General features: G+C 49.8%; 3 protein-coding genes across 3 annotated transcripts; 1 reads left to right on the top strand and 2 right to left on the bottom strand.

Moving 5' to 3' along the window:
* Window positions 1-8,092: 8,092 nt before the first annotated feature.
* Window positions 8,093-12,763, bottom strand: LOC142909421 (uncharacterized). Its single transcript, XM_076059734.1, has 3 exons — window positions 12,645-12,763; window positions 12,258-12,320; window positions 8,093-10,995 (listed from the first exon to the last, which is right to left on the bottom strand). The coding sequence occupies exon 3, from the start codon at window positions 10,979-10,981 to the stop codon at window positions 9,569-9,571; it is 1,413 nt and encodes a 470-aa protein (XP_075915849.1). The 5' UTR covers window positions 10,982-10,995; window positions 12,258-12,320; window positions 12,645-12,763; the 3' UTR covers window positions 8,093-9,568.
* A 4,913-nt stretch (window positions 12,764-17,676) lies between these two features.
* On the bottom strand, window positions 17,677-28,547 carry LOC142909420 (dead end protein homolog 1-like). The gene is made up of 2 exons (XM_076059733.1): window positions 28,420-28,547; window positions 17,677-19,074 (listed from the first exon to the last, which is right to left on the bottom strand). The coding sequence occupies exons 1-2, from the start codon at window positions 28,468-28,470 to the stop codon at window positions 17,677-17,679; spliced, it is 1,449 nt and encodes a 482-aa protein (XP_075915848.1). The 5' UTR covers window positions 28,471-28,547.
* A 2,587-nt stretch (window positions 28,548-31,134) lies between these two features.
* Window positions 31,135-58,747, top strand: LOC142909415 (mutS protein homolog 4-like). Its single transcript, XM_076059732.1, has 21 exons — window positions 31,135-31,300; window positions 31,507-31,670; window positions 33,024-33,272; window positions 34,412-34,701; window positions 36,109-36,216; window positions 36,680-36,795; window positions 37,167-37,340; window positions 38,697-38,866; window positions 39,951-40,018; window positions 40,742-40,816; window positions 42,584-42,648; window positions 46,713-46,890; window positions 47,690-47,818; window positions 50,748-50,851; window positions 51,983-52,107; window positions 52,634-52,834; window positions 53,959-54,077; window positions 54,430-54,558; window positions 54,691-54,922; window positions 56,807-56,895; window positions 56,993-58,747. Exons 1-21 carry the CDS (start codon window positions 31,296-31,298, stop codon window positions 57,182-57,184), a joined length of 2,982 nt encoding a protein of 993 aa, XP_075915847.1. The 5' UTR covers window positions 31,135-31,295; the 3' UTR covers window positions 57,185-58,747.
* Window positions 58,748-62,195: the final 3,448 nt, after the last annotated feature.

A 62,195-nucleotide genomic window follows, 5' to 3' on the forward strand; every position in this document is an offset into this window, starting at 1 on the left:
GCACACAGAGGGTACACTGTGTGTGCACTGTGTGTACATTGTGTACACTGTGTGTGCACACTGTGTGTACACTGTGTGTGTGTACACTGTGTGTGTACACTGTGTGTGTACATTGTGTGTGTACACTGTGTGTGTGTACACTGTGTGTGTCCGAACCCCCGGCAAGGCCATCTACTTAATGACGAGAGAAAATTCACACGAAATGTCCTTTTCAATGAAGTCTTCCAGATGTAAATTGATACAAGCTTTTAATGAGGAAATAAAATCATCTCATTCAAAACACAACACAATTCAAAGATGTTTCCTTTTAAAACTTCAAAACGGAGCATGGGGTACTTGCGTGAATGCGTCCTTCGTGTGCAAATGTTGTGACTTTCCTGGCCTAAAGGCCGTCACTGTGTTGGACCATTATTGGTGCACAGCGTCTCAACAACAGCAGTGGGGTTTGCTTCAACCGATGGTTACGAACATCCAGACGTGAATCAGCAAGGAGCATTTCTAGTCCCAGTTAGACAAAATCTACGTCAACACGTAAGACAAAACTACAATTCGTGTTGTAGAGAATGTACCTCCTCCTATACGTGTAACTTTCAAGCGGTATGCCTTGTAACTGATGAATGATCCGAGCGTGCTCCCTATTTCAAAGACAATGAGTTGCTCGAGAGGCAGACGCTTCGTGAAACACAAAAGTACCCTTTGACCTGTATCACAAGAACAACGGGTCTCACCCGAGTTCTCTGTACAAGTTACTTCCAAAACACACACACACACTTTGTCCTAACTTCACTTATTCAATGTTTGACCCTCAGACAAAATGTTACATTTACGCGCACAATCAGACAAGTATTCATTCTAAATAATTGACGGGCATATTAACAACATTGAATTACTGCAGCGAAATTGACTGCATCACGTTACATCGTATTAACAAGAAGTTATTTTACAAATACGCACCGTCTGCTTAACCGTGTATGTACACCGTACTATTGTTGCGTCATTCAAAACGAGTGGGCCGTTGCATGCTGGCGTCTGGGTCAAAATGTAGCAAATTTAAAACATTACGCAACAAATAATAGATCACGGCGTTTCGATGGCAACACAAGCAATCGTCATCAGGTGGGACAAGCACAGCAGCAAGAAGAAGAAACTGCTGGAGTAGGCGCCTACTACTTCAGCAGTTTCTCTTGCTGTGGTTGTCCCACCTGATGACGATTGCTTGTGTTGTGATCTAAACGCCGTGATCTGTTATGTTTCTACCCACGTGGTGACTTTACCGAAATAACTCAAGAGTGTGGATTCCTGCAGTCACGACAGCTTCGAATCAAGATTACCTACAAACAACACAACTGAGATGACGCATCAATCATCGCCCCCTACTGACAGGCTCTTGTCCACATGCAGGCCGGTGCAGGGCCACCACCTTGTACCACACAGGGGCAGCTGCTACTTGGGGATGCTCTTCGAGTGTTTCAGACGAGGTACGACACGAAACTTTGAGTTGCTGAGGCGATAAAGCAAGCACCGTGTAAATGCAATTGTTATAACATAGTGAATGCTTGGGGGCTTATTGGCTCTTGCTCCTGGTTAGAGATCTCCCCAACCCACAGGCCCACAAAGTGTTCAACTTCACATTCTTGTCATTAAAGGCCTGTGACAAAAGTGCATCTATTGGAGCAACATCGTCTCTGGCTTACACATCTACCGGGTCTCCACTTGACTTTGTATTGTCTAGGAGCAAGTCCACCCACACCTCCACTTCCACAAACTGCTGGGAGTTGCCTCACTCTGACTCACAGTCAGAATTCGTCTCCTGCTTCACGATGTGAAGGTCCCATTTTGGAGTTGAATCTTCATCTTCACATTTTACCTTCACTTCTTCGCTCATCACTTCTTCACATTTCACCTTCACCTCTTCACATTTCACCTTTATACCTTTAAAAGTGGTCAAGCTGGTATTTTATTCTGGTTCTTGTTTCATGAGGGATGGGCTCATTGCGGCACTTTGACTTTCACAAGCTGATTTCAGACTCCGACTCCGCTCCTTGTGATGCTTTTGTGTTCTCTGGTGTACTTGAAGATTTGATGAATCTGAAAATGCCTTCCCACACACACTGCATTTGAAGGGTTTCTCTCCCGTGTGTGTTCTCTGGTGTTTTACAAGAGCAGATGAACGTGCAAATGCCTTAACGCACACACTGCACTTGAAGGGTTTCTCTCCCGTGTGTGTTCTCTGATGTACTTGAAGATGTGGTGACTGTGTAAACACCATCCCGCACACAGTGCACATGAAGGGTTTCTATCCCGTGTGTGTTCTCTGGTGTGTTACAAGATTACATGACTGTGTAAACGCCATCCCGCACATCGTGCACCTGAAGGGTTTCTCTCCTGTGTGTGTTCTCTGGTGTTTTTTAAGAGTAGATAAATCTGAAAATGCCTTCCCACACACACTGCACCTGAAGGGTTTCTCTCCCGTGTGTGTTCTCTGGTGGTTCTGAAAAACTGATGGCCATGCAAATGCCTTGTTACACACAGTGCACTTGAAGAGTTTCTCTCCTGTGTGAGTTCTCTGGTGCCGTGTCAAATTTCCAGTCCGGTCCGTGCTGTATGCACGCTGGTCGCATTGTTGACTTGTCGTACCGAGCTGCGCTGAGTGCCTTTGCTCCATCAGACCAATTCTGCAGAGGAAGCGTCAGCTGCAGACATAAAAAAATAATATCCACACCATCTACACGTCAGGCACAGAGGAATACACACGTGACTTACACGTCTATACTTATTAATATATTCATGATGTAGTGAAAAAGTTTTCCAAATGAATCAGATTTGATGAATCTGCAAATGCCTTCCAGCACAGAGTGCACCTGAAGGGTTTCTCTCCACGGGCTGCTATGGCACACAATGAGAGGGAAAATGTCATTAATATGCCTGGAAGCCCTCATATCTTCCAGATGAATGTTAACTCAAAACTCTAAGCACACAATTTCGGCTGTCTGACTACAAAAGGAATATTTATGAAAGCTAAATTCAGCTGACATAGCAAAGGGTGTTGAAAACAATACTATTTGTGTTATGCAGAAATGCATAAATTAACGTTCAATCGCAACTTAGAGGTGTGAATCCAGGCTCGGATGTCCTTGAATGCTGGGATGAACAGTTCTGACTTCAGCTGCATGTGTGTGGTGTGTTCACCTCCTGTTTCCATTCTTATAAAGAGTTCCAGATGAAAACAAAAATAAACAATGTTTTTGATACAACCTCCGTGTTCAACAGAGTTAATAGACGTTACTGCAAACACAAACTTGACACTGTCACACACTGCCATGAGTAAACAGGTGGTGGTGTGACCAGAACAATGCCTGGCCACCTTCATCTGCTCAGCATTAATTCTTCCTCACTCCACCAAGTAATGAATCGAGGATCAATCAACATAGCCGAGGCTATCCGTGTCTCTGTCTCTCTCCCCGTGGTGAAGGTGTTCCCCTCCACACATTCAGAGTCAACAGCAGCACGAGCTTAGCGTCTTTGACCGATAGATACATTGACGCACGTATTGTTGGTTCTTTCAGAAAAGTCACATAGATAGAAAATAAAAATAACAGATTAAATTTAATAAGATAAAGACCACTTGTGTTGCGATCGAAACGTCGTGGGTTTTTTGCTTTATTTAAAAAAGATATTTTTCATTTAATTTGATTGCTATTTTTATTTTATTTCATATCTACGTGACTTTACCGAAATAACCAAGAAAATTCATTCCTGCAGTCACCAAAGTTTAAAGTCAAAACATTCACACACGTTGACAAAGCCTCACCTTGTGTTGTTGTGGGCAGGTCGCTTCTGATAACAAGAGCGGTATAGCAGCTCAAGCGGGCTTGGCCTGGTGAAAACAAAAGAAAATAAAAACTGCGTGAATATTGACAATAAAACAAAGTTACAAAGTGGCGAGCCGGGTGAAGACAAATTAAACTTAAGCGAGATAATTAAAGTGAATGCAATCAGGCGAGGGCAGGAGGCAAGGCCCCGCGTGGCTAGGCCCTGCGTTGTAAGGTTCCAACCTGGACATCGATTCCCATGCTCGTTGCTACTCAATTGACATCCCTACAAGAGAGAGAGGCTCTACCTTGGTAAACAACAACAACAACAACCACCACCACCACAACCACCACCACAACGATGAGAATTTCTCACCTCGGATTTCAGTGCAAGCGCGCACACGGCAGCTTCCTGTTGCCTCGCGACAGCAGGTAGTATGACGTCACTTCCCTCCCACAAGCGGCTCTGTAACTGAATAAATTATGTTAATGTTACCGGACCATACGTCGAGGGATGGGGGCGTGGGCGCTGAACCCGTCGCAATATTATCGCGACGGCTTTAACGGACACATTATGTTAATGAGCCACCAATCACTAGACGTAGCTTTGCCCAAATAAGGATTGCCACTGGAACGATATCGGCAGTGACCCTGGCGGAGGTGACGTCACGCTCAAGAGCGCGGTGGACAGGGGAGGGGTGAATACCTTGGTGACATGACGTCACTAGCGAGGTACACCTCCACCTGGCGTTTCACGCCGATGAGGTAATGCAGAGTGGTGACGTCACAGAGTTGGAGTTTAAGTTGATTTAGATTCATTTTCCATTGCTCCCTCCCTTGGGTGTGTGAGCTCAGCAACAACGTGGACATTATTGTGTGTACACTGTGTGTGTGTACACTGTGTGTGTGTACACTCTGTGTGTGTACACTATGTGTATACACTGTCACTGTGTGTCGCTGTGTGTCACTGTGTGTCACTGTGTGCGTGTCACTGTGTGTCACTGTGTGTGTGTCACTATGTGTCACTGTGTGTGTGTCACTATGTCACTGTGTGTCACTGTGTGTGTGTCACTGTCACTGTGTGTACACTGTGTGTATACACTGTGTGTACCCTGTGTGTGTTCACTGTGTATACACTATGTACACCGTGTGTACACTGTGTGTGTGTACACTGTGTATACCCTGTGTGTGTGTACACTGTGTATACCCTGTGTGTGTACACTGTGTGTGTGTACACTGTGTATACACTGTGTATACACTGTGTGTGTGTACACTGTGTGTGTACACTGTGTGTGTACAGTGTATGTGTACACTGTGTGTACACTGTGTATAAACTCTGTGCCACTGCGTGTGTGTACACTGTGTGTGTGTATATATACACTGTGTGTGTACCCTGTGTGTGTACCCTGTGTGTATACACTGTATGTACACTGTGTGTACACTGTGTGTGTACACTGTGTATACCCTGTGTGTGTACAGTGTATACACTGTGTGTGTACACTGTGTATGTGTGTACACTATGTATATACACTGTGTGTGTACACTGTGTGTGTACACTATGTGTATACACTGTGTGTGTACACTGTGTGTGTGTACACTGTGTGTATAAACTGTGTGTCCACTGTGTGTGTACACTGTGAATACACTGTGTGTGTACATTGTGTGTGTACACTGTGTGTGTACACTGTGTGTGTGTACACTGTGTGTGTGTACACTGTGTGTGTACATTGTGTGTACATTGTGTGTACACTGTGTCGCTGTGTGTGTCGCTGTGTGTGTCACTGTGTCACTGTGTGTGTGTCACTGTGCCTGGCACAAGCGTCGTGGTGACGTCACCACCACTTAGTTGCGAATGGCGATTGTTGTTGTGTCACTGTGCGTCTGTCACTGTGTGTGTGTCAGTGTGTGTACACTGTGTGTACACTGTGTGTGTATGTGTACACTATGTGCATACACTGTGTGTGTACACTGTGTGTGTACACTGTGTGTGTGTACACTATGTGTATACACTGTGTGTGTACACTGTGTGTACAGTGTGTGTGTGTAAACTGTGTATACACTGTGTGTGTACACTGTGTGTGTGTACACTGTGTACATTGTGTGTGTACAGTTTGTGTATACTGTGTGTGCACAGTGTGTGTGTACACTGTGTGTATACACTGTGTGTGTACAGTGTGTGTGTACACTGTTTGTGTGTACACTGTGTGTACACTGTTTGTGTATGTACACTGTGTGTGTACACTGTGTCTACACTGTGTGTACACTGTGTATATACTGTGTGTGTGTACACTGTGTGTGTGTACACTGTGTGTATACACTGTGTGTACACTGTGTATAAACTGTGTGTGTGTATACACTGTGTGTGTGTACACTGTTTGTGTCCACATTGAACCGAACCCCCGGCAAGGCGATCTACTTAATGACGAGAGAAAATTCACACGAAATGTCCCTTTCAATGAAGTCTTCCAGATGTAAATTGATACAAGCTTTTAATGAAGAAATAAAATCATCTAATTCAAAACACAACACAATTTAAAGATGTTTCATTTTAAAACTTCAAAACGGACATGGGGTACTTGTGTGAATGCGTCCTTCGTGTGCAAATGTTGTAACTTTCCTGGCCTGAAGGCCGTCAATGTGTTGGACCCTTATTGGTGCACAGCGTCTCAACAACAGCAGTGGGGTTTGCTTCAAGCGATAGGTAACGAACATCCAGACGTCAATCAGCAAGGAGCATTCATAGTCTTAGACAAAATCTACGTCAACACGTAAGACAAAACTACAATTCGTGTTGTAGAGAATGTATCTCCTCCTATACGTTTAACTTTCAAGTGGTATGCCTTGTAACTGATGAATGATCCGAGCGTGCTCCCTATTTCAAAGACAATGAGTTGCTCCAGAGGCAGACGCTTCGTGAACCACAAAAGTACCCTTTGACCTGTATCACAAGAACAACGGGTCTCACCCGAGTTCTCTGTACAGGTTACTTCCGAAACACACACACACTTTGTCTTAACATCACTTATTCAATATTTGACCCTCAGACAAAATGTTACATGCACGCGCACAATCAGACAAGCATTCATTCTAAATCCTTGACGGGCATATTAACAACATTGAATTACTGCAGCGAAATTGACTGCATCACATAACATCGTATTAATAAGAAGTTATTTTACAAATACGCACCGTCTGCTTAACAGTGTATGTACATTTTGATTTAAAGCTTTCGTGACTGCAGTAATTCATATTCTTAGTTTTTTCGGTAAAGTCACGTTGAAGAGAAACAACAAAATAACAAAATATATATAAAACAATAAAAAAAATTCTCACGACGTTTCGACCATAACTCAAACGGTCATCATCAGGTGTGTCGGTTTGCATAAATTTATTTTGAAAACGGCATATTTATTTATATATATAAAAATAACGTTTGCGTCACGCGCAACGATGGCAGTTTGCCAGGACTAGTCCATCTATTTTTTGAAAAGAGGAGGGGGGAGACGAAATTTGTTTTTATGTATGCTGTCTGAAAGGCACTGTAAGCGTGAACAATCAATCAAGAACTGAAATGATTTATCAAATCTTTCCAATGATTGCTAAGATAGAATCCATCTTCTCGGTTGAAATTGTCTCTGTGTTTGTATATGTGGATAGCCTCATGAACGAATCTCTCATGGAAGCCAGATGGCTTACAAAGAACCTCCGTCTTGGAAAAGTCAATGGCATGTGAGCCTACTGAATTAGAACAATGATCTGCTACGGCCGAGGTGTTGGTCCTACCGTGTTTAAGGTCTGCTTTATGTTCACGAATGCGGTCCGAGATATGGCGTTTGGTTTCTCCAATGTAACTACTACCACAGAGGCAACTTAGTTTGTAGACACCAGGGTATTGTATGTCCGGAATCACATCTTTTACAGACGGAACCAGATCACGGATTTTATGTAATGTGTTGAAACGGACCTGGATCTTGTGTTTATTCAAGATTTTGGAGATCTTTTTTGTGATCCCAGCAATGTAGGGTAAAGTGATGGTTTTGAAAGGCTCCTCAAGAGGGTTCTTCTTCATGGTTTGAGTGATAGCTTTGCGGATTGTATAGTCGGAGTAACCATTAGCCCTAAGAGCTTGGTGTACGTGCTTGAGTTCACTGCTTATGTGTTCCTGGTCGGATATGCATTGGGCTCTATGATACAGAGTCTTGATGAGAGAATTCTTCTGTGATGGATGGTGGTGGGAATCCGGTTTCAGATAAGCATCCGTATGGGTAGCTTTCCTGTAGACAGAGTGGCTCATTGAACCATCAGGTCTCTTTTTAATTAGGACATCCAAAAAAGGTATCATGCCATCTATTTCGACTTCCATGGTAAATCTGATGGCTGGGTGTATGGAATTGATGTGGTCGAAGAATTTGTCTAGAGCAGGCCGGCCATGTGGCCAGATGACAAAAGTGTCATCCACGTATCTCTTCCATAAGGTTGGGCGCAGAGTGGCAGTCTGGATGGCGTCAGTCTCAAATTTCTCCATGAAAATGTTAGCTATAACTGGAGAAAGGGGGGAGCCCATTGGGGTGCCCTCAGTTTGTTTGTAGAAAGTTCCATTCCAAGTGAAGTATGTATTGGTTAAACAGTGTCTCACCAGGGGGGGTACCTCAGTGTTTAGTCCTTGATGAACCAAGTCTTCAATGATTGCAATGGTGTCAGGTACAGGAACCTTGGTGAATAAGGAAACTACATCAAAACTGACAAGCAGGTCGTCTGGGGACAGGGAAATACCCTTGATTGTTGATACCAGGTGAGTAGAATTTTGTACCGCAGAGGTACAAAATAAATAAATATGCCGTTTTCAAAATAAATTTATGCAAACCGACACACCTGATGATGACCGTTTGAGTTATGGTCGAAACGTCGTGAGAATTTTTTATTGTTTTATATATATTTTGTTATTTTGTTGTTTCTCTTCAACGTGACTTTACCGAAAAAACTAAGAATATAGTGTATGTACACCGTACTAATGTTGCGTCATTCAAAACGAGTAGGCCGTTGCATGCTGGCGTCTGGGTCAAAATGTAGCAAATTCTAAACATTACGCTACAAATAATAGATCACGGCGTTTCGATGGCAACACAAGCAATCGTCATCAGGTGGGACAAGCACAGCAGCAATAAGAGGAAACTGCTGGAGTAGGCGCCTACTACTTCAGCAGTTTCTTTTGCTGTGGGTGTCCCACCTGATGATGATTGCTTGTGTTGTGATCTAAACGCCGTGATCTGTTATGTTTCTACCCACGTGGTGACTTTACCGAAAGAACTCAAGAGTGTGGATTCCTGCAGTCACGAAAGCTTCGAATCAAGATTACCTACAAACTACACAACTGAGATGACGCATCAATCATCGCCCCCTACTGACAGGCTCTTGTCCACATGCAGGCCGGTGCAGGGCCACCACCTTGTGCCACACAGGGGCAGCTGCAACTTGGGGATGCTCTTCGAGTGTTTCAGACGAGGTACGACACAAAACTCCGAGTTGCTGAGGCGGTTAAGCAAGCACCGTGTAAATGCAATTATGATAACATAGTGAATGCTTGGGGGCATATTGTCTCTCGCTCCTGGTTAAAGATCTACCCAACCCACAGGTCCACAAAGACTGGCCGCCCTTACTCTGCAGGTTGAACCTAAAAATTGAGTGTCCAACTTCACGTTCTTGTCATTAAAGGCCTGTGACAAAGGTGCATCTATTGGAGCAACATTATATCAAGCTTACACATCTACCGGGTCTTCACTTGACTTTGTATTGTCTAGGAGGAAGTCCACCCACACCTCCACTTCCACAAACTGCTGGGAGTTGCCTCGCTCTGCCTCACAGTGAGAATTCTCCTCCTGCTTCACGTTGCCTCCATCGATGTGAAGGTCCCATTTTGGAGTTGAATCATCTTCACAATTTACCTTCACTCCTTCGCTCTTCACCATCACCTCTTCACATTTCGCCTTCACCTCTTCATATTTCACCTCGATAACTTTAAAAGTGTCTAAGCTGGGATTTTCTTCTGGTTCTTGTTTCATGAGGGATGGGCTCATGGTGGCACTTTGACTTTCACAAGCTGATTTCAGACTCCACTCCTTGTGGATCTTCTGATGCTTCTGTGTTCTCTGGTGTACTTGAAGATTTGATGAATGTGCAAATGCCTTCCCGCACACACTGCACTTGAAGGGTTTCACTCCCGTGTGTGTTCTCCGGTGTGATTTAAGACCAGATGACTCTGAAAATGCCTTCCCACACACACTGCACTGGAAGGGTTTCTCTCCCGTGTGTGTTCTCCGGTGTGATTTAAGAGCAGATGACTGTGAAAATGCCTTCCCACACACACTGCACTTGAAGGGTTTCTCTCCCGTGTGTGTTCTGTGGTGTTTTTTAAGAGTAGATGAATCTGAAAATGTCTTCCCACACACAGTGCACCTGAAGGCTTTCTCTCCCGTGTGTGTTCTCTGGTGTGTTTTAAGAGCGGATGAATCAGAAAATGTCTTCCCACACACACTGCACAAGAAGGATTTCTCTCCCGTGTGTGTTCTCTGGTGTGTTTTAAGAGCAAATGACTGTGAAAATGCCTTCACACACACACTGCACTTGAAGGGTTTCTCTCCAGTGTGTGTTCTCTGGTGTTTTTTAAGAGTAGATAAATCTGAAAATTTCTTCCCACACACAGGGCACTTGAAGGGTTTCTCTCCCGTGTGTGTTCTCTGGTGTGTTTTAAGAGCAAATGACTGTGAAAATGCCTTCACACACACACTGCACTTGAAGGGTTTCTCTCCCGTGTGTGTTCTCTGGTGTTTTTTAAGAGTAGATAAATCTGAAAATTTCTTCCCACACACAGTGCACTTGAAGGGTTTCTCTCCCGTGTGTGTTCTCTGGTGTGTTTTAAGAGCAAATGAATCTGAAAATGTCTTCACACACATACTGCACTTGAAGGGTTTCTCTCCCGTGTGTGTTCTCTGGTGTTTTTTAAGACTCGATGAATCTGAAAATGCCTTGTCACACACAGTGCACTTGAAGGGTTTCTCTCCTGTACGAGTTCTCTGGTGCTGTGTCAAATTTCCAGTCCGATCCGTGCCGTATGCACGCTGGTCGCATTGTTGACTTGTCGTACCGAGCTGCGCTGAGTGCATTTGCTCCATCAGACCAGCGTCAGCTGCAGACAGAAAATAAGAATATCCACACCATCTACACGTCAGTATCGAGGCACAGAGGAATGAATATATACAGTCACATGTGCCTTACACGTCTATACTTATTCATATATTCACGACTAGCTGTACTACCCGGCTTCGCCTGGGACTTGGATCCACCACGTTCGGCCGCCTTTGTCTCCCCAGTGGCGATGTTCACACCACAACAGTTACTCGTTTGAGGCTGAGTCGACCTAGGGGAGGCCCAGAAGCGGTTCAAATAATCGTCGCCGGTGGTGGCCGTGAGCGGGAATCGAACTCGGGTCGCCGGGTTCATAGCGCGGCGTAGCGCTAACCGCTACACTACAATGCGTTACGCTTCCACACACACACAGACACACACAGACACACACACACACAGACACACACACAGACACACACACAGACACACACACACAGACACATACACAGACACAAACACACAGGCACAAACACACAGACACACACACACAGACACACACACACAGACACACACACACAGACACACACACAGACACACACACAGACAACGCTAACGGCTACACTACAATGCGTTACGCTTACACGTGCGCGGGTCACGTGACAGATTTGACGGCACAGCTCACTTGCCGTGCAAAAAATCTATACATTATTGAGCTCCCCTCCCCCCCCCTAAAAACAACACAAAAGTGTATTTGCATAATGTGTGTACGGTGTACAGTCTGGAAAGTACCCACATGGCAAATTTACAGTTTGTTGCATGTCGGGAAGTACGCTAAACATTGTGAACAGACAACACACACAATCACAACTTTGCCTTTTATATATATTTGGAGATGCAGTGAAAAACTTTCACAAAATTCATCACGCGGTTTTAGTTTTTTGATTTTCAGTTTTATTTATTTTAGTATAGTCCTGTGAGCCATTCGGCTCTTGAATCGGGTGCAACCACAACAAGCAACAAAACAAAAACACGACCAAGAAAAACATCTTACAGTGACTATGTGTGACTGTGCAAACAGCACTGTCATGGCACGCAATGAGAGGGCAAATGTCATAAATATTCCTGTAAGCCCTCGCATCTTCAACATTAATGTTGCCATAGAAACGTTGTGGGGTGTTTTGCTTCATTTAAACAAATAAAATTTATTATGTTATTTTAATTGTATTTTCTATCTACGTGACTTTACCGAAAGAACCAAGAATATTAATTCCTGCAGTCACCAAAGTTAAGTCAAAACATTCACACACGTTGACAAAGCCTCACCTTGTGTTGTTGTGGGCAGGTCGCTTCTGATAAGAGCGGTATAGCAGCTCAAGCGGGCTTGGCCTGGTGAAAAAAATAAAAACTGCGTGAATATTTACAATAAAACAAAGTTACAAAGTGGCGAGCCGGGTGAAGACAAATTAAACTTAAGCGAGATAATTAAAGTGAACGCAATCAGGCGAGGGCAGGAGGCAAGGCCCCGCGTGGCTAGGCCCCGCGTTGTAAAGTTCCAACCTGGACATCGATTCCCATGCTCGCTGCTACTCAACTGACATCCCTACGAGAGAGAGCGAGGCTCTACCTTGGTAAACAACAAGAACAACCACCACAACCACCACCACAACGACCACCATCACAACAACCACAATCGCAATGAGAAGTTCTCACCTCGGATTTCAGTGCAGTTACATCGTGACGTCACGCGGCAGCAGGTGACATGACGTCACATCCGGGGAACGATACATGCTCCTCCAACAATGAGCGGCTCCGTAACTAAATAGAGAATAAATAAATTATGTTAATGGTACTCGTCCCATGTGTCGTGGGCAATGAACTCGTCGGCTTTAACGAATAAATTATGTTAATGAGTTGCCGTCACTGGGCGTAGCTTTGCCCAAATAAGGATTGGCACTGGAACGCAATCGGCAGTGACACAAGCGGAGGTGACGTCACGCTCAAGAGCGCGGTGTATTACCTTGGTGACATGACGTCCCGAGCAAGGTACACCTCCCCCTGGCGTTTCACGCCGATGAAGTAATGCTGAGTGGTGACGTCACAGAGCGGGATTGGAGTTTAAGTTGATTTAGATTCATTTTCATTTCTCCCTCCCTTGGGTGCGTGGGCGCAGCTACAACAACAACGTGGACATTATTGTGTGTACACTGTGTGTGTGTACACTATGTGTGTGTACAATGTGTGTGTGTACACTGTGTGTGTGTGTACACTGTGTGTGTATACTGTGTGTATATACTGTGTGTGTGTACACTGTGTGAGCACAGTGTGCACACTGTGTGTGTACACTGTGGGTGTACACTGTGTGTGTGTACACAATGCGTGTGTGTACACTGTGTGTGTACACTCTGTGTGTGTACACTGTGTGTTTACACTGTGTGTTTACTCTGTGTGTTTACACTGTGTGTGTACACTCTGTGTTTACACTGTGTGTGTGTGTACACTCTGTGTGTGTTTATACTGTGTGTGTTTACACTGTGTGTGTGTACACTGTGTGTGTACACTGTGTGTGTACACTCTTTACACTGTGTGTGTGTACACTGTCTGTGTACAGTGTGTGTGTGTGTACACTGTGTGTGTGTACACTGTGTGTGTGTACACTGTGTGTGTACACTCTGTGTGTGTACAATCTGTGTGTGTGTACACTGTGTGTGTGTACACTGTGTCTGTGTACACTGTGTGTGTACACTGTGTGTGTGTACACTGTGTGTGTGTACACTGTGTGTATGTGTGTACATTGTGTGTGTGTGTACACTGTGTGTGTACACTGTGTGTGTACAATCTGTGTGTGTGTTTACACTGTGTGTGTGTACAATGTGTGTGTGTACACTGTGTGTGTTTACACTGTGTCTGTGTGTACACACACAGACACAACCTCTACCGTCAGCAGTGGATGGGTGTAGCGAGGTGCAATGCCACCCCCCCCCCCCCACTATCTCTGTGATTAAAACACACAAACACCACTAGCCTATAATAATAAAGTGACCAAAAAGGACAAAGAGTACGTTTGACCTGTCAACTGATATAAATTCCACATTTATATGGCGTAGCCCAGTCTCTCCATTGGATGACTCCTTTTAACCTCACACAGAGTAGTACTGAATTTATTGAGCTCTGATGCCCAAACTGTATTTTGAAATTGCAACCTTTAAAACTGCGAGACAAACGTTTTAACCACATCACTTTCCAGCCAGAAATCTCTGCCCAAGTTGGAGCACTCTACCAATGAATCCAGTCATCTGAAATTAACGTTATTGTAACATGCATTCGGAATTCCTTTGGTCGCCCAAATGAGCCTCCGCACCTTGGCATGGATAGCGAGTCCTGCACTCACGTCAGAAGCAATAACGTCCAGCTATTTTATTTCAGCATGGCAGATTTTAAGCCATGTTGACTTGGAATAAACCTCCCCAGGTACTTGGTCCGATTGAAACTGTAAAAATAAAATTGTACCCTTAGGGGTTAGCCTGAATTGAACCCATGAGATCGGATCCAAGCGTAATGCATCAAAGCAGCACTCCCATCTCACTGGGTTTGTACAAAATATCTGTGCTATACACCATACTACTTTACAGTAATATACTACTATACTTTAGCTGGAATGTAGCATGTTTATGGTAGAGTGGATTATTTGTAAATTTTGATTGAAAATCCGAAGTGTCTTCAGTTATAAGACTCCGTCATTCTTCAAGCTGCATACCAATGTTGAACAAACATTTACATTTTTTATATTGCTAAAGGACATTTGCAGATGATACATTATTAATGTTTGAGACATGCCAATGCACGTGAATGTTTTTTCAATAAAACATATCAAAACTATACAGTTGCAATGATATTAAAATTTAATCCAAGCAACATTACCATTTTCCCTGCTCCTTCAGTTTGTGCTCAATACTTTAACGTGTACAGGGCCATGGCGGTGTGGGGGCCGACGTCCACCCCACCGCCCTCGCTAGGCAGGTGGGGCGCGACGTCCGCCCCTTCCGCCGCCTCCTCCACCGCGTCGGTCGGCTCCCGCCGGGCCCCCGCCGACCGAGCGATCGGGCCCCCCGCGCTAGCGCCCTCTCCGAGGGACAGACTCGTGCTGCTGGCTCACGGCCGCACGGAGTAAACCCACGCACCCCCGCGCGCACCGCGGCTATCGCTAACGCAGCGGACAGCGACATGCTAGCGCCTACACCGGGGAGCGATTACCTCCACGAGCATCCACGCGCACCGCAGCCGTCGTTAACACGGGGCCCGAACGGTCTCGCACCTGCGGGCGATGATCTCAACGCGCGAGCTCCGGCCGCGGCTCCGCCCTCGCTCTCGCCGCGCATCCGCCCACGGAGCCGCTCCGCACGGGAATCACACGCGCACCACACCGATGCTCTCTGCTAACTTTTATTCGTGGCGCAAACCCCGCACCGCCCGGAGGGAATATTCTACGAGCGGAGCCTAGGCCTACCGCTACCCAAGTCCGCAAATGCTCGCAGGCCCCATCACGTACCTCGCGGCCGTGCTCACGGCGTCTCGCGGACGCCGTGAGAGTCGGAGGGACGAAGACGAAAGGGAACTTTGCCTATCGCCGCCTCGTAGCGGCGCTCGCCGGCGTCGCAGATGCCGCGAGCGGCTCGAGAAGGCGGGGAGCGTCGCGCGCGACTCGTCGCCGCCGACCCGTCGAACCTTCGCGCGCCCAAACAATTTGAAGCCAACTCAGGGGCGCCGCAATGTGACTCGCTCTGCGAGGGTCGGCCATTCTCCTGGCACCGGGAAACCGCGGGACTTTCATCCCAGAGACCCTTCGGATGAAAACCCGTCGTGACGGGCAATCCCCCGCCAGGACGCTACGTGCGCGCGCTGCAGGTGCGTGCTCGGTGTGGGGGGCCACGGGGGAGTCGAGGCGATGGCGGAGTTGCTCCGAGACCGTGGCACCACAACGGATCGGGAATTGCGTTGAAATCCGGCTCACGCAAAAGCACAAAAGGGGCGACCCAACGGGACCTGAAATCAAATCGATTCGCCGAGTCGACAAATGTGCACATTGCCCCGGGGATGGCAACTGACAGTCGAGTATGGAAAATCGTGATGTGAACAGATTCTGTTTATGTGCGACACAACTTCACGCCACATGGTCGCACGGGGAAAGACGGTGGCATAAGTAAATACAAAAACGAACCAGTAAACCATTGGTGATTGAATTTAGATTTAAAGCTTTCGTGACTGCAGGGATTCATATTCTTGGTTCTTTCGGTAAAGTCACATATAAGGAAAACAATAAAATAATAAAAATATAAAACAATAAAATTCTCACGACGTTTCGACTGCAACACAAGCAATCATCATCAGGTGTGAAAACCACAGCAAGAAAATTTGAAAAAAAATTGGTAATGGATCAAAGCTATGAAGGTGATGATCCAGGAAAATTATATTATGATGCTGTGGGAAAAGGTAATAAGTTACTCTAAAGTGCCTGGCCATGGAAACGTTGGTAATGATTAGGAAAAAGTCTTAAATATGTTGACGTGTAAATCAGCAAATCAAATTAAATCCACAGAGGAGGGAAAGAAGGATCCCAAGCATGCGACACTCAGAACCAAAAGTGGCAGAGACTCGGCCGAGAGAGTGGAGAGAGAGGAAGAGACTTTTCAGGACTTTATTTCCACTAAAAAATGTACAAAAAAACATTACAGGAAAAAAACACCTAAATTGAAAATCAATAAAACATCAAACTCTTAACAGCGGTATGTGCATGAAATACAAATGGCACCGGGATAGAAGCTGTGGAAACGAGGCGGTGCACGGACATCTCCGTGTGCAGCAAAGTTGTTCAAGGGTTTTTCAATTTTATAAAGAATCAAATGTTTTGACATCAGAATGCGATGTGAACAATATATATTTTTCTCCCGTACAAAACGAAATGTCAAACACCTGAATTCGTTTTTTCTTCAAGGATTCTGTTGTCGTAGTTATGTATGCAGTCTGCAAGTTTTTTTAATGTGGGCACGTGCAAATATTGTCTGGGTACATTAAAATATATCTTTGAAAATGTGTCCTAGACACTATATTTGAAAGTTAATAAAAGTAGAATTGAAACATTAGCACAATGTAGATTTGTATATTGTAGGGTAGAAATATATTTATCATAGCGATGATCTAACATTGGTTTAATACAATTTATATTTTTACTTAGAATACTTTAGCCATGCAATAGACTAAATATAATGCTTGTGTTTTAAAAGAACAAAAATATATTTACCAGGATTAAAGTTGCGCGAAAGATTTTATAAAATCTGAGGCTTGGAGAATTGCATGCTGGGAATTAAATTGAGACAGAAAGGGGTTAATGCATGCCTTGCAGAGCAGGCGCACGTTACAGAGATTATTGACAAAACAGAATGCGATGTGAACAAAATATATTTTTCTCCGCTACATTTTCAAAACGAAATGGCGTCGACATGTCAAACACCTGAATTAGTTTTTTCTTCAAGGATTCTGTTGTCGGTTTTCATTAAAGTGTAATGACAGGGTGACACCTGCTGACATCACAGGGTGACACCTGCTGACATCACAGGGTGACACCTGCTGACATCACAGGGTGACACCTGCTGACATCACAGGGTGACACCTGCTGACATCACAGGGTGACACCTGCTGACATCACAGGGTGACACCTGCTGACATGACAGGGTGACACCTGCTGACATCACAAGGTGACACCTGCTGACATCACAGGGTGACACCTGCTGGCCTGGCAAGGGCTTAACAGGTACGGCCACAGAGGTAACAACCAATCAGGGAAGGAGGCGCATCTGGGGCAAAGGCAACAGGTGGGGCTAGCCGAGTTACTCCGGTAACCTGCTCGAAAGGTTCCACGAGAGGGCGTGGCCGGAGGCGGGGGATTCGCATTGTTGAAGATGTTGTAGGCAAGCTGACACGCCACTTCCCGTGCTCCCTCCTCGCTGGAGCTCAGAAATTCGGGGAAGATGCCGGCGCCTCCTCCCACCCCAGGAATCGACATCTTATAGAGGAGGCCCACGGGTATCCCGGGCTCCGAGTAAGCGTGCAGCTCGAAGATTGGGTAGCTGACGCCGGCGGTCTGGCACAGCATCCGCAGCCGCACCTCCCACGACAGCATGGCCGCCTCCGGCAGTGCCTCGAGAGCAATGGGCATGGGCCGCAGGTGGAGAGGTACCCACCACAGCTGCATGCGTGCCCCCCAGCCCCCAAATTGGCTTTGTGCGGCTTTGCCGGTGCCCGTGCACTCCGGCTGCAGCAGGTCTGGCACGGCCGCCTCCATCTCCACCGCCGCGGCCGCAGCCACCCGCTCCGAGATGGCCCAGTCCACCTTGATGGTCCGGCCCCATAGCTGCAAGGTGATTCGAAGGAGCTTCTTCCTGGCCATGGCGGCCGCGCGATGGCTCCCGTACTCGATGAACGCGTAGCCTCGGTTGAGAGTTTTGTCCCAGCGACAGACGCTCATCTTGACGTCCACCACGCCCTCCGTGGCACCGCTCATCGCCATCATCACCTCCGCTCGCTTCTTGTCCTCTGGCAGCCCCCCAATGAAGAGGCGGCGATTGTCCACGCTAAAGTGGACTCCAATGCGGTGTCCGGGACGGATCTCTAATTTGTTGAGTTTCTTGACGGCATCCGTGGCTTCGACGAGCGTCGCGTAGGTAGCGAACGCATAGCCGCGGTTCTCTCCGCTAATCTCCATCATGAGGCGGAGCTGGTAGAGCTTCCCCACCGTCTCCAGCACGGGCACCAGCTCATCCTCGTAGAGGTCGCGCGGGATCCTCCCCAGAAACACCTCGTAGCCACGGGCGGGAGGGGGCCCCTGCCAGTCGGGCGGTGGTCCGATCTTCCTCTGTCCGTTCTCCTGGACGATGTTGTACCCCGTGCGCAACATGCGGTCCAGCAGGACCTTCATACAGGCCATGCCGAGCGCCGATGGTTTGGCTACTACGGTGGTGCCGGGGCGGCGCCTTGGGGCCCGGTGGAGCCCTTGACACTCCGCGCAGTCGCCTCGTGCCGACAAAGCCACGGGGGGAATCAGCTCCTGAAGAGCCAAATCCCCGGCAGGAACTCGCTCGGCCCAAACCTACAGGCCAGCAGTGGAGAGAGGAAGAGAGAGAGAGTGGAGACGGATGGAGAAAGAGAGCCGCGTTTGTTCGGTCCATGGGCCTAAATGTGACGTTAGCGTAGCCTGTGCAGTATGCATACAGCGCTTTTGTCAATCCACTGCTGGATGAAGCCCTCCCGCACATTGCGCAGAGGAAACAAGAAACACAAACTCACACGGTTCCCGGCATGCGTTTGTTTGTCCTCGGAAATGTTCACCGAGCGATGATTTTGCGTTTCGAGCGGCGCTCACGAGGCGGCGTTTGACTTCGCGCGGTGAACTTCGCCCGTGATGACGTCACTGGGCACGACAGGAGAGGTCGGCGCTGACTTTTAGCGCCGGTTTTTTTCTCCCCATCCAATAGTCCATGAGACGCTTCAAAATGAGACCGTTTTGCCGGTATCAAAGTATGACAATATAAGAAGAGATTTGATCCTTTTTTGGCAATAAAACAGGTGTTTAGATGTTCAAACACCAAACAGAAACCTTCTTCAATGAATCTTAAGATCTGTTTTATTGCCAGAAAGGATACAACCTATTCTTATTTTTTCATAGCCCATGAGATGTCTCCTTTGTCGGTACCACGTGAGGTGGCCTACATTGAGCAGTTTCAATTTCTCTATGTGGCCAGTGATAAACAAATGCAATGAGTGAGACTATCAAGTAATTTACTTTCATTTTCCATCCAAATAAATGGGTACGACTGAAGTTTTGCTACCTTAGGTGGTACCGAGTTCTGCTCTGGACCATGAGTGGGCCGTTTAATCAATTTTGGCCAGTTTTCAACATTGTTAGGTCCCTAATAGCAACGTGAGCTGTTGTACTACAATTGTGTTCATATTGGATCATCTTTACAACAGAGCAGACATGCAGACAGAGCTAATGCTTAATGCTTTCAAACCCTCATTGTTGAAATGTGAGTTTACTTGCAAATGGAATCACAGTCCCAAATCATGACCGCAGAATGGTTGGAGCGAGTTGTTGGGGAGGGTGGTGGGTCGGGGGTTGAATTGCCATCATCAAAGCAGCACACGCCCCACCTTATGAACCACACAGAGTAATCACGTGAGACAGACGTTGTATAGAAATGAGTATTGTTGTTGTAGCGTTCACCAAAACGATCCAGGATATCTTCTTTGGTTCTTTCGGTAAAGTCACGTAGAATGAGAATAAAATAATAAATTGATAAAATAAAATAACACAAAAAATCCTCACGACGTTTCGGCCACAACACAAGCGGCCTTCATCAGGTGAAGGGACGAGACTGTCTGGAGGACAGCGCTGGAGCGAACAAAGCCAAGCTCAGATCGCGACCTTTAAGCTGTGTGAGAAGAAACAAAGCGCCTTGACAAAGGAATTAGCTTGGAATTTAGCATTGAAACGGCTGAGTGATTAGCTTGTGACTGGTCACAGAAATGGCTATGTTAAAGTCAGCATACACATTCACAGAGGCATCTATTACAAATCAAACAGGAGAATTTAGCATTGAAATAACTAGGAGAATTTAGCATTGAAATAGCTGAGTGATTAGCTTGTGACTGGTCACAGAAATGGCTATCTTGAAGTCAAAGCCTACACATCTGAGCTATTCATAGTAACTGGGTATACACTACACTATATAATGAATACTATATAGTGAACCAATAAAAAACTAAAATATAAATTACCTCAATGTTATCAATAAACTCTATATATTCTCCAATCAGCTAAGCTACCAACAATAAGTCGTTATATATCACAATTCTATATGGCGAAAAAATGGGTGGATTCTTACCCTCAACTTTAGCACGTACACCAGGCTCTCAGCCTCTCAGGGCTAATGGTTACTCCGACTACACAATCCGCAAAGCCATCACTCCAGTCATGAAGGATCCTCTTGTGGATCCACTCAAAACCATCACCTTATCCTACATTGCAGGGGTCACTAAAAAGATCTCCAAAATCCTGAATAAATACAAGATCCAGGTCCGATGCAACACAGTACATAAAATACGTGATCTGATTCCATCTGTAAAAGATGCTGTTCCAGACATACAGTACCTGGGCGTTTACAAACTAAAGTGCCTCTGTGGTAGTAGCTACATTGGAGAAACCAAACGACATATCTCGGACCGCATCCGCGAACATAAAGCAGACTTGAAACATGGTAGAACGAACTCCTCTGCCGTGGCAGATCACTGTTATAATTCAGTGGGCTCACATGACATTGACTTCTCCAAGACGGAGGTTCTTTGCAAACCAACCGACTACCATGAGAGATTTGTTCATGAGGCCATTCACATATACAAGCACAGAGACAATTTCAACCGAGAAGATAGATTCTGGCTTAGTAACCATTGGAAAGATGTTTCAAACCATTTCCGTTCTTAATTTTGGTACCGCCAAAGGTGGTCTAATGATGTAGATGACTTCCCCACGCTCAGATTTTAATCTGGCTGAAAGAAAAAAATCATCCAATCCAAATCGATGTTATATCTGCCGAGTTTCCAAATCCAGAGGAAGACCCAAAATCTGTTTGCAGTAGTGACCGCAAATATGATTCATGGACCATGCGGAAACCTTAATGTCAATGCAGCAGCATGTATGAAGGACATAGAGAGCAGCAAGAAATATCCGAGACAATTTATTAAAGACACACAAACTGGAGATGATGGATATCTTCGCTATAGAAGGTGAGCTCCAGCAGACGGTGGATACACAGCAAGACTGAAGATTAGAGGCAACACGGAAATCGAAATGGACAACAGGTGGGTTGTTCCGTATTCTCCGCTTCTTTCTAAAATGTTTCAGGCGTAGATGTGTTGACCACGCTCCACCTCCTCCAGTCAGTGTGTGTATCATGGTGTGTCAGTGTGTGTGTCAGTGTGTGTCCGGCAAAACAACCCCCTACCTCCTCGCGGTGCCGGACGGGCAACTCTGTCGTGGACAGTGCTGTGGGGGGAGATCCAATTTTGATTGGCTCCTCCCCTCATGGCATATGTGTCCACCACAGGGGCTAAACGGGGGCTCTGGACGGGTGCGAGGGGCTGGTAACCCCTCCACCTTCAATTAATTACCACGAAACCACGAATTAAACTGAAATATGTAACTAATAAGCTTGTGCCGGAGGCCCCGGGGGGCCAGGCGTCTATGACGTCTCCTGGCCAAACCCCAATTGGCGGAGCCAGGAGATTGAATACCTACCCTCGGGGCTACTCCAGAAACAACGAAAAGCCACTACGGGTGGCCACGTGGAATGTTCGAACGCTCACTGCAGAGGAGAGGCTGCCACTCCTCTGTCGGGAGCTGGACCGGTACCGCCTGGATCTATGCGGCATTCAGGAGGTCCGGTGGACCGGCTCTGGCTCCTGCCACCATGAGGGGTGGACAGTCCTCTACTCGGGGCAGCAGACTGCCAAACAACAGGGTGTGGGTCTTCTTTTGAACAAAAGAATGAAGGGGGCGTGGGAGCGTGGCGGTGAGGTGTGGGAAGCTGTAAGCCCCAGGCTACTTTGGGCTCGCCTTCCCATCAACCGGAGGCGAGGAATGGTGGTCGTGGTTACTTATGCCCCCACCGAAGATGAACATCCGTGGAGGGATGCAGGCAAAGCCGATGAGTCAGATGCCTTCTATGACCTCCTGTCACAGGTGCTGGCTAAAGTGGCCCCTCGGGATAGAGTCATCATGTTGGGTGACTTCAATGCCCGAGTTGGTCATGATACTGGCACCTGGTCTGGAGTGATTGGAGGGCATGGGCCAGATCAGCCCAATAACAACGGTAGGAGGCTGCAAGATTTTTGTGCAGCCCATGGGCTTGTAATTACCAACACGCTGTTCCGGCATCGGCGCATCCACACAACATCATGGATGCATGCCGGGTCCAAGCAAGAACATCTGCTGGACTACATAGTGACGGACCAGCGAATGCGAGCCCATGTCCTTGACACCAGGACCTACCGTGGAGCTGATCTGCCCTCTGACCATCGACTAGTCATCTGTAAGATGCGCCTGCCATTCTTCCACTCCGGTGGTGGGTGTACACCCAGGACCCCATTCCAACATAAAGTGGCCTGGTCTCAGTTATCTGATGAAAGTTGCAAGCGAGAATTTCATCATCGCTTGCGGCTGGGATTGGCATCGTCCCCGACTCCTCCTGATGTCGAGGGTAAATGGGCGAGGTTTAGGACTGTGACTCATGCAGCTGCAATGGCTGCTTTGGGTACGCGGTCCAGACCTCCCCAGAGACCCTGGCTGACAGAGGAGGTGTTCAGGATGGTTGAGAAAAAGCGACAGGCCCACTGTCATCGGCTACAGAATCCCACGTCAGAGAATGAGGAGGCTTACCGCAGCCTTCGCTCGGAGGTTCGGAGAGCCGTGAGGCGCTGCAAGGATGGGTGGTGGTCGCGGGTTGCTGAGGAGATGGAGTCTGCCTCAGTGGCCCGTGATCACAAATCTCTATTTAACTCCATCAAAAAAGTAACCTGCAGCGCCACACCTATTACCATCATTAGGGGAAAAAATGGTGATCCAATCTCCGACCCCCAGGAACAGGTTCGCAGATTTGCTGAGCATTTCTGTGAGGTCCTGGGGGAGGGAAAATCCCTCAGCCAGGAAAACATCGTGGCACAAAGTGAGGATGACCCTGCTGAGGCTGCGGTGCCTCAAATATTGGAAGAAGTCACCCCTGTGAGTGGCTGGCTGAGGTGCCATCCGTTGAGGACAGCAAGTTGGCACAGTAGGGGGCACAGGTGGTGCATCAGCCAGTCGTCTCAGTCAGTCGACCTGTCGCATCTGGGTCTGCCCCGTGACCTCCTGCCAGCGGGCGTTCGACAATTCACGTGGCCTCAAGGTGCACATCGCCTGGCACAAGCGTCGTGGTGATGTCACCGCCACTTAGTGGCGAACTGCGGTTGTTGTTGTTGATAGTGGAGCTGCTGGTAGTATATTTGGAGTGTGCGTGTCTCTGCCTCGTGGTTGCATGGATTTGTTTCTGGTTCCTCCAGTTTCCCCCCCTCCAGATTTAGAATTAACGTCACGCATTTAAAATATTTAACTGCGATACATTTCCACACGATGAAGTCACTTTGTGTTGAGCTTTCATTCGTGATGGCCAGGTCGCTTGTGAAAAAAAGCTACATAGCTCAGTGGGCCTTACCTTGTACAATAAAATAGAAAAACTAGTTTATAGTTTAAGAGAGATTAGTTGGATCTGTCACGTGGGTTATTTTAAAAAAATGTTATTCGTTTCATCAGGTCATGTGCACAGATTACAAAAACATTTGGAGGGAAAAAAAAACATGCTGGCCGTTATGTGACTTCACCGAAAAAGCCAAAGAGTACGTTATGGTCAAGTTTTATCAAAACATTTTTTTTAGGATATTTGCTCTTAATGTGCTTACTTTCCCCCAGCACATTCACTGCATTGTCTTGGTGAATGCGAGGCATCGCGTGGTCATAACCCACCGGGTTATTTTCCCCTTAAGTGTCAAGAGATTGACATTCTCAATGGAAATCATTTCAGGTATTCACTGAAAGTGTCAGAGCTGAATGTTCAGGATAAAACTGAACATTCGTGCTAAAGATTGGTGCCATATTGTACGATTATAATTGTGCAAAATGCAACCAAAACACAATTAGCACGGTTAGCTACGTACCGCTACAGTCTACATTATAGACTGCCAGTACACTCACTCAGCTTAATAACCATTGCTACAGTCAACATTATAGACTGTCAGTACACTCACCATACTTAATAACCATTACTACAGTCTACATTATAGACTGTCAGTACACTCATTCAGCTTAATAACCATTACTACAGTCTACATTATAGACTGTCAGTACACTCACCATACTTAATAACCAGGCTACAGTCTACATTATAGACTGTCAGTACAAACACCATACTTAATAACCAGGCTACAGTCTACATTATAGACTGTCAGTACACTCACCCAGCTTAATAACCATTACTACAGTCTACATTATAGACTGTAGTACACTCACCATACTTAATAACCAGGCTACAGTCTACATTATAGACTGTCAGTACACTCACCCAGCTGAATAAGCAGGCTACAGTCTACATTATAGACTGTCAGTAAACTCACCATACTTAAAAACCGTTACTACAGTCTACACTATAGACTGTCAGTACACTCACCATACTTAATAACCATTACTACAGTCTACACTATAGACTGTCAGTAGACTCACCATACTTAATAACCAGGCTACAGTCTACATTATAGACTGTAGTACACTCACCATACTTAATAACCATTACTACAGTCTACATTATAGACTGTCAGTACACTCACTCAGGTTAATAACCATTACTACAGTCTATATTATAGACTGTCAGTACACTCACCATACTTAATAACCAGGCTACAGTCTACATTATAGACTGTCAGTACACTCACCATACTTAATAACCATTACTACAGTCTACATTATATACTGTCAGTACACTCACCCAGCTTAATAACCATTACTACAGTCTACATTATAGACTGTCAGTACACTCACCATACTTAATAACCAGGCTACAGTCTACATTATAGACTGTCAGTACACTCACCATACTTAATAACCATTACTACAGTCTACATTATAGACTGTAGTACACTCACCATACTTAATAATCATTACTACAGTCTACATTATAGACTGTCAGTACACTCACTCAGGTTAATAACCATTACTACAGTCTACATTATAGACTGTCAGTACACTCACCATACTTAATAACCAGGCTACAGTCTACATTATAGACTGTCAGTACACTCACCATACTTAATAACCATTACTACAGTCTACATTATATACTGTCAGTACACTCACCCAGCTTAATAACCATTACTACAGTCTACATTATAGACTGTAGTACACTCACCATACTTAATAACCAGGCTACAGTCTACATTATAGACTGTCAGTACACTCACCCAGCTGAATAAGCAGGCTACAGTCTACATTATAGACTGTCAGTAAACTCACCATACTTAAAAACCGTTACTACAGTCTACACTATAGACTGTCAGTACACTCACCATACTTAATAACCATTACTACAGTCTACACTATAGACTGTCAGTAGACTCACCATACTTAATAACCAGGCTACAGTCTACATTATAGACTGTAGTACACTCACCATACTTAATAACCATTACTACAGTCTACATTATAGACTGTCAGTACACTCACTCAGGTTAATAACCATTACTACAGTCTATATTATAGACTGTCAGTACACTCACCATACTTAATAACCAGGCTACAGTCTACATTATAGACTGTCAGTACACTCACCATACTTAATAACCATTACTACAGTCTACATTATATACTGTCAGTACACTCACCCAGCTTAATAACCATTACTACAGTCTACATTATAGACTGTCAGTACACTCACCATACTTAATAACCAGGCTACAGTCTACATTATAGACTGTCAGTACACTCACCATACTTAATAACCATTACTACAGTCTACATTATAGACTGTCAGTACACTCACCATACTTAATAACCATTACTACAGTCTACATTATATACTGTCAGTACACTCACCCAGCTTAATAACCATTACTACAGTCTACATTATAGACTGTCAGTACACTCACCATACTTAATAACCATTACTACATTCTACATTATAGACTGTAGTACACTCACCATACTTAATAATCATTACTACAGTCTACATTATAGACTGTCAGTACACTCACTCAGGTTAATAACCATTACTACAGTCTACATTATAGACTGTCAGTACACTCACCATACTTAATAACCATTACTACAGTCTACATTATAGACTGTCAGTACACTCACTCAGGTTAATAACCATTACTACAGTCTACATTATAGACTGTCAGTACACTCACCATACTTAATAACCATTACTACAGTCTACATAATAGACTGTAGTACACTCACCATACTTAATAACCATTACTACAGTCTACATTATAGACTGTAGTACACTCACCATACTTAATAACCATTACTACAGTCTACATTATAGACTGTCAGTACACTCACTCAGCTTAATAACCATTACTACAGTCTACATTATAGACTGTCAGTACACTCACCATACTTAATAACCATTACTACATTCTACATTATAGACTGTAGTACACTCACCATACTTAATAATCATTACTACAGTCTACATTATAGACTGTCAGTACACTCACTCAGGTTAATAACCATTACTACAGTCTACATTATAGACTGTCAGTACACTCACCATACTTAATAACCATTACTACAGTCTACATTATAGACTGTCAGTACACTCACTCAGGTTAATAACCATTACTACAGTCTACATTATAGACTGTCAGTACACTCACCATACTTAATAACCATTACTACAGTCTACATTATAGACTGTAGTACACTCACCATACTTAATAACCATTACTACAGTCTACATTATAGACTGTAGTACACTCACCATACTTAATAACCATTACTACAGTCTACATTATAGACTGTCAGTACACTCACTCAGCTTAATAACCATTACTACAGTCTACATTATAGACTGTAGTACACTCACCATACTTAATAACCATTACTACAGTCTACATTATAGACTGTCAGTACACTCACCATACTTAATAACCAGGCTACAGTCTACATTATAGACTGTCAGTACACTCACCATACTTAATAACCATTACTACAGTCTACATTATAGACTGTCAGTACACTCACCATACTTAATAACCATTACTACAGTCTACATTATAGACTGTCAGTACACTCACCATACTTAATAACCATTACTACAGTCTACATTATAGACTGTCAGTACACTCACCATACATAATAACCATTACTACAGTCTACATTATAGACTGTCAGTACACTCACCATACTTAATAACCAGGCTACAGTCTACATTATAGACTGTCAGTACACTCACCATACTTAATAACCAGGCTACAGTCTACATTATAGACTGTCAGTACACTCACCATACTTAATAACCAGGCTACAGTCTACATTATAGACTGTCTACATTATAGACTGTCAGTACACTCACCATACTTAATAACCATTACTACAGTCTACATTATAGACTGTAGTACACTCACCAAACTTAATAACCATTACTACAGTCTACATTATAGACTGTCAGTACACTCACCATACTTAATAACCAGGCTACATTATTATTCACAAATTAAATCGTTTGTATTTGGTCAATGTCCCATAGCCTCAACACTGCCCCATAGACCCAACACTGCCCATAAATTCAACAGTGCATATTTAAACTATCTGCGAATCACGGGCTGGACATTTGAGGCCACTTTTTACCTCACGTTTTCCCTCACGAGAGGCGATCTCGCACCCCTGGGGGGTCGTCATCGTCGTTAATTTCTGCTCCGAAATAAAAAAAAATTCAAATCCGCACCTCACGACTCTCAAAATGGCGCCTGGCCGAGGAGGAGTCTCAAAAATTTGGCGGGAAAAAAAATCCCGCGTCACGTGGCTAGGGAGGAACCAAATCTGATTGGCTCCAAGTCGCCGCTTGGACCAATCAGAGAGCTCCAAGCGCCTCGCCTCACAGCAGCTCCGTTCCTGCACTGATAGATCACTGCAGAAGGTCTCTCGTCTATAGTTGAATAGTGTAAGTGTGTGTGTGTATCTGTGTGTGTCTGTGTGTGTATCTGTGTGTATATGTGTGTATCTGTGTCTCTGTGTGTATATCTGTGTGTACGTATGTGTGTGTGATGTGTGTGTCTCTGTGTGTGTGTCTCTGTGTGTGTGTCTCTGTTTGATGTGTGTGTGTCTGTGTGTCTCTGTGTGTGTCTCTGTGTGTGTGTGTCTCTGTGTGTCTCCGTGTGTGTGTCTCTGTGTGAGTGTCTCCGTGTGTGTGTGTACGTGTGTGTCTCTGTGTGTGGTGTGTGTCTCTGTGTGCGTGTCTCTGTGTGTATCTCTGTGTGTGTGTCTCTGTGTGATGTGTGTGTCTCCGTGTGTGATGTGTGTGTCTCTGTGTGTGTGTCTCTGGGTGTGTCTCTGTGTGTGATGTGTGTGTCTCTGTGTGTGTCTGTGTGTGTGTATGTGGGGAGCGGTAGTGTAGTGGTTAGCGCTACGCCGCGCTACGATTCTCTGAACCGGTCCTGGGCCTCCCCTAGGTCGACTCAGCCTCAAATGAGTACCTGGTGTAGTGGTGTGTAGTAAACATCACCACTGGGGGAGATAAAGGCGGTCGGGCGTGGTGTTGGCCACCCACCCCCTCGTGTGCCGTGCCGGCCCTTATAGGTGCTGCTACTCGCTTACAGCACTCGCCCCTACAGATTGTTAAGGCTGTACGGGGGGTCTTTGTGTGTGATGTCTGTGTGTGTCTTGTGTGTGTGATGTCTGTGTGTGTGTGATGTCTGTGTGTGTGTGATGTCTGTGTGTGTCTTGTGTGTGTGTGTGTGATGTCTGTGTGTGTGTGATGTCTGTGTGTGTGTGATGTCTGTGTGTGTGTGATGTCTCTGTGTGTGTGATGTCTCTGTGTGTGTCGTGTGTGTGTGATGTCTGTGTGTGATGTCTGTGTGTGTGTCGTGTGTGTGTGATGTCTTTGTGTGTGTGTGATGTCTGTGTGTCTTGTGTGTGTGTTGTGTGTGTGATGTCTGTGTGTGTCTTGTGTGTGTGATGTGTGTGTGATGTCTGTGTGTGTCTTGTGTGTGTGTGTGATGGCTGTGTGTGTCTTGTGTGTGTTTGTGTGTGTGTGATGTGTGTGTGTGTCTTGTGTGCGTGTGTCTTGTGTGTGTGTGTGATGGCTGTGTGCATGTGATGTCTGTGTGTGTCTTGTGTGTGTCTGTTTGTGATGTCTGTGTGAGTCTTTTGTGTGTGTGTGATGTCTGTGTGTGTGTCTGTGTGTGTGTCTGTGTGTGATGTCTGTGTGTGTGATGTGTGTGTGATGTCTGTGTGTGTATTTTGTGTGTGTGTGATGGCTGTGTGTGTGATGTCTGTGTGTCTTGTGTGTGTCTGTGTGTGTGTGATGTCTGTGTGTGTCTTGTGTGATGTGTGTGTGTCTTGTGTGTGTGATGTCTGTGTGTGTCTTGTGTGTGTGTGTGATGTCTGTGTGTGTCTCTGTGTGTGATGTGTGTGTCTCTGTGTGTGTCTGTGTGTGTGTATGTGGGGAGCGGTAGTGTAGTGGTTAGCGCTACGCCGCGCTACGATTTTCTGAACCGGTCCTGGGCCTCCCCTAGGTCGACTCAGCCTCAAATGAGTACCTGGTGTAGTGGTGTGTAGTAAACATCACCACTGGGGGAGACAAAGGCGGTCGGGCGTGGTGTTGGCCACCCACCCCCTCGTGTGCCGTGCCGGCCCTTATAGGTGCTGCTACTCGCTTACAGCACTCGCCCCTACAGATTGTTAAGGCTGTACGGGGGGTCTTTGTGTGTGATGTCTGTGTGTGTCTTGTGTGTGTGATGTCTGTGTGTGTGTGATGTCTCTGTGTGTGTGATGTCTCTGTGTGTGTCGTGTGTGTGTGATGTCTGTGTGTGATGTCTGTGTGTGTGTCGTGTGTGTGATGTCTTTGTGTGTGATGTCTGTGTGTGTCTTGTGTGTGTGTGTGATGTCTGTGTGTGTCTTGTGTGTGTGATGTGTGTGTGTGTCTTGTGTGTGTGTGTGATGTCTGTGTGTGTGTGATGTCTGTGTGTGTGTGATGTCTCTGTGTGTGTGATGTCTCTGTGTGTGTGATGTCTCTGTGTGTCTCGTGTGTGTGTGATGTCTGTGTGTGTCTTGTGTGTGTGTGTGATGGCTGTGTGTGTCTTGTGTGTGTCTGTGTGTGATGTGTGTGTGTGTCTTGTGTGTGTGTGTCTTGTGTGTGTGTGTGATGGCTGTGTGCGTGTGATGTCTGTGTGTGTCTTGTGTGTGTCTGTGTGTGATGTCTGTGTGAGTCTTTTGTGTGTGTGTGTGTGATGTCTGTGTGTGTGTCTGTGTGTGTGTCTGTGTGTGATGTCTGTGTGTGTGATGTGTGTGTGATGTCTGTGTGTGTATTGTGTGTGTGTGTGTGATGGCTGCGTGTGTGATGTCTGTGTGTGTCTTGTGTGTGTCTGTGTGTGTGTGATGTCTGTGTGTGTCTTGTGTGATGTGTGTGTGTGTCTTGTGTGTGTGTGTGATGTCTGTGTGTGTCTTGTGTGTGTGTGTGATGTCTGTGTGTGTGTCTGACAGGTGATCCGCTCTTTTGAAATCGGATGAGGTAATCTCGCAGATCCTCATCGTTTGAGCAGCGTTAAGCCCCTCGCACAGATTTGAATATTCCCCAAGCTTCCTAATCACTGCCAGGCTCAGGCGTTAACATCTCCTAGCCACCGTGATGATGATGATGGTGGTGGAACACACGACCTCTTGCTGTATACCAGGTGAGGTAGTCAACATCTCGCTCACCCCCAGGCTTGGTTGCAGGATGTCCACGAAGGGTCCCAAGTACTCGTTTGGCCTACTGCTGGATTCTCCTCCCCGGCGCACAAAGACCAGAGCCAAGCTACACAGCACCACCGCCTCCACCTCCTCCGCCTCCTCGTCTTTGCTCAGCTCCACGCCCGCGGCACGCCACTCCAGGATGCAAGGTCAGAGAGAGTGCAGGAGGGCAATCAGCGGCGGAGCCAGGGGGCGGGGGGGGGTGACAGGGTTAGACAATTGTCACCCCCGAAAAAAAAATAAAAAATCGAAAAATCTGAAACATTGTGCGTGTAAGTGCACGACACTCGGTCCGGCGGACTTCGTGTAACTGCACCATCAGAGCGTGTCGCCAAACCGATGGCGTCTGGTTCAAGCCTGACTCTCTAATCATCTTCTTTGGTTCTTTCGGTAAAGTCACCACCACGTAGAATGAGAATAAAATAATAAAATAAAACAATAAACTTATCACGACGTTTCGGCCGCAACGCAGGTGGCCTTCTTCAGGCCACCTGTCGTCCCAACAGGTCTGTCCCTTTAAACCTGAAGAAGGCCACTTGTGTTGTGGCCGAAACGTCGTGAGACTTTTATTGTTTTATTATTTTATTCTCATTCTACGTGGTGACTTTACCGCAAGAACCAAAGAAGATGAATCCTTGCAGTCATGAAAGCTTTAAATCGAAATCTCTAATCATTCTTGAAGTTAACATTTGTTGAATGTCACCCCGGGCTGAAAATCCTGGCTCCGTCCCTGAGGGGGATGACGCCTCTCCGCGGATTATTTTGATGTTGACGGATTACCGTACTTTGGCTCCTCTTGCTCCTTATCCTTTGGTTCTTTTGGTGAGGTCACGTGGACTGCTCCTACGTCAGCTCCTACGTCGGCGGTCCACCTGCTGTGTTCGTTTCACACCTGGTGACGGTTGCTTGTGTCGCGATCCAAACGTCGTGATCCATTAAAATGTTTTCGTACCTATGTGAGTTTTTGCCGAAATAACTCAACAACATGAATTCCTGTGGTCACGACAGGTTTAAGGAACAGATTGCATCTGGCTGCTCTCCGCTCCCTGCGGAGCGTTAAGGCCCCGACAAGCCCACGGCTTTCCATTCCGGGCACCGTTCTGTGATGTTGCGTCGAGCAAATGTGTGGCCCTACGCAGCCTCTCCCCCCCCTCCCTTTAGAAAATCAGCTCGCTCCCTCCGCTAGGGTCTTGTCAAAGGGGAGCACCGTTAATCCTGCCGAACAGGATTTCGCACAAGACCTCGCTGGGGTTGGTGGGCGGTGGGGGGGGGAGACGAGAGGGAGGCGTCGTTCCTCGCCAGCTGTCGAAGAATGCAAGCTCTCTCGCTTCTGTTTTTGGTGAAGCCTCTCTCTTGAACGATGTCGGCCTTCTGGTGCCATCGCGCTCCCCCCGTGCCGCGTTGGAACAGGGCCGTGAGCGCGAGGAGCCCCGAAGAAAACGGACCGCTTTAATTAAGTCTCCGTCCGCCCCCCCCCCCCCCCCCGTTTCTCTTGTTCCCAGAGTCGGGATTGGCCGACCGGAGCGGCAACGCCGACACCGCCACAACCACCAGCGGCGGCGGCAGGGCCCGCGGCGGTGGTGGCGGTGGCGGCTGCGGTGATGCTCCCACCGTGGTGATGCCAGGCTTCTCCTCCTGGGCCCCGCGGGCGCCCCTCCCCTCTTCCCGGTTCCGTGCGGCGCCAGGCGGCTCGCGGCGGCAACGCCAGCGGCATGCGCCCGGCAGCAGCAGCAGGGCCACCACGTCCACCGGTAGACTCGCACAGAGACCCGTAGACTCACACAGAGACCCGTAGACTCACACAGAAACCCATAGACTCGCACAGAGACCCGTAGACTCACCACCCTTCATAGACTCATACAGAGACCCATAGACTCACCACCCTTCATAGACTCACACAGAGACCCGTAGACTCGCACAGAGACCCATAGACTCACACAGAGACCCATAGACTCACACAGAAACCCATAGACTCACACAGGACCCATAGACTCACACAGAGACCCATAGACTCACACAGAAACCCATAGACTCACACAGAGACCCATAGACTCGCACAGAGACCCGTAGACTCACACAGAAACCCATAGACTCGCACAGAGACCCGTAGACTCACCACCCTTCATAGACTCATACAGAGACCCATAGACTCACCACCCTTCATAGACTCACACAGAGACCCGTAGACTCGCACAGAGACCCATAGACTCACACAGAGACCCATAGACTCACACAGAAACCCATAGACTCACACAGGACCCATAGACTCACACAGAGACCCATAGACTCGCCACCCTTCATAGACTCACACAGAGATCCGTAGACTCACATAGAGACCCGTAGACTCACACAGAAACCCATAGACTCACACAGGACCCATAGACTCACACAGAGACCCATAGACTCACACAGAAACCCATAGACTCACACAGAGACCCATAGACTCGCACAGAGACTCGTAGACTCACACAGAAACCCATAGACTCACACAGAGACCCGTAGACTAACACTGAAACCCATAGACTCACACAGAGACCCATAGACTCGCCACCCTTCATAGACTCACACAGAGACCCGTAGACTCGCACAGAGACCCATAGACTCACACAGATACCCATTGACTCACACAGAGACCCGTAGACTCACACAGAGACCCGTAGACTCACACAGAGACCCGTAGACTCACACAGAGATCCGTAGACTCACATAGAGACCCGTAGACTCACACAGAGACCCGTAGACTCACACAGAGACCCATAGACTCACACAGAGACCCATAGACTGACACAAAAACCCATAGACTCAGACAGAGACCCATAGACTCACACAGAGACCCGTAGACTCACACAGAGACCCGTAGACTCACACAGAGACCCATAGACTCACACAGAGACCCATAGACTCACACAGAGACCCGTAGACTCACCACCGTTCATCGACTCACGACAGGAGGCAGCACCCCGTCTCTCTTGTGGCCCCGCAGCGACCTCGTTCTCCACGACTGACGACGCCGACGCCGGCGACGAGGAGGAGGAGGAGGAAGTGGAGGCGAGGTCGGTGGTGGTGGCGTTGGCAGAGGGCCGAGGTATCGCTCGGGGCGAGGTCGGCCTGGCCAGCATCGACCTGCGCTGCCCCGAGCTGGTGCTGTGTCAGTTCCCCGACAGCCAGCCCTACGTCAAGGTCAGCCTCCGCCCCTCCTTCTCTCTCCGTGCACGAACACAAAGGGCCCCCCCCCTCCTGTGCAGTGCGTGTTATGAACCGGGCCCTGAATTAAAAACTAAAACACGCACATTCTTCACCTGCGCGGTAAAGCGATTGTCATTTTTGTCACTTGCTGTACGGCCGGATAATGCGACACATCTCTAACCTAAGTTTTCTTTGTGGTTGTGGTTGTTTTGATTTGAAGCTTTCGTGACTGCAGCAGTAATTCATATTCTTAGCTCTTTCGGTAAAGTCACCACGTTGAAGGGAAACAATAAAATACTAAAATATATATAAAACTATAAAAATTCTCACGACGTTTCAACCATAACACAAACGGTCATCATCAGATGTCAAAACCAACGGCAAGAAACATTTGAAAGAAGTGGCGGTTCACATTAATTTATTTATTTATAATCGGTGCATTTATTTATTTATAAAAATACGTTGGCGCCACGATTTGTCAGTTTATTTAGAATGACGAGTCCATCTATGTTCTGAAAAGAGGAGGGGGGAGACGAAAAATTAATGTATGCTGTCTGAAAGCCACCGTAAGCGTGAACAATCAATTAAGACCTGAAATAGTTTATCAAATCCTTACAATGATTGCTAAGCCAGAATACATCTTCTCGGTTTAAATTGTCTCTGTGCTTATTATTTTATTGTTTCCCTTCAACGTGACTTTACCGAAAGAGCTGAGAATATGAATCACTGCAGTCACGAAAGCTTTAAGTCAAAATTTGATGCTTTTCTTGGTCGTGTTTTTGTTGGTTTGTTGGTTTGTTGCGGTTGCACTCCGATTCAAGAGCCGGATGGCTCACAGGGCTATACCCAAAATAAACTGAAAACTGAAACTGAACCTTCAACACACTCGGCCGTTCGTAAAAGCTGAAGGGTGGTTTCGTACTCTGGTAAGAGAGCAGAATCACCGAACCGGAATTGATCGCTTGAAAGCGTTTAGCGCGGGGCCCTTGAAAGTGCGGGACCCAGTAGCCACGTAAGTAGCTACGTGCCAATGTGTGCGTGTCGTTATTCTGCAGGTATGCAGTATATTTATATACATTGACAGGTTAAGTTAGTATTAAACTATTAAACACTAGTTTTTTAATTTTACCTTACCTCATGCACCTAGCTTGGCACAGCAGTCAACCCACTGCACCTGGGTCTGTCCCGTGACCTCCTCCTGGTGCACCTAGCCTGGCACAGCAGTCAACCCATTGCACCTGGGTCTGTCCTGTGACCTCCTCCTGGTGCACCTAGCCTGGCACAGCAGTCAACGCACTGCACCTGGGTCTGTCCCGTGACCTCCTCCTGCTGCACCTCAGCCTGTTATTCTCGTTGCTGGCGCTGCTGCTGCTGCTGCTGTTGCTGCTGCTGCTTGTTCAGGCGATCACCAAGCTGCAGGTGCTACGCCCGCTGGAGGTGGTGATGCCCCAAACGGCCTGCAACCCAAACGCCAGCAAAATGTTCACCCTGCTGAGGGACTACTTCCCTGTGAGCACGCACGGAGGGCATCGCCACTACTCACCACGCGGAGACTCCTAGACTCATCACACAGAGAGCCATAGACTCACCACGCAGAGACCCATAGACTCATCACACAGAGACCCATAGACTCATCACACAGAGACCCACAGACTCATCACGCAGAGACTCCTAGACTCATCACACAGAGACCCACAGACTCACCACACAGAGACCCATAGACTCATCACACAGAGACCCATAGACTCATCACATACAGAGACCCATAGACTCACCACACAGAGACTCCTAGACTCATCACACAGAGACCCACAGACTCACCACACAGAGACCCATAGACTCATCGCACAGAGACCCAAAGACTCACCATACAGAGACCCATAGACTCACCACACAGAGACCCACAGACTCACCAGAGACCCACAGACGCACCACAGTGGGTGCTGCCACCTCGTGGTGAGTGCGTGTGCAGGAGGCCCACGTGACCACGGTGCTGAGGAAATATTTCAACGAGGAGCGGGGCATGGACGCCGTGCGAAGGCTCTGCGTGCCCCACATGGCCACCGTACTCATGGACGTGCAGGGGAAGTGAGTGGGTGTGTGTAGGTGTGTGTGTGGATGTGTGTGTGGGTGGGTGAGTGGGTGGGTGAGTGGGTGAGTGAGTGTGTGGGTGAGTGTGTGGGTGAGCGGGTGAGGAGCTCACCGGTGAGCTCCTCCGGCAGGCAAGGCTGCGTTGGCTGGGCCATGTAGCCCGCATGCCCAGCCACCGCATGCCCAAACAGCTTTTGTTCGGCCGCATCGAGGGGGCTAAACGGGCACGGTACGGGCTAGAGAAGAGATGGAGTGGTTAGGGTTAGGGTTACCCACTCACTCACCCACCCACCCATCCACTCACCCATCCATTCATCCACCCACTCACCCACCCCCCTCTCACCCTCCCCCCTGCCGACCACCCCCAGATACTACTGCCTGGCTTCGCCGGCGGCGCTGCTGCAGTATGTGGAGTTCATCCAGGGCGTGGTGCTCGCCCCGGCCTCCGTGCGCGTCTCCTTCTGCGGCAGTGAGCGCACCGCCATGATCGACGGCACAACGGCCGCCAACCTGGAGCTGCTGCGCAACTCCCACGACCCCCGGTAGACGATGCCTCCTCTTCCCTCGCTAGCGGGGATAGCCGCTCCCCCTTCTGTGTGTTGGTGTGTGTGTGTTGGTGTGTGTGTTGGTGTGTGTGGTGTGTGGGTGTGTGTGGTGTGTGTGGTTGTGTGTGGAGCCAGGAGATTGAATATCTACCCTCGGGGCTCCTCCAGAAACAACGAAAAACCACTACGGGTGGCCACGTGGAATGTTCGAACGCTCACTGCGGAGGAGAGGCTGCCACTCCTCTGTCGGGAGCTGGACCGGTACCGCCTGGATCTATGTGGCATTCAGGAGGTCCGGTGGACTGGCTCTGGCTCCTGCCACCATGAGGGGTGGACAGTCCTCTACTCGGGACAGCAGACTGCCAAAAAACAGGGAGTGGTTCTTCTTTTGAACAAAAGAATGAAGGGGGCGTGGGAGCGTGGCGGTGAGGTGTGGGAAGCTGTAAGCCCCAGGCTACTTTGGGCTCGCCTTCCCATCAACCCGAGGCGAGGAATGGTGGTCGTGGTTACTTATGCCCCCACCGAAGATGAACATCCGTGGAGGGATGCAGGCAAAGCCGATGAGTCAGATGCCTTCTATGACCTCCTGTCGCAGGTGCTGGCTAAAGTGGCCCCTCGGGATAGAGTGGCCCCTCGGATAGGTCATGTAACCCGCATGCCCAGCCACCGCATGCCGAAACAGCTTTTGTTCGGCCGGATTGAGGGGGCTAAGCGGGTGCGGCACGGGCTAGAGAAGAGATGGAGTGATGTGGTACAGGAGGACGTGGAGCTGAGTGGACTTGCCGATGACTGGTACCAGCGGTGTCAAGATCGGCCTCTGTGGAGGAGGCTCATGAAGGACGCTACTGGGCAGTTGGAGGCAGTCGCCCTCCAACAACAATGGAGGGCAGAGGAGCGACGCTCACAACAACGAGCGGAGCGCCGGGTGGCTAAAGCACAGCAGGTTGCCACAGTAGGGGGCACAGGTGGTGCATCAGCCAGTCATCTCAGTCAGTCGACCCGTGGCACCTGGGTCTGCCCCGTGACCTCCTGCCAGCGGGCGTTCGACACTTCACGTAGCCTCAGGGTGCACATAGCCTGGCACAAGCGTCGTGGTGATGTCACCGCCACTTAGTGGCGAATGGTGGTTGTTGTTGTTTTGTGGTTTGTGTTGGTGTGTGTGTGTTGGTGTGTGTGTTGGTGTGTGTTGGTGTGTGTGGGGGTGTGTGTGGGTGCAAGTGTGGTAGTGTGTGTGTGTTGGTGTGTGTGCGTGTATGTGTGGGTGCGAGTGTGGTGTGAGTGGGTGTGTGTTGGTGTGTGTGTGACCCTCCTCCACCCGTGTGTGTGTGTGTGTGCGTGCGAGCGTGCACCCAGGAGCTCCCACTCGCTATTCGGGGTGCTCAACTACACGAGGACGCGTGGAGGAGCGCGCCGGCTCAGAGCCAACATCCACGAGCCGCTGGTGGACGAAGAGACGCTCAGAGGCCGTCTCGACTGTGTGGATGAGCTGATGCAGGAAGACAACTTCTATAGAGTGCAGGCCGGTGGGTGGGTGGGTTGGTGGGTGGGTGGCTGAGTGGGTGGGTGGGTATGTGGGTGGGTGAGTGGGTGAGTGAGTGGGTGGGTGGGTGAGTGGGTGAGTGAGTGGTTGGGTGGGTGGGTGAGTGGGTATGTGGGTGATGGGGCAGTTGTGGAGAGAGTGGAGAGTTTCCCATACCTGGGCAATGTGCTCATGACCGGCTCCGGTTTAACAGCAGAGGTCTCACTCCGAATCAGTCGAGCGGCATTATCTTTTAATCGGTTGCGTAACGCTGTGTGGAAGTTACCTGGTCTGTCGCTCCGCACGAAGCTTCGGGTCTTCCCTCCCTTCTCTACGCTTGTGAAACGTGTACCCCCCTAATGGAACATCTTCGCCGGTTAGAAATATTTAGGCTGGCCTGCCTACGATCAATCCTGGGTTTAACCAGGCTGGATTGTGTAAGGAGCTCACAAATCCTCGAAAAATTTGGACAAAGTCCCATCGGTGAGCTCCTCCGGCAGGCAAGACTGCGTTGGCTGGGCCATGTAGCCCGCATGCCCAATCACCACATGCCCAAATAGATTTTGTTCGGCCGGATTGAGGGGGCTAAACGGGCGCGGCACGGGCTAGAGAAGAGATGGAGTGATGTGGTACAGGAGGACGTGGAGCTGAGTGGACTTGCCGATGACTGGTACCAGCGGTGTCAAGATCGGCCTCTGTGGAGGAGGCTCGTGAAGGACGCTACTGGGCAGTTGGAGGCAGTCGCCCTCCAACAACAACGGAGGGCGGAGGAGCGACGCTCACAACGACGAGCGGAGCGCCGGCTGGCTAAAGCACAGCAAGTTGGCACAGTAGGGGGCACAGGTGGTGCATCAGCCAGTCATCTCAGTCATCTTAGTCAGTCGACCCGTGGCACCTGGGTCTGCCCCGTGACCACCTGCCGGTGGGCGTTCGACACTTCATGTGGCCTCAAGGTGCACATGGCCTGGCACAAGCGTCGTGGTGACGTCACCGCCACTTAGTGGCGAATGGCGGTTGTTGTTGTTGTGTATGTCTGTGTGTGTGTGTCTGTGTGTATATGTGTGATGTCTGTGTGTATGTGTGTGCAGCTATCAGTCAGTTTCTGGATGTAGACCACCTGCTCTCAATGCTGATTCAAATCCCTAAGACAGAGACGGTGAGATGATCACTTTAATCATCATCAGCATCACCTCGCTCAGCACCACACAGTACCCCTTCATCACGTTAAACAGGGGTGGGGAACGTCCGGTCTCTGGCCCTGCCAAGGCAACCGCAGGCAGGACTCGAAATTCAATAAATCTAGGTAGAGCAAACCTGGAAGAGCAGTTGCGAGTAGCAACAACATCGTCAATACCGGCTAACATCACCAAACGCTTCGCCAAAGAGAAGCAGTTCCAGCCCATCGCATTAGGGGCGAGTTAATTAAACGTTTGACCGGATATAACGGGCTAATTTTTAAGTTGATCAATTTTGTATGGCCCGCGAATGATGTTGTAAATATCCAAATGGCCCTTGGTAGAAAAAAGGTTCCCCACCCGTGATGTAGAGAGAGAGGCTATTTAGTGATCTATTTATTTGTCTATATTTATCTCTACATGTATCTATCTATATTCGGTAAAGTCACGTAGAAGGGAAATAATATAAATATAAAACAATACAATTTTCTTGCTGTGGTTTTCACACCTTGATGATGATTACTTGTGTTGCAGTCGAAACTTCGTGATAATTTTATTGTTTTATATTTTTATTATTTTATAGTTTCCCTTTCTACGTGGTGACTTTACCGAAAGAACCAAGAATATGAATCCCTGCGGTCACGAAAGCTTTAAATCAAAATGTATCTATCTATGTATCTGTCTATCCATCCACCCTGTTCCAGTTGAGAACTTCTGAGTCTAAGATCAACTACGCCATCCACCTCAAGCATGTCCTGGAGTTGGTGTCTCCACTGCAGGTTACATCGCCTGCCCAAGATCACTGTCATCACTAATTATTGTTAATCACTACCATCACTAATTATCATTAATCACTGTCATCACTAATTATTGTTCATCGCTATGATCACTAATTATCATTAATCACTGTCATCACTAATTATTGTTAATCACTACCATCACTAATTATCATTAATCACTATCATCACTAATTATTGTTAATCACTATCATCACTAATTATTATTGATCACTGTCATCACTAATTATTGTTAATCACTATCATCACTAATTATTGTTAATCACTATCATCACTACTTATTGTTAATCACTATCATCACTAATTATTGTTAATCACTGTCATCACTAATTATTATTGATCACTGTCATCACTAATTATTGTTAATCACTGTCATCACTAATTATTATTGATCACTATCATCACTAATTATTGTTAATCACTGTCATCACTAATTATTATTGATCACTATCATCACTAATTATTGTTAATCACCATCATCACTAATTATTGTTAATCACCATCATCACTAATTATTGTTAATCCCTGTCATCACTAATTATTGTTAATCACTGTCATCACTAATTATTGTTAATCACTGTCATCACTAATTATTGTTAATCACTATCATCACTAATTATCGTTAATCACTGTCATCACTAATTATTGTTAATCACTATCATCACTAATTATTGTTAATCACTATCATCACTAATTATTGTTAATCACTGTCATCACTAATTATTATTGATCACTATCACCACTAATTATTGTTCATCACTGTCATCACTAATTATTATTGATCACTATCACCACTAATTATTGTTAATCACCATCATCACTAATCATCGTTAATCACTATCATCACTAATTATTATTAATCACTATCATCACTAATTATTGTTAATCACTATCATCACTAATTATTGTTAATCACTGTCATCACTAATTATTATTGATCACTATCACCACTAATTATTGTTCATCACTGTCATCACTAATTATTATTGATCACTATCACCACTAATTATTGTTAATCACTGTCATCACTAATTATTATTGATCACTATCATCACTAATTATTGTTAATCACTGTCATCACTAATTATTATTGATCACTATCATCACTAATTATTATTGATCACTATCATTATCATTAAGCTGCCACTGGGGGTGCCCCTAGGCCACAGCAGACTCACACACAGAGACAGCTGCCACTGGGGGTACCCCTAGGCTACAGCAGACTCACACACAGAGACAGCTGCCACTGGGGGTGCCCCTAGGCTACAGCAGACTCACCCACAGAGACAGCTGCCACTGGGGGTGCCCCTAGGCAACAGCAGACTCACACACAGAGACAGCTGCCACTGGGGGTGCCCCTAGGCAACAGCAGACTCACACACAGAGACAGCTGCCCCTGGGGGTGCCCCTAGACCACAGCAGACTCACACACAGAGACAGCTGCCACTGGGGGTGCCCCTAGGCAACAGCAGACTCACACACAGAGACAGCTGCCACTGGGGGTGCCCCTAGGCAACAGCAGACTCACACACAGAGACAGCTGCCACTGGGGGTGCCTCCACAACACCCACAGGTAGGGTGAGTGGCAGGTGAGGTGAGTGGTGAGGTGAGGGGTTGGTGAGGGGTGGGTGAGTGTTGAGTGAAGGGTGAGGTGAGTTGAGTGGTGAGGTGGTGAGTGGTGAGGTGGTGAGTGGTGAGTGACAGGTGCAGGTGTCACCCTCACCTATCTCTCCCCTGCTGTGTTCCCAGCGAGCGCTCAGCCCCTGCAAGACTCCACTGCTGACAGCCTACCAGAGCTCCCTGTTGGACTGCAGGTGACGAGGAGACCGGCTGGTGGTGGTGGTGGAGGTGGTGACTGTGGTGACGGTGGTGGGGGTGATGGTGGTGGAGGAGGTGGTGGTGGTGGGGGTGGTGGTGGGGGTGGTGGTGGGGGTGGTGGTGGTGGGGGTGATGGTGGTCGAGGAGGTGGTGGTGGTGGTGGTGTGGGTGGGGGTGGTGGAGGAGGTGGTGGTGATGGTGGGGGTGGTGACGGTGGTGGTGGTGGTGGTGGGGGTGGAGGTGTGGGTGGTGGTGGGGGTGATGGTGGTGACGGTGGTAGTGGTGGTGGTGGTGGTGGTAGTGGGGGTGGTGGTGTGGGTGGTGGTGGTGATGGTGGTGATGGTGGTGACGGTGGTGAGGGTGATGGTGGTGATGGTGAGGGTTGTGACGGTGGCAAAAACAACCCCCTACCTCCTCGTTGGTACCGGATGGCAACGCTGTGGTGGGCAGTGCCATGGGGGGAGGGCCTATTTAGATTTTTGGCTTTTCCCTTAATGACGTTTGTAGCCACCACAGCAGCCAATTGGGGGCTCTGCATGGGTGCGAGGGGCTGGTAACCCATCTACGTTCAATTAATTATCACCAAACCATGAATGAAAAATGTAATTAATAAGCTTGTGCCGGAGGCCCCGGGGGGATAGGCATTTATGACGTCTCCTGGCCAAACCCCATTTGGCGGAGCCAGGAGACTGAATCCTTCCCCTCGGGGCTCCTCCTTTAACAACGAAAAGCCACTACGGATGGCCTCGTAGAATGTTCGAATGCTCACTGCGGAGGAGAGGTTGCCACTTCTCTGTCGGGAGCTGGACCGGTACCGCCTGGATCTCTGTGGTAATCAGGAGGTCCGGTGGACCGGCTCTGGCTCCTGCCACCGTGAGGGGTGGACAGTCTTCTACTCAGGGGAGGAGACTACCAAACAACAGGGAGTGGCTCTTCTTCTAAACAAAAGAATGAAGGGGGCGTGGGAGCGTGGTGGTGAGGTGTGGGAAGCTGTAAGCCCCAGGCTACTTTTTGGGCTCGCCTTCCCATCAACCAGAGGTGAGGAGTGGTGGTCATGGTTAGTTATGCCCCCACCGAAGATGAACATCCGTGGAAGGATGCAGGCATAAGTCAGATGCCTCCTATAACCTCCTGTCACAGGTGCTAGCTAAAGTGGACCCTCGGGATAGAGTCATCTTGTTGGGTGACTTCAATGCCCGAGTTGGTCATGATGCTGACACCTGGTCTGGAGTGATTGGAAGGCATGAGCCAGATCAGCTCAATAACAACGGCAGGAGGTTGCTAGATTTGTGTGCAGCCCATGGGCTTATAATTACCAACACGCTGTTCCGGCATCGGCGCATCCACACAACATCATGGATGCATGCCGGGTCTAAGCAAGGCCATCTACTGGATGTCATAGTGACGGAACAGCGAATGCGGGCCCATGTCCTTGACACCAGGACCTACCGTGGTACTGATCTGCCCACTGACCATCGACTAGTCATCTGTAAGATGCGCCTGCCATTCTTCCACTCCGGTGGTGGGTGTACACCCAGGACCCCATTTAAACCCATAGTGGCCTGGTCTCAGTGTGGCTGGGGTTGGCATCGTCCCCCACTCCTCCTAATGTCGAGGGACAATGGGCGAGATTTAGGACTGTGGCTCATGCAGCTGCAATGGCTGCTTTGGGTACACGGTCCAGACCTCCCCAGAGACCTTGGCTGACAGTGGAGGTGCTCAGGCTGGCTGAGAAAAGCGACAGGCCCACTCTCATAGCCTACAGCATCCCGCGTCGGAGAATGAGGAGGCTTACCGTAACCTTTGCTCGGAAGTATGGAGAGCCGTGAGGTGCTGCAAGGATGGGTGGTGGTCGCGGGTTGCTGAGGAGATGGAGTCTGCCTCAATGGCCCGCGATCACAAATCGCTCTTTAACTCCATAAAAAAATATAACCTGCAGCGCCACACCTATTACCATCATTAGGGGAAAGAACAGTGACCAAATCTCCGACCCCGAGGAACAGGTTTGCATATTTGCTGAGCATTTCTGTGAGGTCCTGGGGGAGGAAAAATCCCTCAACCTGGAAAACATTGTGGGCCAAAGTGGGGATGACACTACTGAGGCTGCGGTGCCTCAAATATTGGAAGAAGTCACCCCCTGTGAGTGGCTGGCTGAGGTGCCATCTGTTGAGGAAGTACTGAAGGCAATCCAGAGTCTGAGACCAGGAAAGGCACCGGGTAGAGACGATCTCCCATGCAAAATGCTGAGGAAGGGTGGCGTTTGTGCACAAACTGTCCTACATGACATCATAACAACAGTCTGGACCACTGGATGGGTTCCGCAGGATTGGAAGAATGCCCTGGTGGTCCCCCTCTTTAAGAAGGGGGACCGTACAGACTGTAACAACTACAGGGGTATCTCACTCCTCAGTGTGCCGGGAAAGGTCCTGGCAAGGATTATTCAACATCGCCGTGCAAGGCACGCTTAGAAGAGGCATGCGGAACCCCAATGCGGTTTCAGGAAAAGGCGTTCCTGCACATGTCATATTTTCTGTCTGTCTGCTACAGTATAGGTATAGGGAATTCCAACAAGACCTACATCTCTGCTTTATTGACCTGACCAAGGCCTATGACACCATCAGTAGGCCTGGGCTCTGGGTTGTTCTTCGTGCTTTCGAAGTCCCTGACCCTCTGCTCATGATCATTAAGGACCTTCATGATAGTGAGCGGGCCCAGGCAAATCTACGTGGCCGGGAGTCGGAGCCATTCCCTGTACACCTTGGGGTGCGGCAGGGATGTCCTCTGGCTCCCACATTATTAAACATCTATTTTGACCACGTAGTTCGTGAAGTCTTCAGTAGCTGTACCGGAGGAATTCCCATCTGGTACAGATAGAATGGGAGGCTGATCGATGCCCGGGTGCGGTCAAGGGATGGCTCCCGATTGTTCAACCATGTAATGTATGCCGATGATCTGGGAATTGCTGCTCACTCAAAGGAGGAGTTGGAGGCACTGCTGCTGAACCTGGAGCTTGCCACTAAGAGGTGGAGCCTTACCCACTGAAACTAAGCACTTGCCTGGGTATTTTGTGCCATCGGACACTCCACCCCCACAACTTCCAATTGGTGATGGGATAGTTGTGGGGAGAGTGGAGAGTTTCCCATACCTGGGCAGTGTGCTCATGACCGGCTCCGGTTTAACAGCACTCGGAATCGGTCAAGCGGCATTATCTTTTCATCGGTTGCGTAATGCTGTGTGGAAGCTACTTGGTCTGTCGCTCCGCACTAAGCTTCAGGTCTTCTCGGCCACAGTCATTCCCTCCCTTCTCTATGCCTGTGAAACGTGGACCCCCCTAAGGGAACATCTTTGCTGGTTAGAAACATTTAGGCTGGCCTGTCTACGATCCATCCTGGGTTTAACCTGGCTGGATTGTGTGAGGAGCTCACAAATCCTTGAAAGATCTGGGCAAGGTCCCATCGGTGAGCTCCTCCGGCAGGCAACACTGCGTTGGCTGGGCCATGTAGCCCGCATGCCCAGCCATCACATGCCGAAACAGCTTTTGTTCAGCCGGATCGAGGGGGCTAGAGAAGATGGAGTGACGTGGTACAGGAGGACGTGGAGCTGAGTGGACTTGCCGATGACTGGTACCAGCGGTGTCGAGATCGGACTCAGTGGAGGAGGCTCGTGAAGGATGCTACTGGGCAGTTGGAGGTAGTCGCCCTCCAACAACAACGGAGGGCGGTGGAGCGACGCTCACAACAACGAGCGGAGCGCCGGGTGGCTAAAGCACAGCGGGTTGGCACAGTAGGGGGCACAGGTGGTGCATCAGCCACTCATCTCAGTCAGTCCCCCCCTGGCACCTGGGTCTGCCCCGTGACCTTCGTGCCAGCGTGCGTTCAACACTTCACGTGGCCTTGAAGTGCACATGGCCTGGCACAAGCGTCGTGGTGACGTCATCGCCACTTAGTGGCGAACGGCGGTTGTCGTCGTCGTTGTTGTTGTCGGCGACGGTGGCGGCGTCGATGGCGGCGGCGACACCACAACCCCCACCGCGTCTCCTCCCCCGCTGTCCCCGTGCCAGGTTCCCTGCGATCCTGGGCAAGCTGCGCACGGTGCTGACCGACGATTTGCCCTTCCGCAAGGGCAACCTCCTCTCGGCCAGGACACGGCGCTGCCACGTCGTGCGCCCCGGCCTCAACGGCTTCCTGGACCTCGCTCGGCGCATCCTCTCCGAGGCTGTCGGAGACATCGAAGGCACGGCACGGCTCACCCACCCGTAGCCCTCCCCGGCCGTCTTTGTATCTCTCTCTTCCTCTCTCTCTCTACCGCCTGCTGCTGTACGTTTGGAGTTTGCGTGTCTCTCTCATCATCGTCATCATCACGGTGGCTGCGAGATGTCAAGTACCTCGCCTGGTACGCAGGAGGTCGTGGGTTCCACCATCATCTCCCCCCCCCCTCTCCTCCTTTCTCCCCCACTCTTCCCCCTCTCTCCCCTGCCCATTCTCTCTCTCAGAGATCATCAAACAGCTCTCCGTGATTCACAGCCTGCCCATTCTCTCTCCCAGAGACCATCACACAGCTCTCCGAGATTCAGAACCTGCCCATTCTCTCTCTCCCAGAGATCATCAAACAGCTCTCCGTGATTCACAACCTGCCCATTCTCTCTCTCCCAGAGATCATCAAACAGCTCTCCGAGATTCACAACCTGCCCATTCTCTCTCTCCCAGAGATCATCAAACAGCTCTCCGAGATTCACAACCTGCCCATTCTCTCTCTCTCAGAGATCATCAAACAGCTCTCCGTGATTCACAACCTGCCCATTCTCTCTCTCCCAGAGACCATTACACAGCTCTCTGAGATTCAGAACCTGCCCATTCTCTCTCTCCCAGAGATCATCAAACAGCTCTCCGTGATTCACAACCTGCCCATTCTCTCTCTCCCAGAGATCATCAAACAGCTCTCCGAGATTCACAACCTGCCCATTCTCTCTCTCCCAGAGATCATCAAACAGCTCTCCGTGATTCACAACCTGCCCATTTTCTCTCTCTCCCAGAGATCATCAAACAGCTCTCCGAGATTCACAACCTGCCCATGTCCATGAGCTACAGCGCCCTGCGTGGCTTTTACATCCAGACGTCCGCTCACTCCCTGCAGCCCGAACAGCGTCTGCCAGAGGTCTTCATCAAGGTCAACGCACAGAGACTCACAGACTCATCACACAGAGACTCACAGACTCACCACACAGACTCATAGACTCATCGCACAGAGACCTATAGACTCATCGCACAGAGACCCACAGACTCACCACACAGAGACTCATAGACTCATCACATAGAGACTCACAGACTCATCGCACAGAGACCCATAGACTCATCGCACAGAGACCCACAGACTCACCACACAGAGACCCATAGACTCACCACACAGACTCATAGACTCATCGCACAGAGACTCACAGACTCATCACACAGAGACTCACAGACTCACCACACAGACTCATAGACTCATCGCACAGAGACCCATAGACTCATCGCACAGAGACCCACAGACTCACCACACAGAGACTCATAGACTCATCACATAGAGACTCATAGACTCATCGCACAGAGACCCATAGACTCATCGCACAGAGACCCACAGACTCACCACACAGAGACCCATAGACTCACCACACAGACTCATAGACTCATCGCACAGAGACTCACAGACTCATCACACAGAGACTCACAGACTCACCACACAGACTCATAGACTCATCACACAGAGACCCATAGACTCATCGCACAGAGACCCACAGACTCACCACACAGAGACCCACAGACTCACCACACAGAGACTCATAGACTCACACAGAGACCCATAGACTCATCACACAAAGACCCATAGACTCACCACACAGACTCATAGACTCATCGCACAGAGACTCACAGACTCATCACACAGAGACTCACAGACTCACCACACAGACTCATAGACTCATCGCACAGAGACCCATAGACTCATCGCACAGAGACCCACAGACTCACCACACAGAGACTCATAGACTCATCACATAGAGACTCATAGACTCATCGCACAGAGACCCATAGACTCATCGCACAGAGACCCACAGACTCACCACACAGAGACCCATAGACTCACCACACAGACTCATAGACTCATCGCACAGAGACTCACAGACTCATCACACAGAGACTCACAGACTCACCACACAGACTCATAGACTCATCACACAGAGACCCATAGACTCATCGCACAGAGACCCACAGACTCACCACACAGAGACCCACAGACTCACCACACAGAGACTCATAGACTCACACAGAGACCCATAGACTCATCACATAGAGACCCATAGACTCATCACACAGAGACCCATAGACTCACCACACAGAGACCCATAGACTCATCACATAGAGACCCACAGACTCACCACACAGAGACCCATAGACTCACCACACAGAGACCCATAGACTCACCACGCAGAGACGCATAGACTCATCACACAGAGACTCAGACTCACCACTCACAGACTCACCACTCATAGACTCACCACTCACAGACTCACCACTCATAGACCCAGAGTCTATGTGTGAGTTTATGTGTCTAGGTGTGAGACTATGTGTGAGTCTGTGTCTATCTGTGAGTCTGTGTCTTTGTGTGAGTCTATGTGTCTATGTGTGAACTATGTGTGAGTCTATGTGTCTACGTGTGAGTCTGTGTCTATGTGTGATTCTATGTGTCTATGTGTGAGTCTATGTGTCTATGTGTGTGTCTACGTGTGAGTCTATGAGTCTATGTGTGAGTCTATGTGTCTATGTGTGAGTCTATGTGTGAGTCTATGTGTCTATCTGTGAGTCTATGTGTCTATGTGTGAGTCTCACCCCTCACCCCACCACTCACCACACCCCTCACTCACCACCCCTCACTCACCACTCAGCGCACCACTCACCACACCCCTCACTCACCCCTCACCACCCCTCACTCACCACTCACCACCCTCACTCACCACTCACCACCCCTCACTCACCACTCACCACCCCTCACTCACCACCACTCACCACCCCTCACTCACCACTCACCACCCCTCACTCACCACCCCTCACTCACCACTCACCACCACTCACTCACCACCACTCACTCACCACTCACCACCCCTCACTCACCACTCACCACCACTCACTCACCACCACTCACTCACCACTCACCACCCCTCACTCACCCCTCACTCACCACTCACCACCCCTCACTCACCACTCACCACCACTCACCCCATCACTCACCACTCTCACTCACCACTCACCACCCTCACTCACCACTCACCACCCTCACTCACCACTCCCCACCACTCACTCACCACTCACCATCCTCACTCACCACTCACCACCACTCACTCACCACTCACCACTCTCACTCACCACTCACCACCCTCACTCACCACTCACTCACCCCTCACTCACCCCTCACTCACCACTCACCACCCCTCACTCACCACTCACCACACCCCTCACTCACCACTCACCACCCTCACTCACCACTCACCACCCCTCACTCACCACTCACCACCACTCACTCACCACTCACCACCCCTCACTCACCACTCACTCACCCCTCACTCACCCCTCACCACTCACTCACCACCCCTCACTCACCACTCACCACACCCCTCACTCACCACTCACCACCCCTCACTCACCCCTCACCACACCTCACTCACCACTCACCACCCTCACTCACCTCTCACTCACCACTCACCACCCCTCACTCACCCCTCACCACACCTCACTCACCACTCACCACCCTCACTCACCCCTCACTCACCACTCACTCACCACCCCTCACTCACCACTCACCACCCCTCACTCACCACTCACCACCACTCACCCCACCACTCACCACCCTTCACTCACCACCCCTCACTCACCACCCCTCACTCACCACTCACCACCCCTCACTCACCACTCACCACCCCTCACTCACCACCCCTCACTCACCACTCACCACACCCCTCACTCACCACTCACCACCCCTCACCACCCCTCACTCACCACTCACCACACCCCTCACTCACCACTCACCACCCCTCACTCACCACTCACCACCCCTCACTCACCAGGTGAGCAAACGTGGGAACCTTCTCAGCTACACCACCATGGACCTCATGAGGCTGAACTGCCGCAGCCAGGAGGCCGTGGAGGAGATTTACCTCATGTCCAACGTGTGAGAGAACACCCCTACCCCAGGCAGAGTGTGGTGGACTAATCTCCATCTGTTCCTCCACTCACTGCCCCGTCTACCTGTGGGGGTTGCAGAGGAACCCCCTGGCTATGCCCTGCACTACTATACACTACACTATACACTACACTATACACTACACTATACACTACACTATACACTACTATACACTACACTATACACTACACTATACACTACACTATACACCACAATATACACTACACTATACACTACACTATACACTACACTATACACTACAATATACACTACACTATACACTACACTATACACTACACTATACACTACTATACACTACAATATACACTATACTATACCCTACACTATACACTACTATACACTACACTATACCCTACACTATACATTACTATACACTACACTATACACTACACTACTATACACTACACTATACACTACACTATACACTACACTATACACTACTATACACTACACTATACACTACACTATACACTACACTATACACTACTATACACTACACTATACACTACACTATGCACTACTATACACTACACTATACACTACTATACACTACACTATACACTACTATACACTACACTATACACTACACTATACTACTATACACTACACTATACACTACTGTACACTGTACATTACACTATGCACTACACTATACACTACTATACACTACACTATACACTACTATACACTACATTATACACTACACTATACACTACTACACTATACACTACATTATACACTACTATACACTACACTATACACTACACTATGCACTACTGTACACTATACACTACACAATGCACTACACTATACACTACACTATACACTACTGTACACTATATACTATACACTACACTATACACTACTGTACACTATACACTACACTATGCACTACACTATACACTACACTATACACTACTGTACACTACACTATACATTACTATACACTACTACACTACACTATGCACTACACTATACACTACACTATACTCTACTGTACACTACACTATGCACTACACTATACACTACTGTACACTACTCTTTACACAACACCCTTTGGGGAGGGGAGGGTGACCCCCGCTCTGTCTCCGTGCCCAGGGTGTTGTCCAAGCTGTTTGCGGAGATCCGGGAGGACATTGTGTGTCTCTACAAGCTTGCTGACGCAGTGTCCATGGTGGACATGCTGCTGGCATTCGCTCACCGCACCACGCTCACCAAGTCCGGTACGCGGTGAGTGGGTGGGTGGGTGGGTGAGTGGGTGGCTGAGTGGGTGGGTGAGTGAGTGAGGGAGTGAGTGGGTGAGTGAGTGGGTGAGTGAGTCGGTGGGTGGGTGGATGAGTGAGTGGGTGAGTGAGTGGGTGAGTGAGTGGGTGGGTGAGTGAGTGAGGGAGTGAGTGGGTGAGTGGGTGAGTGAGTCGGTGGGTGGGTGAGTGAGTGGGTGAGTGAGTGGGTGAGTGGGTGGGTGATTGAGTGCGTGAGTGGGTGAGTGAGGGAGTGAGTGAGTGAGTGGGTGAGTGGGTGGGTGGGTGAGTGAGTGGCCTTCACCCCCCGTGACCTCCCCCCGTGATCGTCACCCCCGTGACCTCCCCCCGTGACCTCCGCCGCCGTGACCTTCACCCCCCGTGACCTCCGCTCCCGTGACCTCCCTCCTGTGACCTCCCCCCCCCGTGACCTCCTCCCCCCCCGTGACCTCCCCCTCCGTGACCTCCCCCCCGTGACCTCCCCCCCGCTGTCTGTGGTGAGCTGCAGTCCGTCCGGAATTCTCTGGCACGCTGGCCCTCAAGGGGGCTCGCCACCCCATCCTGGAGCGGGTGCTGGGCTGGCCGCTGGTGCCTAACGACGTCTTCCTGTCGGACGCCTCAAACTTCCTCGTTGTCACGGGGCCCAACAACAGCGGCAAGTCCACGCTGCTGAGACAGGTGGCACTCTGCCAGGTGATGGCACAGATCGGTGAGTGGGTGGGGGGGGGTGAGTTGGTGAGTGAGTGGGTGGGTGAGTGAGTGAGTGAGTTGGTGAGTGGGTGAGTGAGTTGGTGAGTGAGTGAGTGGGTGAGTGAGTGAGTTGGTGAGTGGGTGGGTGAGTTGGTGAGTGAGTGAGTGGGTGGGTGAGTGAGTGAGTTGGTGAGTGGGTGGGTGAGTTGGTGAGTGAGTGAGTCGGTGGGTGAGTGAGTTGGTGAATGGGTGGGTGAGTTGGTGAGTGAGTTGGTTGGTGAGTGGGTGGGTGAGTTGGTGAATGAGTGAGTTGGTGAGTGAGTGAGTGGGTGAGTGGGTGAGTGATTGGGTGAGTGAGTCAGTGAGTTGGTGAGTGAGTGGGTGAGTGATTGAGTGGGTGAGTCAGTGAGTGAGTGAGTGAGTGGGTGGGTGAGTGACTGTTTGAGTGAGTGGGTGAGTGAGTGATTGAGTGGGTGGGTGGGTGAGTGAGTGGGTGAGTGATTGAGTGGGTGGGTGAGTGAGTGGGTGAGTGATTGAGTGGGTGAGTAAGTGGGTGAGTGATTGAGTGGGTGAGTGAGTGGGTGAGTGAGTGAGTGGGTGAGTGAGTGAGTGAGTAGGTGAGTGAGTGAGTAGGTGAGTGTTTGAGTGAGTGAGTAGGTGAGTGAGTGAGTAGGTGAGTGAGTAGGTGAGTGAGTGAGTGGGTGATTGAGTGAGTAGGTGAGTGAGTGGGTGAGTAAGTGAGTGAGTGGGTGATTGAGTAGGTGAGTAAGTGAGTAGGTGAGTGTTTGAGTGAGTGAGTAGGTGAGTAAGTAAGTGAGTGAGTGTTTGGGTGAGTGAGTGAGTAGGTGAGTAAGTAAATGAGTGAGTGTTTGAGTGAGTGAGTAGGTGAGTAAGTAAGTGAGTGAGTGTTTGAGTGAGTGAGTGAGTAGGTGAGTAAGTAAGTGAGTGAGTGTTTGAGTGAGTGAGTGAGTAGGTGAGTAAGTAAGTGAGTGAGTGTTTGAGTGAGTGAGTAGGTGAGTAAGAAAGTGAGTGAGTGTTTGAGTGAGTGAGTAGGTGAGTAAGTAAGTGAGTGAGTGTTTGAGTGAGTGAGTGAGTAGGTGAGTAAGTAAGTGAGTGAGTGTTTGGGTGCTACCACTGCTTCAGGTTGTTTCGTACCAGCCGACTTTGCCTGCGTGAGGATCGCTGATCAGATCTTCACTCGCATCGGTGTGGACGACGACATCCAGCCACTCTCCTCCACCTTCACCATCGAGATGAGAGAGGTGGGTGGGGAGTGAGAGGGTGGGTGAGTGGGTGGGTGGGTGAGTGGATTGGTGAGTGGGTTGGTGGGTGAGTGTGTGAGTGGGTGGGTGAGTGTGTGAGTGGGTTGGTGAGTGGGTGGGTGAGTGGTTGGGTAGGTGGGTGAGTGGGTTGGTGAGTGGGTGTGTGAGTGGGTGGGTGAGTGGATGTGTGAGTGGGTGGGTGAGTGGGTGGGTGAGTGGTTGGGTAGGTGGGTGATTGGGTTGGTGATTGGGTGTGTGAGTGGGTGGGTGAGTGAGTGAGTGAGTTGGTGAGTGGGTGGGTGTGTAGGTGGGTGAGTGGGTGGGTGACCCCCGGTGACCCCCATGACCCCAGGTGAACTACATAGTTCGCACAGCCACCGACCGCTCTCTGGTGATCATCGACGAGCTCGGGAGGGGCACCGGGGTCCACGAGGCCCTGGGGATCTGTCACTCGGTCTGTGAGTGTCTCCTGCAGCGCAAGGTGGTGACCACTCACACTCACCACAAACACTCACCACTCACACTCACCACACTCACCACTCACACTCACCACTCACCACTCACCACCCTCACCACCCTCACCACCCCTGTGTGTCTCCCCCCCCTCCCCCAGACGTTCACCATCTTCGCCACCCACCACCTGGAGCTGAGCCACCTCTCCACCCTCTACCCCAACGTCTCCAACAGCCACTTCCTGGTGGAGTCGCGCAATCAGCAGCAGCAGCAGCTGCCCTGGGCCGGCCGTCGTGACGGTAAAGCCGCTGGTGCCGACGACTCGCGGACGGTGCCACGTGTGACGTGCACGTACAAGCTGGTGCAGGGGCACACGCCGGACACGCACTACGGTACTACGCGTGTGTGTGTGTACGTGTGTGTGTGTGTACGTGTGTGTGTACGTGTGTGTGTGTGTGGTCCGGAAAAACAACCCCCTACCTCCTCGCGGTGCCGGATGGGCAACTCTGTCGTGGACAGTGCTTTGGGGCGAGATCCAATTTTGATTGGCTCCTCCCCTCATGGCAAATGCATCCACCACAGGGGCTAAACGGGGGCTCTGGACAGGTGCGAGGGGCTGGTAACCCTTCCACCTTCAATTAATTACCACGAAACCACGAGTTAAACTGAAATATGTAACTAATAAGCTTGTGCCGGAGGCCCCGGGGGGACAGGCGTCTATGACGTCTCCTGACCAAACCCCATTTGGCGGAGCCAGAAGACTGAATATCTACCCTCGGGGCTCCTCCAGAAACAACGAAAAACCACTACGGGTGGCCACGTGGAATGTTCGAACGCTCACTGCGGAGGAGAGGCTGCCACTCCTCTGTCGGGAGCTGGACCGGTACCGCCTGGATCTCTGTGGTATTCAGGAGGTCCGGTGGACCGGCTCTGGCTCCTACCACCATGAGGGGTGAACAGTCCTCTTCTCACGGCAGGAGACTGCCAAACAACAGGGAGTGGCTCTTCTTCTAAACAAAAGAATGAAGGGGGCGTGGGAGCGTGGCGGTGAGGTTTGGGAAGCTGTAAGCTCCAGGCTACTTTGGGCTCGCCTTCCCAACAACCGGAGGTGAGGAGTGGTGGTCGTGGTTACTTATGCCCCCACCGAAGACGAACATCCGTGGAGGGATCCAGGCAAGGCCGATGAGTCAGATGCCTTCTATGACCTCCTGTCACAGGTGCGAGCTAAAGTGGCCCCTCGGAATAGTCATCTTGTTGGGTGAATGCCCGAGTTGGTCATGATGCACCTGGTCTGGAGTGATTGGAAGGCATGGGCCAGACCAGCTCAATAACAACGGCAGGAGGCTGCTACATTTTTGTGCAGCCCATGGGCTTGTAAATACCAACACGCTGTTCCGGCATCGCCGCATCCACACAACATCATGGATGCATGCCGGGTCCAAGCAAGAACATCTGCTGGACTACATAGTGACGGACCAGCGGATGCGAGCCCATGTCCTTGACACCAGGACCTACCGTGGAGCTGATCTGCCCACTGACCATCGACTTGTAATCTGTAAGATGCACCTGCAATTCTTTCACTCCGGTGGTGGGTGTACATCCAGGACCCCATTCAAACCCTTAGTGGCATGCTCTGCCGGCTGGGATTGGCATCGTCCCCCACTCCTCCTGATGTCGAGGGTAAATGGGCGAGGTTTAGGACTGTGACTCATGCAGCTGAAATGGCTGCTTTGGGTACGCGGTCCAGACCTCCCCAGAGACCCTGGCTGACAAGAGGAGGTGTTCAGGATGGCGACAGGCCCACTGTCATCGGCTACAGAATCCCACGTCGGAGAATGAGGAGGCTTACCGCAGCCCTCGCTCGGAGGTTCGGAGAGCCGCGAGGCGCCGCAAGGATGGGTGGCGGTCGCGGGTTGCCGAGGAGATGGAGTCTGCATCAGTGGCCCGCGATCACAAATCTCTATTTAACTCCCATCAAGAAAGTAACCTGCGGCGCCACAACCGATTACCATCATTGGGGGAAAGAACGGTGACCCGATCTCCGATCCCCAGGGAACAGGTTTTCAGATTTGCCGAGCATTTCCACGAGGTCCCGGTAGTGGGAGGGGGGAAACCCCTCGGCCCGGAAAAACGCATCGCGGCACAGAGCGGGGATGGCCCTGCCGAGGCCGCCGGCGCCTCAAACATCGTGAAGAAGAAGCCGTCGCCTTCCCCCCCCCCTCCTCCTCCCTCTCCCCCTCCTCCTCCCCCTCCCCCCCCGCGTGCCCCGCGTCCAGGTCTGGAAATGGCCACGCTGTCATCGCTGCCGCCCTCCCTGCTGCGCGACGCCACGGGGCTGCTGGCGCGGATCGGCGGCAAGAGCTGGGTAACGACGCTGACCCCCGCTGACACCCCCGCCGCGACCCCCCCGAGACCCGCCCGTGACCCCCCGCCGCCCGTGACCCCTCCGCGACCCCCCCCAGATGGAGCGTCAGGCCGACTCCGCGCCCGTGCTGCACCGAGCGGCCGTCCACCGCCTCGCGACGAGGCTGGGCCAGGCGGCGCGACACTCGCGGCTGGACGGAGCCGGCCTGGCCTCGTACCTGGGGTCGCTGAGACAGCGGTACCTCGACGAGCTGGAGCACATCGCTGACGCCACCGCTAACACCCACTGAACAACACCACCACGAACACCACCACCGCTAACACCCACTGAACGACACCACCACCACCACCACCGCTAACACACACTGAACAACACCACCAACACCACCACCACCGCTAACACCCACTGAACGACACCACCACCAACACCACCACCGCTAACACCCACTGAACGACACCACCACCACCACCACCGCTAACACACACTGAACAACACCACCAACACCACCACCACCGCTAACACCCACTGAACAACACCACCAACTTCACCACCACCACCGCTAACACCCACTGAACGACACCACCACCAACACCACCACCGCTAACACCCACTGAACGACACCACCACCAACACCACCACCGCTAACACCCACTGAACGACACCACCACCACCACCGCTAACACCCACTGAACGACACCACCACCACCACCGCTAACACCCACTGAACGACACCAACACCACCACCGCTAACACCCACTGAACGACAACACCACCAACACCACCACCACCGCTAACACCCACTGAACGACACCACCACCAACACCACCACCGCTAACACCCACTGAACGACACCACCACCAACACCACCACCGCTAACACCCACTGAACGACACCACTACCAACACCACCGCTAACACCCACTGAACGACACCACCACCAACACCACCACCACTAACACCCACTGAACGACACCACCACCAACACCAACACCGCTAACACCCACTGAACGACACCAACACCGCTAACACCCACTAAACGACACCAGCACCAACACCACCACCGCTAACACCCACTGAACAACACCACCACCAACACCAACACCGCTAACACCCACTGAACGACACCACCACCGCTAACACCCACTGAACGACACCACCACCAACACCACCACCGCTAACACCCACTGAACGACACCACCACCAACACCACCACCACCAACTGAACACCACCACCAACACCACTAACACACACTGAACGACACCACCACCACCACCACCACCGCTAACACCCACTGAACACCACCGCCATGATGCACCAGCAACACCACCACCAATGCCACCACCACCAGCAACACCACCACCAATGCCACCACCACCACCAACAACACCACCAACAACGCCACCACCACCAAGAATGCTACCACCACTGCCACCAGCTAAACACCACCACCACCACGATCCACCACAAACACCACCACTACCGCCGCCACCAACTGAACACCACCACCACGATCCACCACCAACACCACCAACAACGCCACCACCACCATGATGCACCAGCAACACCACCAACAACGCCACACCATCAATGCTGCCATCACCACCGCCACCACCACCACCAAGAATGCTACCACCACCACCGCCACCAACTGAACACCACCACCACCACCACGATCCAACACCACCAATGCTACCACCACCAATTCCACCACCACCACCACCACGGTGGAGGGGTAAGCGTGTGGGTACCATTGTGTGGTGTGGGGTAGGCTGACGGAGGTCCCGATTAGCCAGACGATGATGTTATTTCGTGCTGTGTTGTTGGATATATAAACAAAAAGTTTACTGTCAAACTGGCTCAGTGATTGAGTAATTTAGTGAGCAAGCGACTGAGTGAGCAGCTGAGCTCCTGAGTGAGTGACTGGCTGAGTGAGTGAGTGACTGGCTGAGTGAGTGACTGGCTGAGTGAGTGAGTGACTGGCTGAGTGAGTGAGTCACTGGCTGAGTGAGTCACTGGCTGAGTGAGTGAGTGAGTGACTGGCAGAGTGAGTGACTGGCTGAGTGAGTGACTGGCTGAGTGAGTGGCTGGCTGAGTGAGTGACTGGCAGAGTGAGTGACTGGCTGAGTGATTGAGTGACTGGCTGAGTGAGTGAGTGACTGGCTGAGTGAGTGAGTGACTGGCTGAGTGAGTGACTGGCTGAGTGAGTGACTGGCTGAGTGAGTGAGTGACTGGCTGAGTGAGTGAGTGACTGGTAGAGTGAGTGACTGGCTGAGTGAGTGAGTGACTGGCTGAGTGAGTGACTGGCTGAGTGAGTGAGTGACTGTCTGAGTGAGTCACTGGCTGAGTGAGTCACTGGCTGAGTGGGTGACTGGCTGAGTGAGTGACTGGCTGAGTGAGTGACTGGCTGAGTGAGTCACTGGCTGAGTGAGTGAGTGACTGGCTGAGTGAGTGACTGGCTGAGTGAGTGAGTGACTGGCTGAGTGAGTGAGTGACTGGCTGAGTGAGTGAGTGACTGGCTGAGTGAGTGACTGGCTGAGTGAGTGAGTGACTGGCTGAGTGAGTGAGTGACTGGTAGAGTGAGTGACTGGCTGAGTGAGTGAGTGACTGGCTGAGTGAGTGACTGGCTGAGTGAGTGAGTGACTGGCTGAGTGAGTGACTGTCTGAGTGAGTCACTGGCTGAGTGAGTCACTGGCTGAGTGGGTGACTGGCTGAGTGAGTGACTGGCTGAGTGAGTGACTGGCTGAGTGAGTCACTGGCTGAGTGAGTGAGTGACTGGCTGAGTGAGTGACTGGCTGAGTGAGTGAGTGACTGGCTGAGTGAGTGAGTGACTGGTAGAGTGAGTGACTGGCTGAGTGAGTGAGTGACTGGCTGAGTGAGTGAGTGACTGGTAGAGTGAGTGACTGGCTGAGTGAGTGAGTGACTGGCTGAGTGAGTGACTGGCTGAGTGAGTGAGTGACTGTCTGAGTGAGTCACTGGCTGAGTGAGTCACTGGCTGAGTGGGTGACTGGCTGAGTGAGTGACTGGCTGAGTGAGTGACTGGCTGAGTGAGTCACTGGCTGAGTGAGTGAGTGACTGGCTGAGTGAGTGACTGGCTGAGTGAGTGAGTGACTGGCTGAGTGAGTGAGTGACTGGCTGAGTGAGTGAGTGACTGGCTGAGTGAGTGAGTGACTGGCTGAGTGAGTGAGTGACTGGTAGAGTGAGTGACTGGCTGAGTGAGTGAGTGACTGGCTGAGTGAGTGACTGGCTGAGTGAGTGAGTGACTGGCTGAGTGAGTGACTGTCTGAGTGAGTCACTGGCTGAGTGAGTCACTGGCTGAGTGGGTGACTGGCTGAGTGAGTGACTGGCTGAGTGAGTGACTGGCTGAGTGAGTCACTGGCTGAGTGAGTGAGTGACTGGCTGAGTGAGTGACTGGCTGAGTGAGTGAGTGACTGGCTGAGTGAGTGAGTGACTGGTAGAGTGAGTGACTGGCTGAGTGAGTGAGTGACTGGCTGAGTGAGTGAGTGACTGGCTGAGTGAGTGACTGTCTGAGTGAGTCACTGGCTGAGTGAGTCACTGGCTGAGTGGGTGACTGGCTGAGTGAGTGACTGGCTGAGTGAGTGACTGGCTGAGTGAGTGAGTGACTGGCTGAGTGAGTGAGTGACTGGCTGAGTGAGTGAGTGACTGGTAGAGTGAGTGACTGGCTGAGTGAGTGAGTGACTGGCTGAGTGAGTGACTGGCTGAGTGAGTGAGTGACTGTCTGAGTGAGTCACTGGCTGAGTGAGTCACTGGCTGAGTGGGTGACTGGCTGAGTGAGTGACTGGCTGAGTGAGTGACTGGCTGAGTGAGTCACTGGCTGAGTGAGTGAGTGACTGGCTGAGTGAGTGAGTGACTGGCTGAGTGAGTGAGTGACTGGCTGAGTGAGTGACTGGCTGAGTGAGTGAGTGACTGTCTGAGTGAGTCACTGGCTGAGTGAGTCACTGGCTGAGTGGGTGACTGGCTGAGTGAGTGACTGGCTGAGTGAGTGACTGGCTGAGTGAGTCACTGGCTGAGTGAGTGAGTGACTGGCTGAGTGAGTGACTGGCTGAGTGAGTGAGTGACTGGCTGAGTGAGTGAGTGACTGGCTGAGTGAGTGACTGGCTGAGTGAGTGAGTGACTGGTAGAGTGAGTGACTGGCTGAGTGAGTGAGTGACTGGCTGAGTGAGTGACTGGCTGAGTGAGTGAGTGACTGGCTGAGTGAGTGACTGTCTGAGTGAGTCACTGGCTGAGTGAGTCACTGGCTGAGTGGGTGACTGGCTGAGTGAGTGACTGGCTGAGTGAGTCACTGGCTGAGTGAGTGAGTGACTGGCTGAGTGAGTGACTGGCTGAGTGAGTGAGTGACTGGCTGAGTGAGTGAGTGACTGGTAGAGTGAGTGACTGGCTGAGTGAGTGAGTGACTGGCTGAGTGAGTGAGTGACTGGCTGAGTGAGTGACTGTCTGAGTGAGTCACTGGCTGAGTGAGTCACTGGCTGAGTGGGTGACTGGCTGAGTGAGTGACTGGCTGAGTGAGTGACTGGCTGAGTGAGTGAGTGACTGGCTGAGTGAGTGGCCGAGTGAGTGACTGAGTCCGTAATAGAGGTTTTGTTGGTTTAGATGGCGTAAATATATAAATGTTGTGTCGTTAAAACCAACCAGGCTAGGTGCATGAGGAGGTCACAGAGACAGACCCAGCAGGTGACGTGGGTTGTACTGCTGTGCCAGGCTAGGTGCATGAGGAGGTCACGTGACAGACCCAGCAGGTGCCGTGTGTTGACTGCTGTGCCAGGCTAGGTGCATGAGGAGGTCACAGAGACAGACCCAGCAGGTGACGTGTGTTGACTGCTGTGCCAGGCTAGGTGCATGAGGAGGAAGTCACGTGACAGACTCAGCAGGTGCTGTGTGTTGACTGCTGTGCCAGGCTAGGTGCATGAGGAGGTCACAGAGACAGACCCAGCAGGTGCTGTGGGTTGTACTGCTGTCCCAGGCTAGGTGCATGAGGAGGTCACGTGACAGACGCAGCAGGTGCCGTGTGTTGACTGCTGTGCCAGGCTAGGTGCATGAGGTCACAGAAACAGACCCAGAATGTGGCATGTGTGTTGACTGCTGTGCCAGGCTAGGTGCATGATGAAGTCACGGGACAGACCCAGCAGGTGCCGTGGGTTGTACTGCTGTGCCAGGCTAGGTGCATGAGGAAGTCACGGGACAGACCCAGCAGGTGTCGTGTGTTCTACTGCTGTGCCAGGCTAGGTGCATGAGGAAGTCACGGGACAGACCCAGCAGGTGCCGTGGGTTGTACTGCTGTGCCA

The sequence above is a fragment of the Petromyzon marinus genome, unplaced genomic scaffold (genome assembly GCF_048934315.1).
Source record: "Petromyzon marinus isolate PM22_M1 ecotype Great Lakes invasive population unplaced genomic scaffold, UKy_Petmar_22M1.pri1.0 PM_G_Scaffold_121, whole genome shotgun sequence".
Classification (NCBI taxonomy): domain Eukaryota; kingdom Metazoa; phylum Chordata; class Hyperoartia; order Petromyzontiformes; family Petromyzontidae; genus Petromyzon; species Petromyzon marinus.

Bases quoted from the DNA above. Each gene is read 5' to 3' on its own strand.
- LOC142909420 (XM_076059733.1), bottom strand. From the start codon at position 28,470: ATGACGACCCCCCAGGGGTGCGAGATCGCCTCTCGTGAGGGAAAACGT. The intron at 19,075-28,419 runs GTAAAAAGTGGC...GCTGGCCTGTAG, and splicing joins CTCGTGAGGGAAAACGTGAG to GTTTGGGCCGAGCGAGTTCC.
- LOC142909415 (XM_076059732.1), top strand. The intron at 47,819-50,747 runs GTCAACGCACAG...CTCACTCACCAG, and splicing joins TGCCAGAGGTCTTCATCAAG to GTGAGCAAACGTGGGAACCT. The intron at 54,923-56,806 runs GTACTACGCGTG...CCCCGCGTCCAG, and splicing joins CACGCCGGACACGCACTACG to GTCTGGAAATGGCCACGCTG.
- LOC142909421 (XM_076059734.1), bottom strand. From the start codon at position 10,981: ATGGAGCAAATGCACTCAGCGCAGCTCGGTACGACAAGTCAACAATGC.